Consider the following 72,089-nt stretch of genomic DNA (forward strand, 5'->3'; position numbering starts at 1 on the left):
AAAAGGTATACTTTATTAATCCTTGGGGAAATTAAGTTACTTTGAAGGGAAGCTTTAAAGACGGTCTTTAATCACATCAGTTGTTGGATTACCATTAAAAACCTCTTCATCTTCATTCAAAGTCTGACGGTAAGTGAGCAATAACAACTGGAGTATGCACTACTGAACCAACATATCTTAAGGATCAGAATCAGCTTTATTTGCCAGGTATGAGGACACATACAAGAATGTCTCCCCTTAAAAACACAGCTTTGTTCACGACAGTTTAAAACTATTTGAAGCCACCCAATGACCCCATCTAACATTACTGATGATGTGTCCAGGTGGTCCAAGATGTTTTGTACAACATTTATGACTGGAATAACCAGTGGCCAGGGTTTTTCCTGCATAGAGGAATTTTTGGCGCCCCCCCAAAGAGATTTTAGCCAGCCCCAAAGGAAAATTACCAGCACCAAAATGACAAGAATTGATAATAAAAATAGCAATTCAATTAATCTCAATGTGTTTAAGAGAAATTTACCAAACAGCCGTTGAACAAGCAGAATATAAACTTCAATATGAGCGCTAATCTCAGATTTATCTCCAGGTGCAACGTGGCATCATGACTTTTCGTAAACATACACGCCACTTTCCTAAAGCCAAATGGCGTGTTATCTGTACACATTTTGAGCTATCCGCGTGTATGTCTACGCTGTATACAGCGGATGTAAACATACACACTGCGTGGCATCGGTGTGTTATCTTGAGAACGTGCCGTGCTATCGCGAGAATGTCACGCGTGTAAAAAAAAAAAAAAAAAAAGGTTGGGTTTAGGAAAAGAACATTGGGGAAGGCTGTATTTAAAAAAAAAAAAAAAAAATTGATAAACGCCACATGCAGGACACAATCCCCGCTCTCCTGGGTGAAAGTCCTCTTTTTTACCCTAATGCCACCACCAACCATCCTCCATCCTTTCATACTACTCACTATGGCAATAATTCACATGTAATGTAGGTCAATGTAGGTCAATAGAGGCCAAACGGCGTTGATAAACACGCTAAAAAACGATTATTCGTCTTGATAACACGCCAAAATGGCATACGAATTGGCGTGTCATACATACACCACTTAGTGAGATCAGTCTGCCAGGTGATTAATTTATTTGTATTTGTATTTTTTTACCAGTTTTGTTAATTGGGGTTTTATTTACTCAAGCATAACATACATTTTTGTTTATCAAATTGTCAGAAATAAATGCATAGATTACTGCCAAATAAGGCAGCACAGACTAATTGCCTTTACTGTACGCGGACCGATCGTGCTTACTGCCGTGTGTAGTCCCCCCAAGACCCATTCTGAGCCAGTAAGAATCCTGAGTGACTACCAGGAACAGACTGGTTGACTACCAAGAACGATTGGTGATAGCTGGAGAGACAGCAAACAACAACTGGGGCAATTAGGGTTGGCAGCCCAACCTGTATCTTCTGAGAAGAAGAACCCGCAGCAAGCTACAAATCAACCTATGGAGAAATTACCCCAGGGATGCCAGCGATGGGGGGGATGAGCATCCCAGCTGAACGGAACCAGGTACAACAACATTATGGCAATGGAAATACATTTTTTAATCTTGGCCTGGTGGATTTTCAAGCCACGCAGGTTCTTGCAAACTTAGCAACACATTGTGAACTCAATGTGCTAAGACGGTGCAAGTCTCACAGCACTCAGGAGACACTCCTGGTGAGATGCAGGAGGAGCCAGGCTGGAGTCACCCCACAGTGCCTGGAACCTCCAAGGGACGCAAGCCTCAGTCCCACGCAGAACATCAGTATACCATCAGGCTACCCCAAGCTACCAAGGAGGAGTGGTTCCAGTTTGATGAAGATGCAAATTCTATACTGGAAGCGACTGCCAAGGGTGAGGTTGAAAGACCCCTCAACACGATAACCACCATCATTGACTACGTTTACATGCACAAAATATTCCGGTTTTTGCCCTTATTCTGAAAAAGACGATATTCCGACTAAGCTGTTAACATGGATAATGAAAGTAAATATTCCACTAATATTCCCATTTACATGTAGCCGTGCAAAATACTGTTTTTCAAAGTTTTCCAGCAGTGGCGGACTTGTTGGACCGTGGGAACACAGCCTAACCCACTTTCATTCATTCAACCAGCTCGGCTCCAGGTCGGCTCATATCCAAAAACCTGTTGATATCCAAGTCTTTGATAATAGGCTCGTTCGAGATGAACTGCGCCTCGCCAGTAAAGTGGACGAGAGCAGGCGGGAGCAGCCGGGGGCGGTGACAAAAATCCGCTCTCAAGTCAGACAGTTTCCAGCCGTTTCCAGCAGCCTTCAGGCTGAACAGGAAGTGACACAAACATTGTGGTCCGATTCCGATTTAATAAAATGTTATCAGACCCATATATCAGCTCCTACACAGTCTCCAGTTGTCTTTATTATGACAGAGTAGCTGTCACAATGCTCTACATGCAATCTGTTGCTGATTTTAGTTAACAACACACTGTAGATGATCTGTAATCTGAACGGATTTAGTCTCTCTGACTTCTAAAGGTAGCTACCAGCCACATGTGGTTTGTACAGAATAAGCTTTTAAATCAGACAAATCACAGTTAAAATACCTGCAATTCAAAATCAATAAAAAGTTTATATAAAATGTCATCATGTTGAGTCGATTCTGAACCAATCAGCTGTTTCCCAGCTTGCCATGGGTTCGCCTAGGTCTTGCAGTCGGTGGAGAGCAACTGCGGCACCTGGCTCTAAAAATTGCGGCCGCCTTGATCTCGTGAGATTATCGTTGCCCACGTGTGCATGACGTCAGAGCAAGTCGGGATCAAGTCGGACACAAATCTAACCGGCATGCATTGGGCGCCGATCGCCAGTGATCAATTCTGCGCAGATCTGGCTCATCTTGAACGAGCCTAATGTTTAAACGTAGCTGTGTTTCTCCTTATCGGGTCTGCAGCCTTGCAAGCTGTTGGCTGGTTGGTTTGTGTACAGCAACCATAGCGACGCACAGAGCTGACCGTAAACAAGCAAGAGGCCGTAAACTGGGCGTAAACTGTGGTAAAAACCTTGATTGAGACGCATATTCTGAATGAGCTATATACATGTCCAAAGAATGCCTCTAAAACCTGAATAATACCGGAATATCCCACGTCTTAATCGGAAAATGCTATATTCGGAAAAAGGCCTTATTCAGAATATCCAACCAGTATATGCTGTTTACATGACCTGTATCAAATTAGGAATATTGTCATATTTGGAATAATGGTGGAATATTGGTGTGCATGTAAACGTACTCAGTGTCATCCTAGTCTATATCCACGACGTTCCACTTTGCTGTGGTGCCACTAGAAATTCCGCCGGATGTCCGTTACCTTCCTCTTTTTTTGTGTTGTAATTTTGAACGCCGGTGGATTTATGAGGACTATGGTTAACTGCGCCTCAGATCTCTGCAGGGTAAATCCAGCTAGCTAGACTATCTGTCCAATCTGAGTTTTCTGTTGCACGACTAAAACAACCTTTGAAAGTACACATGTTCCACCAAAACAAGGTCCTTCCAGAGGCTATTTTGCAGCGGCACCGGGGCTCCGTCCTCTGATAAGCACTGCCCAAGACGATTGTGATAGGTTTAAAGAAATGCCAATAAACCAGAGCACGTTTTTCTCCCATTCCCGAATGCTCCGCATTGCGCTGTGGAATAAGGTCAGGCAAAGTAAGACTATTGTCAGCCTAGCAGCTGACGGATTTGGGCTGGAGGAGAATAAATCAGCAAAGATACCTTACACTGAGAACAACAAACAAGATCCACCAGCTCTGGCAGGTGCTGAAGAGCTGGAGGTGGCGGTTCAAGGAGGCGAGAGAAGAGGAAGGAGGAGCACTCTGAGCTGCGCAGCATCCTCCGCTAGAAACTTATGACCTTGAGGTGGGACTGCCTTTCTAGCTAACAACATTTGAGTTTACAAAACAGCTGCTTGGGTGGAAGCGCAGCAGAAGTGCAGTGGCCAGCTCACCTGCGCTACAGCTGAGATTGGCCGTCACCTCAGAGGCACCTTCAGTGATGCATCCAGGGAACAAGATCTTATTGGACATTTTATTCCTCACATATAAATACAGATACACATAGTGAAATGTTGTTGCGTCAAACTCCCAAGCAGTACAAAATTCAAGGAAAAGGGATTTTAAAAGCTAAATAAACAAATCCTCACGCAATCCTGTGTGTGTGTGTGTGTGTGTGTGTGTGTGTGTGTGTTTCTCACTCTCTATTTAGACCAGCCCCCCAGGAACAGCCCTCAGCTTTGCAGCGAAATCCACGCAGGGAGGTTGGCCGGGGTGGTAGATGGGTCAAACAACACAGGACTTTCACCCGGGGATCACGTCCCACGTGTTGCAGTTCCTTTCCGCGTTATTCTCTTCGTAACCACAACCGTCCCGTTGTTGTCAGCGTGTCCTGCGTGTTACGGTTCCTTTCCCAGTTCTTCTTTTCCTAACCACAACCGTCCCGTTGTTTTGGCCGGTGTGTGGCGTTTCATGTCCCTGTTGTTGCGTGCCACAGAGACCGCGGATCGTGTCCCTGCGCCCGGGGATCGCATCCCACGTGTGGCGGTGCATCCCGTTGTTGTCAACGGCGTGTGCCGTTTAATTTCCCCGTTGTGGTGTTTTATTTCCCCGTTGTTGCATCCCCCAGAGCAGCCCAGTGTCATGGCAGTTCGTGAAATGGTCACGTTCGAAAATCGTGACCTGTACGGGGAATAAACGAGAAAATGGTGACCTGTACACAAATCAATAAATCATAATAACATGACCATTTCACGAACTGGTGTGAGACTGGGTTGGGTAAAAGAGACGCCTGTTAAACTGTTGCCAGGACACCTGCAACTGCAAACAAGGTCGGTTATGACTCTTTCTATTCAGAATTTTTAATCCATGGACATTTTATTTGAAAACCGTCCCTCTAGCCGAGAAAAGCGATTTAAAAACGTGACGTCACCACAATGTAAAGGCTCTGGGCCGAGCTGGAACTCGCGGGCGGGGGCCAGCAGGAGAAACACTTCTGCGCATATTCAGTGGGTCTTGTATCACGGAAGTAAACCCGGAAGCTTCGAAACTTTTTGAACAGCAAGGAGAGGGGCAGAAATATCCAAAGCATTGGCAAGCTCCACCTTGAACAGACGTTAAGTAAATTGAAGTACATTGTGCTGATAATGCCTCTCACTCACAAATAGACAGATATTATAAGGAAATATTTATAATTGATCTTCATGGAAAGAAAGCCCTGCTGTAAAATTACATTTTGTTTTTGTTGTAAAGTAGTCACAAGTCTTAAGTGATAGAGTAATTTAGCGTATGTGAGTTTGGGGTTTACACAGCTAAGGGCTGTTTAACGAGTTGCAGGTGCCAAACTGCGAACAATGAATCATCACATGAGCATTATAGGAGAGCGATTGATTGACAGCAGCCCCTCATATTCATTTAAATGTTATTACAAAAAAAAAAAAAAAAAACAGTTCTGCCCTACTGGACAATGGTGGAAAAATTAGCACCAGTCAAGCATGTGATGAACCATCTCCCCTGACACACACACACACACACACACACACACACACAGTATAAATATCCAAGCTCCTCTCCCAGTCAGTGGCTTGCAGTGTCTGTGAGAATGATGTTGTATATTTTAATTATCTCCAACTGGATAACTTGTTTGCTCCATCTACTGGTGGGTTTGTGTATAACAAACATATACACAGCATCTGCTTAATGATAGATCATTGATCACATCAGAGAAAGATCACTTTAGCCTATGAACTCCTTCACTAATCTGTTACTTTTGTAATTATATCTAAATTCTTACTTTTTGGCCATCAGGTTGCATGCTATGTTTATGGTGACGCTTCCTCCCGCGGGTAAATGTTTTCCCCTCTATTTAAAGAAAAATGTAGGGCTTTCATTGCCTTTATCATGGAGCAGCTGGAGAATGACAGGAAAGAGATAGGGGATTAAAAGCATTAAAGGGCTGCAGATCAGATTCAAACTCAGGCCGTTGCCAAGGACTCCGCCTACATGGGACACAATCTTCATTTACAGTTTTTGCCAATTGTTTACTCACTGAAAGTGAATGTTTAGATAAAAGCATCAAAACCTTAACTTTTGTAACCAACCATTGGACACTTTGTTCAAGAATGAAAACTCTTGCAATCATTGGGAAAACACTTCACAATGCAAAACACCCTCTTTGTATTACTATCACTCTGCCATGGCTTAGAAAGGAAACGGTCCTGGATAAAAGGCAATTTTGCAATGGAAAAAAAAAACTTTACCAATATGATATGACTAACTCAGACTATTAACTCACCGGCAATTACCACAGGATGCGGAACGTCTCCGGAACGTCGATGGAGTCATTAGGTTTCCATTAAAGTCAATGTGTGTATTTCCACTGACTGCGGAACGTCTGCGTTCCTACTCCGTCCCAGCTCCGTCACTCCGCTGCCCTCCAGAGCAGATATGCAGAGCTTCTATTTTTGCCGGACGCCGGAGAGCTCCGCAGCAATTCAGCACAATTCAGATTGTGGGGGACAGGAAGTCGAGCACAGAAACAAAATAAAACATCCGGTTAATTTTCAAAATACAATACACCGTGCTCACGGCGGATCACATTTCCCTGCACTACACCTTGAAAACACAGTACAGAGTTGTTTCCCCTCTACTCCTCTGGATGGAAACAAACTGTTGTTGGTTTTGTGGTTCTGTTTATAGAAACTACATCCTGTTATATCACGCGAACATACGTGAATTCGCGAGATCTCGTGGTCGGCTGGCCGCAGCCGTTACGCAACAAATCCGGACCTGGTGGGTATTGACGGACGGCGGAGCACGCAGCCGTTACGCAGCGGAGCCGGTCCGCAGACGTTCCGCATCCTGTGGAAATCCACGGTTACATTAACATATGGGCACAGCTTATTGTGAAGACAGGCTTAAACAAATGTTAACCTGTCCTTTAATTATATTTGTTTGCATCTGCTCCTTAACAGAAAGTCAGACTCTGGTCCTGACACTCTTAGGCTTTAAGGTCAAATACTGTTTTAACAGTCAGTATTGGCGTGCTTATTAGCCCATGTAGCAAATACCACTCACATAAAACACAGCAGACAGATAAAACCAAAAATATGTGGCTCCACACATCCAAAGTCTTTCAATAGCACTTAGTGCTTTTGATGAGCTTTTAAACACAGAGTTGTCTCTTCAGGAGTGGAAGCGCTGCAGTTCAATGGTGGACTGGAAATACGCATTCTCTTCCAAAATCAATAGGCCTGAGTCATTTTAAGAGCGTCATAAAGCAAAGGTTGTTGTTTCATCCACCTACACACACTCCTCTTTCTCTACCAATAATATTTGCCTAAAACCTTGAAAAAAAATCAGATCAAAGCACATTTTCATGTTTTTATGAAAATATTTGCTTTTCTCTTCACATCATGAGGGATAAGATTTGAGGAGAGTGGTTAATTAAAATCATTACATGAGTTTGTATAAGATATATAGAATAGAGTGCAGAGTGGGTGGGCCCACTTGTCCTGGAAGTATATTTTATCATTGTAAATTTGCACTGCAACACATGCATCTCCAAAAGAAAAGATAATGTTTCAGGCCCTATTTTAATCACTCAAGAGCAATTAAGATTAAGATGTATTTATTTTGATTAGGACAATGCACATTAATCAACATTTCTGTAAATGCGCCATTGTTAGCCATTCGGCTAATTTTCAACTATAGTCCTAGTTGCCAGCATAATGACCATGACCAGCATAAGGTCACAGTCTTGGGCGCCCAGACTGTGTGGGCGTCTCCAAGCGCACCTTCTATTTTGGTTCATGTAGGTGAAGCAGCACAAGTGTAGAAAGGCTGGGTGAAGATGAATATAGATTGACGGTTGCAGTGATCATAGACTGTAAAAATAATGGACGAAGCTTTGGGGTCTGAAAACTGAAGCCAATGCTGAAGTGCATTAAACCTGCATTCTTTCTAAAATCCAGCAGCGGGCGACTCCACTGGCTCCAAAGAGAAGTCTTTCTACAGAAGTCTATAGAAAAATGAGCATACTTCTCACTTAATTTATTACCTCAGTAAACATTTTCATAATAAGTTTATGGTCTCAATCGCTAGTTTCAAGTCTTCAATGATGTTTATTTTTTTGAAATATGGTCCCATTTATTTTAAAACAGCTGATAAAGCAGGGAATGCTTTAGCGGTGAGGCTACACGCCGACTTGTCAATTAGGACACTGGCTTAGCACTGCTAACCGTGGTTCTAACTTTTCCTCTAGCAAAACATTTACTAGAACATAGCCACGTAATTTCTAGTCTATACTTTAAAGGTATTGAGAAAAGGCATTACAATAAGCAAGGTCAATCCACTCAGCTTGTGGTGCTCAAAACACCAAAAAATAAATTTTAAAAAACTGAACAGCAACGTCTCTTTCCAGATCTTGCTGTGTTTAATGATTTTTGGTCAGTGTGGACTCCTTGTGACTTGAAGATTAGACTAATTTCTCTGACAGCTCAGCCCTGTGGGGAATGCCATTGGAATGCTGCTGTTGGTTCCAATTGAGTTATCATGTCCAATCTGGTCCTACCTCAGGAGGATGAGTTTGAAAATATGTGAACATTAAAACAATTCTGAGATTTTTAAAGTCTTGTAGTTTGTGCTAGTTTCAGGTCAACTAAGAAGTGAATTTCCCCATCACTTAGTGTATAAATCAGTCGTCAAACAGTTTAAACCAAGTAGATGTACAGTTGTTCAAAATTGTGATAATGTCACTCGCAAGAGTTTTTACCGATGCCCACATGTGCAGCATGAGGTCGTCTTGAAAGATTTCCAGGAAGTTAAAGTCTCCGCCTCATGGGTTCCTTAAACTCACCACACAGTTTGTTTAGTTTTTGTGAAATCCGAAAGTGGGCACTGGCCCGATCATCCTAGTTTATGATGCTTGATTCTCAGCAGCCGCTAACCTCCCATCTGGAGCTTAAGTAAAGTCAGCTTGCCCAGCCAATGCAGGTGTTTCACATCCGACTTAACATAGGACTTCAGCAGGGTAACTAGATCTGTCAGAAAATCAGGCCTAAAATGGAGGCGGTTTGGGCAAATGACATTACTTAACAAAAATGGAGGGAAAAAAGGAGAAGAGTCTTAATCGCCCCTTCCTCCCCAGTCTGAACAGTTTCCAGCTGCTACAACAGAAACCGATTAAGCAATGATGAAACCCAGAAATAATACTTTGTGATGTCTGTCTTTGAAACATAACTGTCACAAACAGAGTGAGCTCTCCTCGCAGTGCGGTAAATTATTCTCTGGGGCTTTCCTTCATTCACTTGTGTTTGGCTCATTTCCTCTCTGAACAATAAAGCAGTATTGATGGCCAACTGAAGGAGAGACAACAGCAAGGTTATTGCATCTTTTTGCTGCTTGCTAAGCAGTGTGTGTGTGTGTGTGTGTGTGTGTGTGTGTGTGTGTGTTCTTGTTTAACTATATTTGGGGGGCCAAAAACCGGGAATACAGTATACTTGTGGCTTTGTGGGGCCAAAATGCTGGACCCCACAACTTCAAAGGGCTGTTTGAGGGTTAAGACTTGGTTTTAGGATTAGGGTTAGAATTAGGTTATGGTTAGGGTTAGGGTAAGGGTTAAGTTTAGGCATTTAGTTGTGATGGTTAAGGTTAGGGTAAGGGGCTAGGGAATGCATTGTCAATAACGGGTCCCCACAAACATAGTGAAACGCAGTGTGTGTGTGTGTGTGTGTGTGTGTGTGTGTGCACACGTGTGCGTGCGTGCGTGCGTGTGTTTTGACAGGATCTGCTCACTTGATCTGTGTCCTAATAACACAATATAAATACAGTTCTAATTTCTACTACTTTTCATATTTCTTCCCAATCTGGAATGTCCAATTCCACTGCCGACTCTACTACTGGCCTGGGAATGGCTGCACAGAGACATGTGCTTCTTCTGTCACACATGGTATCACCAAATTATTTGCATTACACATTGTTTTGCTGGTCAAAAGATATCTATAGACATCTACGTTTAAACCAGGCTTATGCCTGGCCCACACTAAAACACTTTTTTCAAATCTTAACATTTGTTCAAAAAGTGCGAGAACCCACACATAACGACATGTAATGATAGAATTGACAGTTGTGTTCCTATACTGTGTGGAGAACAATGATTTGGCCGGAACAGCATAACACACACAAACAGATTCTATTCTCAAACAACCAGAGTCCAAACATGGCGCCGATTGAAGAGACGTGCCGCCTGGGCCGGGCTTCTGCACGAGATTGGTGCTCATATGGAGGTTACCTGCTGTTAGCACTGCTCTCTGCCGGAAGCCAGGCCGCCCTGGTGAGTGTAAGCTAAACATTGAGCAAACTAACGCTCTGTTTGCACTGAAACCCTTAGCTCTGTTAGTGCTCCCCGTTTCCTTCACCCTCTCTCTCTGCCTTCGTGATCCGCTAATCAGTGGTATAAAGATCCGTATGAATGCCGCTCTCCCTCAGAAGCCCGGCCCAGGTAAACAAGACTAGACTGTGTCCTCGGCTGTCCCTGCTGTTCCCCACAAACAACAGGATATCAGATAGTAAACATTGATCATGTTTATTTTTGCAATTCAAAATCCGTGCGGCCAGGATGGACTTCTGAGCAGACTAAGGGATGTAAAAAACACTCGTAACATACCTCACACCATAGAAAGATCTGGCAAGATAGTCTTTAGAAGCATCACAAAATCTGGGCTTTGCTGACTATTGTCGGATGGGGGGAATCGGGCCCAAAATTGGCTTGATTTCTCGTGTGGTGTGTACCCTGCATAAGTGTGGTTGGAAAGTAAAATATTTAAGATGTCTAGGTTAAATATAACTGTTGTTTTAACAGCATTTACCACATATCAACACGTAGTTCAATGCATTCACATGAACAAATTTGACATGAACTCTGCTCCCCCCGGCTTTAAAGCTCTGTGTTTTAGCACGCACCCATCCACCCCGACTTCCTTCCTACGCAAATATCCATGTTCTTATACAGCAGCAACGTAGTGAATACAGTAATAAATACGTGGAATACATATGAAGTACAGCTGCTTTACTTTTCTTATCTATGTGTACGAATGGTTCATGAGAACAGCCTGTGTAGTAAGGACCTGCTTCACATTGAAATATAGTCATTTAGAGGCGTGTTTACAACATGTCTGACTCTGGCAATGTCGTTGCAGATCTCTGCAATGATGATGGTCATTAAAATGTTACCACAACCAAGTTGTAATTATACAACCACGGTTGTGAAACTAAACTTGAAAATGTCTTATTTGTATTGAAGACAGGTCACCCTGTTTTTTTTAAATCGTTGTATTGGTGATGTAGTATATACAGTGAGAGATATTGTCAGTCTTGACTCTGTGTCTACACCCTCTCTTCCTGTTGTGTCTTCTGGCCCAAAACAAATTGCCTTCTTTTCAGGGATCTAGGAGGGTATTGGGGACAAGGGTGCAGATCCCAATGTGTTGCGTTGTGTAATGAGTTCCATGTTCGTGAAATCGTAAACAGGATATGGGGCTGCCTAAAGCTCAGAAACCCTCCCTGATGCTTAGAGCTACACTTTAAAGCCTCATAGGCGCAGGATGAATTTCTGCCTCCCATCATCAGTGAAGTCAGCGGTACCCACGAGGTTTTCTCGTTTTCTGTGCGCTTGCATGTCTTCAGCTTTCCTCATGCCTCAAGCTCTCCTGGCTGTTTTGATTTGAAGCTGTGTCAGTCTCAGCTGCAGATGCCATCATCAGTATTGACACTTCTACTACAGCTTTTATCTCAACAAGGCATTTGTCCTTAAAATCTGTTTCCATTACAAACCACAAGTCATTTGTCTTGATTGTAGTGCACTTGTACTGATTTGATTGTTAACATTCTTTCTTAAATCTGTCTCTTGTGAGTACCCAGACTTCACTGAAACCGGCAGATTGTTTTTGTGAAAAAAATAATTGTACGACTTCCAACATCTCTAAAGCTGTACACATTATGTGCCAGCTTGTAGACAGCTATTGCCTTGAAAACCTATAACTATTAACCAGTCATTATTTTCAGTTTAATTAAACTAGGCAAGTATTCCCCTTGCTTCAAGTCTCTGTGCACAGCTAGGCAAACATGTTGCAGATCTGTCTGTAAATGCTTTTTCAATTTAAGTATTTCACAAAATGTTGGCATGTCAGATACTGAACTGAACTGATATGTGTGAACCACGATATAAAATGGGTCTTTAATGTGAGGAAACGGCTATATGCTGTATTGTGCCGTTGATATAAATATTCCATCGCTGTAGAAAACAGCAGCAGTAAATGAGCTGCATAGCTCTGCAGGGCAGCTCCGTGAAATCCTGCTCATCCAGACACAAACACCTTCCCATTAAGACAGCAGCCAGTGGAAGGTCATTAACACAATAATTAGTAAACATGTGTGCCATATTTTCCCTACTAGAGTGTCTTTAATCTTGTGAGTTACCTAATTAATAAAGGGAAGCCGCCTAATATGACTCGGTTAGGCTAAGGTGCCACGGCAGCAGGCTATCTGGCTGCAGAGAACAGTGGAGCCTCTAACCCCAAAGAAAGGCCCTTCTTCTAAATCTAACAAATTTAAATATTTTGCTTTGACACATCCTTTTTGTGCGACACACCATAGTCTACAATGGTGGATGGACTCTAAATTTCAATCCCGTCATGATGAAGAAGATTAACATTGGACATAGTCTTTCAAATCAAGTTTAAATCAAGTTACACGTCAACACAAAAGTCTGTCAAGTGTATGAGTGTAAGAGTATGAGACAAGCTCAAGTCTGAGCAGTTTTGGGATTGAGTCCAAATGGAGTTCAAGTTTGGGTTCAGTTGATTGTAGTGAGAGTGGACAGTGATTCAGTCAGTCAATACAGTCATTAGAATTTAGTTTAAATTGGACCTGTCGCATGACCACACAGTAAAACAAACTGAGGCTGATTGACAAGTTTACACAGCAATAGACATACAGCTAAAACTAGGACAATAAAGCTGGACAAAGTTAAATCAGAAACAACTTCATGGACAGAGAGACAGTGCAGTAGGTTATTTGCATACAAGAGAATGTGCTTTGGTGTTTCAGTGCATAGACAAGAAATGGCTAACAAGATTTTTTTTTTTTGTTTTAGCAATCACTGCGGGCTCTGAATGGGAATGAACCTGATGTGTGTTTTTAATGTGTCACTAGCAGTCTGTCAGTACAATATGGGGTACATTACAGTGGGAATTTTACACTTTGATTTAAAAAGTTAAAACAAAAGCTATGAAAATCTGGAAGTAGTGTCAGGACAACAGACCACTCATGAATGACAGCGAGAATAAAGAGGTGATAGTGGACTTTGGGAAGCTGCAGCCATTGCAACTGGTTTTAAATAGAACTGAACGTTTTCAACGTTTCAGGTATTTTCTAAAATTAAGTTTTGATGCCGCTGCTTGGTGTCACTTGAAGCAATCGTTTTACCCAATATTCCTGCTAAGCGGTGCCTTTTCCTTTGACTGACATACATGGCACAGTAATGGCAACTCTCATTTGTATATGAAGTTGCATTCCAAAGTGTTGCCTGACAATATATTTAACATATCCAAAAAACCCTGGCATCTCCAAGCTGGCAGCTCTCACTTGGTGAGCGCTCATCACTTTTGAGTCTGATTCACATAGTGACAGGTATCTGACACAACACATTACCACAGGAGGAGGGTGAGACCACAGCAGTGACACACTCCCATTTGTGCCGACACTAGCGACATGTTTATTTATCCCTGCTGTCACCGCGGACTCAAAGGGAACCAAAGACATGGGTGGCCTCGACAATGGAGATCTGCAAGGCATGAAAGATTAGGCCTGGGGAGTTGACATGGGAGGAGCAGCAGACCTCAGGCGTATGGCCTGGGGGCAGGGCAGACAGACGTAGCCGCACTGGAGGGCAAACAGACGTGCAGCCAGGGTGTGGAGTCGCTGTGGAGGGTGAGCAGAAGGCTGTAGGTCGGGAAAGGCGGCTGGGCAAATGGAATACCTGGCTGCAGGTTGGTGCAGGTGCTAGTCAGGCAAACCGCTGGATACCAGAGCAGGAGGAGACAGGATCAGGGCAGGAGGCTAGCCGAATGGGAGCCAGACCGGGGTGCAGGCTCGAGGATAGCAGGTCTGGAATCAGGTTTGTTGCTAGCCGACAGGTATGCAGAGGAGGCTGAAATAATTCCGCCAATCACAGGTAGCAACTTCACCAGTCAGAGCATGGTACAGCGTTCAGATGAGGCAGACAGGTACAGGTTACAGGGTTAAGGGTACACGTTCAGATGGCTAGAAAGCCGAATTAGTCGAAAATAGAGTCACGCCATCTGCACTTGCTGAATGGCTCAGTAGCTGGCACACGATCATAGAACATGGAGATGATGAATAGCACCTGGGCGAACACCATGTCTTTATTTTGCGGGGGTTGTGATGCTCAAAAAAATGTATCTATAGATTTACAGACGTCTCTTATACCATGTAAGTATTTGGGTCAGAGGGCATCACGTGACGGGCCTGGCGTTGCAATTCCATTGCTTGGCCACTATGTTGAATTTGCTTCAAAGCCCAGAGAACTTCCTGGGCACCTGGTCATACCCCATAGCTCCCATGTGATCAGATAACATGTCTAAGCCTTCATTTAATAGCCTTATGGAAAGCAAGGCACAGAGCAACATTGACAATCTATAATCTTATACTGCAGGGCTGAAGAAGGAAAATGGAAACAGATGATCAGGTGGGGGGGTCAGGTAAAAGAATGGCAGGAAAGTCTGAGGGCATCTGGTGGATGGATGGATGGGGAATGCAGAGGGCTGGGGAAGTAAAAAGTTGCTGAAGTTAAAGACAGAGAGGCAGAATGGGAAAGGCAGTACTGAGGCTGACTGTGACATCCTGCGTCTTATTTTTCTTTTCTTCTCTTTTCTATCCAGTAAATATCTGCAGCCTGATTTCCAGACTGGAGTTTTGACAGAGCAGCACATCATGTAGCAATGTGCCTCTGGCAATATATAAAAGCTACTTTTCATCTGAAATGTGTCCTCTCTGTGTTTCTTTGCTGGCATGTTGTGCATCCAATGACACAGCTAAGTCCTTTCATGTGTATCAGTAGCACATTCTCTGGTGTTTGAATGATTATTTGCTAAGCTGTTGGAAAGTGGGAAAGGAAATCTTTTCATACAGACAAACATTAAATTTTGGCTACAGAAGTAAGTAGGGAGGAAGTGTCATTTTTCATCCCAGTCTCTTTTCTTTATAAACATGTGGGATCACTGCTTCCTCGCTTTGTTCCGCACAGGTCATATGCTGCAGGCTCCTCAACAAACCTGGCAGTTGTTGGCATGCGAACACAAAATGGTGGACAGTCACAGCTGCTCTTTGCTGGTCAATGAGCATATTCAGAGTGACATCTAGATCAATACAGAGTGTACACTTCTCTGTGCCAGGTACACTTCTTTAGAGCCCTTCAGGAGTTCTGGGGAGGTTTCAGCTCGTATTATCTGCTGTGAGTCTTAGTGAGCTGAAGGTTTCTTTTTCTACTCTGTGGAAAACATATTTGTTACAATGATATTTCCCAGGATAATATCTCTTCATATGGAATATAATTTAAGATATTCTTTATAGTATAACATAGTCCCACTAAGTGGTATACAATTTCAAAAATGAAGAAATTAAACAACAAAATAGGCTGATTGCCCTCTAGAATGACACATGCAAGCATGGGATAGAATGACATTTGGCAGTGCTTTCCAAAACTGTTACAAATCACTGATGAAAAGGGAATCAGTGTTATGATGTCTCAGAGCTATAATTAAGGTTTAGTTAGGTTACATTTAAGGAAAGAGGATGGTTTATGTTAAAAGAAGCACTTAGTTACATTTAGAAAAAAACTCTTGATTGGGATTAAAATAACTACTTTTATGGTGCATTATGGTTAGGGGACCTTCATCATAATGATTACAATAATAGCCACTTGGTTAAGGTTGGGGGGTTGGGGTCCTGAATCTTGTAGGTTTTTAAAATACCTTCAACTTTGTGTCATTTTCCTTCAGTCTCAATGGAGCAAAAGTTCTATTACTGGGGAAATATTGTCATCTATAGGTGTGCCCTAACATTGTAATGAGGTGTGTGTGTGTGTGTGTGTGTGTGTGTGTGTGTGCGTGTGCGTGTGTTTCATTCAGTCGTGTCACCTCAGTGAGCAAGCTTGCCTGAGAGAGTGAGAGAAGTTAAGAAGAAAAGAGGAGCAAAGGAAAGCAAAGGTGCCAGGAGTAGATGTGAGAGAATATTGCATTTCATCTTTTCTGCATCATATAGTAACTATAGGATCAGAAATCTTTATACTTTTCTTTGTTTTATATTTTCTTCTTTCAGTGGAGAAGATTTCCAGGGATAAATGGGTGGAGATGAGAGAGTGAGAGAAGTTAAGAAGCAAATTGGAGGAACAGAGAACAGAGTGACCAGACAGAGTCAACATGGAGTAGATCAAATAAAGTACCGTAAGGCTAGGAAAGAAATCTAATATAATTGAGTAAATGGTCTTTAGTTGGCCTAATATTGAAGTTAGAGTATTGAAGACCATATTTACTTGGCATTGTTGGGATCCCTGATTTTCAATTACAGCAGCCCAGATAATTATGGCACTTGGATTCAAATGTAGCAGATTTGTCAGCTAAATATTCATTCTGTGAACTCCAGCATAGTATAACAAAAATAGCTTTTAAGATTAGTAATGCTGTTTATGCCAAATTCCTACCCTACCTATGTCATGCAACATAGTAAAAATAGTAACATCAGACAATGTCTGAACCCTTTTTAGGTGGCAGCAGTGAAAATGAGTCATCTTCAACATTTGCTGTGTTCTGGTTTCAGAATGATGAAGACAGGTGGAGATACAAAATAGGATGTAGGCTCTACAGGATGATTTTTTTCCTTGGCAACTGTCATGTTTTTTGTCAAATGATATACAGATTTGTAGACATTGTATTATCTCAAATGACTTAAAAAATAGAGCGTTACTGCTGTAAACGGGAGAAAAACATCTCCCCGACTCCCCCTAGGTTTGGGCTGAGCCCCGAATGTTTACACCGTCTGGCTGGGAATGACAATAAATGGTCTCCTGTTGCAAATCCTATGTTTTGCTTACTCATCCATCCACCCTGACCTCCTTCCTCTGCAGACTTTGTGGATCTATAATCATTTTGTTGAAAACACTAATACTTTTTTCTTTCTTGGGAGGACAGTTTCAAATTACTATGTCAGTGAATTGTTTTTTATTACTTCAACAAATGTCCAGATGGGATTTTGCCTCCTAATTAATTCTTACTAACAATGTCAGAAATTATTAAGTATTTGGATTCTTATTGCCTGCACTCTTGTGGCATAGCTATGGGCAGAGCTTTTGCCCCATCCTATGCTTGTTTTGCAATGGATACGAGAAATACACTCATAATCCACACCAAAACCCATTTGTGGAAAAGATAGCCTGCTTTGATGATAGTGTGCTCATACTGAGAGGTAAGAGAGGATGGCTGACTGTCTAAATTTCATTATGGAACAACATGAAACCTTAATGCAACAGACTTAACAGTAATAATAAGGCTGCAATCTATCGCAAACCCTTAAGCAGTAACACAATTCTATGTAATATTGTGAAATTTAATTCAGTTGGTCTGAAAATGTATTTGATCCTCACTGAAAACTAAACTCTCTATAAATTTCCACATTCAGTTCTCACAACTCAAGTTACCTGTATATGTCCATGGTTTACCGAGACACACAGCTGATCGTTTAGGAAGAGCAGTGAAGAGCAGATTCACAAAACACTTGTCTGTGTAAGTTTAACATTTGGACCAAATTAACTAGCTAACGCACCCCTTGGCTGTTCGGCCTCACTTCCCGCCCCTATGAGACTGCTACGGGAGAGGGTAGCCGCTCCGGAGACAGACTTTCAGTGAGCCACTGTGGTAAGGTGACCAGATTTCTGAGATAAAATCCGGGGACATTTTCAGCTCAGAAGTGTAAATACCTCCAAAACAGGTAATGTTTTTATCTTTGTAAACTTAAAACGGGGACACTGCCCCAGGGGCGTCACTAGACCTAGAGCTTCACTGGGGCATAAGCCTATATGTAAGAAAATTTTGTCTATTTTAACATTTAAATGCCTCAATCTGGTGCACTTTGAAAATAAATTCAGACAACAAGCAAGAGGTGTTCTATGTGTGGAGTAGTTTTGGAGACATGCCTCTTTGTAATTATGACATATATAAAAAAAAAAAATATGGCAAAAAATACTCCCCCAAATTATGCATATGCCTATTTTTGAAAAGTAAGTGATGTAGTATAACCAGCAGAAGACTAATTACATGTGAGGGAAGTTTAGAGACACAACTCTATTTAATTATTCAAATATTAACTTTACCGAAGTTGAGCACTGAGCAGCGCTTGCTCTGGCTGTCTTGAGCCTGCGCGTGTAGGTGCGCGACTATACATTTGGTCAATGTTTTCTTTCTTTTATTCCAATTTCGGGTCTGTCAGTCACAGTGAAAACTGGGGACATTTCCGGGGACAGCTCCAGCCGGGGACAGGTCACCGAAACTGGGGATTGTCCCCGGAAACCGGGGATGTCTGGTCACCCTACGCTGTGGCAGCTTGAATTTAGCCAGCACAAACCCCAGCGGGGCCACAGCGGGGGCCAGTGGCAGCGCTGGGTCTAACCTGTGGAATGCAGTCCGGGATTTAGCCTTTTAGCTCAACAATTTCTCATGTTTCCTCGAATTTATTACATTTCATTGATCTAGTACTTTATGGAGCTAAATCAGGGCCAAATGTTTTGTTAATTTGAAAAATATATATATAGTTGAAAAACTAAATCTTGAAATTGAAAATTTAAGTTTTGGTCTAAAACTTGAAAAATAAAATCATGTATTCAAACTAAAAATAAGCGTACCATTTTTTTCTTTCAGTTTGAATAAAATTTAGATTAAATTCTGGAATTATTTTGAATAAATTATTAATTTTCATTTTTCACTTTTATATTTGTTTTCAGTTCCACATTTCATGTTTTCAGATTCAAAACTTATTTTTTTTTACGGCTTCAAATCTTTTTTTTTCAGTTTCAGATCTGTTTTTCAGTTTCAGATCAGTTTTTTTCAGTTTCAGAATTTTGGCCCCGATTTTGCGTAGGGGGCGTGGCTTCAACTCAGAGGGGTGTGGAATTATGAGTGACAGCCTAACAAAGAAGGCAGAAGACTCTCCTCAGTCATGTTGCCTTCAGGAAATTGTGTTACTGCGAGAGCTATGACTGAATGCTTTCTATCCACCATATACATGTGATTTTTAACAACACGTGGTACCAATTACACTATAAGAGCAATAAACTTCCACGTACGACTTTGAATGAATGCACCACAGTATTCACTCGGCAGTCAGCATGGCGTCCGCTCCGCCAAGGCAACCCTGGCGCCAGCGCACAGGTAAGACATGTGAAAGATATTAGCATTTTTGAATAGATACTTTGGGACATTATCCCATATCCCATTTTTTTTGTCATTAACACATAAAACAGAAAATAGGTGGACAGCTGGACAAAGCTGCATTGTAAGAAATTATTCTGTGGTCATATAGATTTGAATTAATGTATTAGGTAAAATATATTCAATATGATTGTGTTTTTGATTTTGAGGCAAATATTTAATTAAATTTCAAATAAAAATGTTTGGAATAAAATCCAACCATTGTAGTTAAATAAAACATAAGCATTATATTTATCTAATCCCAAATAGAGAGAATATTGAGTTAATTCAAATCAATGTAATCAGGCTAATTTTAATTGAAAAGTACTTCCTGTCAACCTAGCTAGCTAGCAGCTATAATGTTACCCAGCATGCCGTTCGGCTGTTTAAATTTGTAGGCTAAATGTAAAATTATTAGTGTTAGAAATTGTTAAAGTCGCAAAACGTTGTGTGCTATGGTGTTTTATCCTATTAAAGAGAGTTAGTTGTGGGTTAATTGTCGTTGTAAATTTACAACCATGAGTGAGAAGGGTACGAAGTTAACAGGGCTCCCATTCTGAAGTCACTTGCGGCATTGCACCGGTATTACGGTATGTGAAAAATTCATATCGTGTGGGAAATTAATATCCGTATACCAGTATACTGCCCAGCACTACTACAATGAGTCGGAACCACAAAAGTGAATTGCTAATAAAATTCTTATTTGAGTATTTGTTAAGTTCTGTACTTTCTGGGCCATAGACTAGTTATTCCTAAGAAAGAATATTTAGATTTAATTTATTGCATTGATTAAATTCAAATCGATGTGCAGATTAATGTAAATGATTATTACTCAATTATATATCATTGATATGTAGAATTAAATTAATTTGTATTAGTACTATTTACACATTAGGGAGTTTATCTTTTTTAAATCAACTCAATATTTTTGTTTTGGTTATAATTAATTCTGTACTGTTTTCTATTCGAATATACTCATATTAAATGGATAACTATTAAGGGTCTCATTTAATTCATATTTACTCAATACCAAACCATGTGAAATTTAATTAATAATATTGCTTGTAATCTGTTGCCTCATTTTTATATGGTGTATCTTTTCTTACAGTGTGGAAATGAAGCATCGCTAGCACTAAAGTTAGCATTAACTAATGTTAGCTTCACACTAGCTGGTGTTTTTACACAAATTTCAGTGTCCAGCTCAAGTTTTTTGACTTTAACGTGTAGTGTCTTTGTTAACCTCTGTTTGTCAGAATGACCATAACTCGACAGTGGCTGCGATGCTTCATTTCCAGCTTTGTCCAGCTGTCCACCTATTTTCCCTTTATGTGTTAATGACAAAAAAATGCCACTGCGGGGATAATGTCCCAAAGTATTTATTCAAAAATGCTAATATCTTTCATATGTCTTACCTGTGCGCTGGCGCCAGGGTTGCCTTGGCGGAGCGGACGCCATGCTGACTGCCGAGTGAATACTGTGGTGCATTCATTCAAAGTCGTACGTGGAAGTGGGAGAAGTCATTGTTCCTGCTGAACTGCACAATCTGGCACAGTTTATTGCTCTTATAGTGTAATTGGTACCAAGTGTTGTCCAAAACAGTATTTTAAATGGAACTTTGTCACTAGCATCAGTTTGTTTAGTAAAAATCACATGTATATGGTGGATAGAAAGCATTCAGTCATAGTTCTCGCAGTAACACAATTTCCTGAAGGCAACATGACTGAGGAGAGTCTTCTGCCTTCTTTGTTAGGCTGTCACTCATAATTCCACGCCCCTCTGAGTTGAAGCCACGCCCCCTACGCAAAATCAGGGCCAAAAGTCTGAAACTGAAAAAAACTGATCTGAAACTGTAAAAAAAGATTTGAAGCCGTAAAAAAAATAATAAGTTTTGAATCTGAAAACATGAAATGTGGAACTGAAAACAAAACAGTTGGCCCTGATTTAGCTCCATAGTACTTGGGCCGCACGGCACAGCAAGAGGGTTCTGAGGTTGAACCTGCAGGCCAGCTTGAGCCCTTCTGTGTGGTGTTTGCATGTTCTCCCTGTGTCAGCGTGGGTTTTCTCCGGGTGCTCCTGTAACTCAACAAGAAGACAACTGTTTAGGTTATTCAACAGCTCCTATTATTGGTGACAGCCATGTTTGCTCCACGATTCACTTCCACGACTCCCACAAGAAGACTTCCTGTTTATTTCACAATAAGACCCCTCACTTCCATCCCATATGTAAACTCTCTTACTGGCAGTTATATTTCAACACCTGGATATAATGCAACTTGTATGTAAATATAAGCACATTTCTTTTTTGTGATTAACATTTTTGTTGCTTTAAACAAAATACGAAACATACAGTTTACAACATGAACACATCCCCTCCCCTCCTGAACCACTCCACCCGTCATCCCCACATATGCAGTAGGCCTCGGTTGTCAACTTAGGTACACTTACTAAGACAAAAATGTAGGTAAAATAATAACCATAACATTCAAGACAATACTGTAAACCAAATGAACATAGTATGTATATGTGATAACACCATAAGCACATAGTATACACCTCTCCACAGCACCTGGCTTCTTAGAAGCCCTCCAGAGAGCTGAAGTACTTTCCCCATTTTCTAATGTAGACATTCAATCTTGCAAACCGTTTGTATGATGTATTTTCAAACGCTGCCACTCAAGCCATCTCATTCCTGTACTGAAGGCACCCCTACATTCCTCCATCCCCTTAAAATAGGGTCCAGCCCCCCATGACCCTGTAAAATGGATGGATGCAATACTGTTCTTGTACTCCTCTATCTATGTAATGGTAAAATTTAAATGTATTCTTTTGCAGTGGTGGAAAGTAACTAAGTACATTTACCTAAGTACTGGACGTGGGTGTGTGAAAGCAGGGCTGGTGGTGTTTGGGTGGGGGTCCTGCTCCTTTTTCCATCTGCCACAGACTTCGAAGTGGAAACCTTAAGACTCTTTTTGCTTACCACTACCAGACAAGTCAGTTGACATCCAAGAGAGTTCCCCTAATATATTCTTAAACCTTTTGGAATCGTTTTTTTCCTTCCTGCCTCCAAATCTCATGAATAAAGCATAGGGCTCTCTCAGCATCTGAGTGGCATGGAGGGTGGAGGCGGTGGCCAGGTCCCATCCATCACTGTCAACTTACACACACATGCACACACACCCAGGTTTGTCAGCAGCACACAAGGTGATAGGAGTGTGTTGGGATGGGGATACAGGGGATATAAGAGGGTACATTTCTCTCAGGGAGGACAGAGAGGGAGCATTTAGTGGGAAAATATCTCTATATCATTTGGAATCAGATGAGCCACCTCAAAGGCTGCAGGCACCATCTCTGCAGGGCTGACACTGAAAAAAGAAACCGATTGAACACTAAGCTGTTGGTACAAAACTGCCTTTACAGCTGCACTGGAGTTGTGCGGTGAAGACAAAAATGACTTCTCATCAAGTTTTCTCAATTTCTCAGGTCAAAATTAGCTTTCTTACAATTTTTTTTTTCAGAACTACAAGATTAGCTTTTTGCAGCTGTGTCAATTGCAAACTATCAGAAGTAATAAAGTGATTGGTTGAATTTATGTTCTTTCACAGATGTTGACTACACTTACATTTTGTATTAGCAAAATAAGAGAAACGCAGCAGCTAACAAATGTGTTCTATTTCGTATAGGCTTCGCCCTCTAAGCCCGGCGCGGGCCTCAACTACGTCCACAGATACTGTATATTATAGGTGCGGAGACATAGCTCTGCTCCCAGTTGTTCTTCAGCGTCAGCAGTATGAAGACTTCTACCTCCAGTGGTGTTCGCCTCTGTACCAACTGCCGGACTGGCTATATCCTGCTGTTGGATCTCCACCCCAGCTGCGAGTCCTGCCTCGGTCCCGTTCACACCAGGATGGCGCTCACCCCTCAGGCCTCCTGCCCATTCTGCGCCCGCCTGCCATCTAAAGAGCTTAATCGGCGGGTGGACGTTTTTCTGGCTCTCCAGGTCGACGGTGAAGGGGACGGCAGCTGGGCGGACCGACAGGATCTCGGCGACACCCTGAAACTGCTTCGATGGGCATGAGTCCGCTGACTCGATTCCCCCAGAAGACGTTTCTCTCACCGGTTTTCCCTCCTCCCCTCTGGGAGGACTGGACCTTGACACGGGTGACGATGCCCTCTCACTATGGCTCTCCCCGTCTCCGGAACGGCCAGGGGCATCGCCTTGGCGGTCTTCCCCTCTGCCACAAGCGGCTCCACTCTCCACCGCTAAGGCTCTCTTCTTGGACCTGCCAGACATCATCAAGAAGGCAGTGGACCTGAGAGGCATAGCGATGCTGGCTCAACTCCCAGCCCCTGCTCGCAGCCTTTTGAGTGGGAATGTGTATGTCCAGGAGCCGCCGTCCAAAATACAATCAGTATTAGGCCAATTCATAATCATGACAAGCTTTTATCAGAATAATATATTATTTGATACATTGACTTGTCAGTGCAAATAAGAAGAGGAATTAGTCTGTTCTGCTTGTGGACCCTGTGTCGCAGGTGGCGTTGACTACATCAGCTTCGCCCTTAACCCAACAGCGACAGCTCTTAGAGGGCGAAGCCTATATGAAATAGAACGATTGTTACGTATACGCCACCTGCTCCACTAACACTGGCTGAAGAAAATGCTCAGCTACGTCTCCGCACCTATAATATATAGTATCTGTGGACGTAGTTGAGGCCCGTGCTGGGCATGAGGACAGGAAAGAAAATCTTCACGATGCATGCGCTTAGGGATAAACCCAATAGCGACAGCTCTTAGAGGGCTGCGCCTATACTCATAGAATCTGGAGTTACAATACGTAACTATCGTTTGAGTCACTGCAGAAACCTTTTCAGGGTGATCCTGTGTAGGCCTGCATATGGGAGGAGGAATTGGAAATTTATACAAATGGATGCTACACTGATTCATCACTGTTGATTAATCGCTGCAGCAGAGACAACTGTATCTGTGATTAAAGGTGTGGGAGAAGCAGGTGTTAAATTTGATGCTGCGCTGATATACATATCAGGCTCACAGAGGGAGAGAGATGCTGTAGCACAAAGATGCACCTTTGGTCCTTTTAATTATCATTTTAGCAATAGTTTTCAGTCAATGAAAGCTCTTCAGGGACAAAAAACTAAGAATATTGCAGTAATTAAAACAGGTGCAAAGAGCACTTCACAGGCATTTTGTATTCAGCAGAACAAAACCAGAAGACAACACTGCAACAAAAGTACTACATCATTTTCTTGACTTTCTTTCTTACCTTACTGCTGTACCTTATTTGACTGCATGAATCAGTATTTATCCTGGATTTCAACACAGTGCAGTCCATTTTGATTTGTATCAGCCAGTTATACACAGCATTTGTTTCATTATGGGCCCTATCTTGCACCTGGCATGGCGCAGCGCAAAGCGCCTTCTAGTTTAAGACCCACGCAGTTATCAATTTCCCGTCCAGCGCCTACGTCATTTAAATAGCAAATGCACCTGCGCCCATCTGTGCGCCCATGGGTGTGCTGGTCTTACAGGGATGTGTGTTTAGGTGCATCTTTGGCGTATTGCTATCTTGAGGCAGCGGAAAGTGATCGCGCCATTGACCAACAAAAACCTGGTCTAAAGTCAATAACGCAGCATTTCATTGTTATTTTAACAGCGCATTAGTAAAATGCGCCTAGGCTCGTGCACAGCGCGCGAGCACACTATGCTTGTTACACACACACAGGGACACTCGGCAGCACACAAACATGCAGAAGATTAAAAATAAAAAATATTAAAATGTGAAATATAGACTAGGTCGATTTTCAGATAATCTGACACCCTCGGGCATTTTTGAGTAAAAGTTGGCAAACAGACTTTTCTAGGGGTATTTTTTCTGCTGAATCCATTTTTGCTGTTTGCCAAGCTGTATCTCTTATGTGAAACTCAGTAGAGCGCAAACTCCAAGATGACCTCTAAAATGTCAGGAAATTACATATTTTTAAACTTTACATCAATTAACAAGTATAGAAAGTTTATTTAGGTGGGAATTAAGATACTTGCGACGATGATAACTGCATTATTTCTCATTGTAGTCATGAAAATATGTTTTTATCCTTATATTTCAAATGGACAAATAGAATATATAAAATGCGAGAGTCACTTGTTTGGAGCCACATGCATACTATTGTCTTTGGATCAAAGTGTGTGAATTGAGTTCGGAGTTATCCAAGAGGTTTGTTATTCTACTTTCTATTTCTATTACTTTCTGCAGTTATTTCCACACATCGTATTTTTCATCACAATTAATTTCTATATCTAAAGAGCGACATGAACCAACACAAAATATTTCCAGTTGTAGAATTGTACCCATGAAGTTGGTCAGATTATAAGATCACCATTATGGAAGCTGTGTGTAGTTCGAAGCCTGACCAGACAATGTCATTGGATTCTTACATTATATGCCAAGAATCCAAAAAAGATAAGCTATACAATGCGACAGAACAGGGCCTTTTGACAGTAAAAGCAGCTGCACAAAGTAGAGGATAAGGAATACATATGACTTCATCAACCTAGAGCGGGAAATTCAGCTTGTTCCAGTTGAATTTGGACATGTCCCTTTGACAACCCTGCTATCAGAACCTAAAGAACATTCACTGATACCAAAATACACGGCCCCTGAATGGTTCATGGAATTGATCCACGCTGCATTAAAACTGAGAAGTGACATACTTGCACAAACAGCATACAAAGGTTTTGTAGTAAGCGAAGAGGAAATGATATCATGCGTTCCAGAGAGCCTCTTCATGTTCCTTTGCTTAATGTTTGGTGGACAGGGTCTCTTAGAAGTGGATCATGATGATAAAGCTGCTCAAAATAAAAAAGACGACACTCAAAGAAAGGTTCTTAGTGTTTCTCAAGACCATCAGCACGTGTAGCACTTGCCAAGGACATTAAGTTTTTTGTCAAACGGCAAGATGCAGATATTAAGACAGGTTGGACCAATTTCAATCAGACAATCAGCACGACCAACTCAGAGGTCACAAGTATTGGCTATATGCCAATTGTACAAGCTCCCGCCCATGAACTCGACACACTCAACACAGTAATACAGAGATGCAGGCACATTGCAACAGCTCTTGGTCAACAACACGTGGTCCTTACAGTTGACAAAGCACTTTACAGTAATATTATGGACTCAAATGGGCAAAAGATGAATATCAGGATTTTCTGATCATCAGAATGGGTGGCCTGCACACATCTCTAACCTTCCTGAAGGTGATTAGCAAACACATGCAATCGTCTGGTTTGATGCAAGCATGGATTGAAAGTGGACGTTTTGGTCCAGGTACAGCAGAACAAGTCATCCTCGGCAAAGACGAGAAGATGTGCAATGCGTGCACATAAAATCACGATCCAAGCAATGTGGAGAATCCTAATTCCAAAACTCATGAACTTCATCCAAAATGAAAATCAGGCTCTGAAGCAGACGCTGGAAGAGAAATCAAGCAGTGAAGACATTGAAGATCTACTCACATTCCTGGCTACCAAAGAGTTCCTTAATATTCTGTCTTCTTTTGAGAAATCAAACATGAATCTGAACTTCAAGTTTTGGTGGAGCTACATGGAGATGGTGGAGATCTTGTTGATGTTCACTGGTGCTCAGCAAGAAGGCAATTGGAAATTGCACTTGCATTCCTTCCAGCGAATGATTGCTTTCTTCATGACATACGGGCACACCAACTATGCTCGTTGGGGAACAATCTACATTAGCGAGATGCATCAACTCCCCCCAGAAGTCCAGGAATTTGATGAAAGGAACTTTGTTGTTAAACGCACTGGCCAAACATTCAATGAAGTGGGCCCTGACCAGAGTCAAGAATGGCTGAACGGCCAACCAGTGGTGAAACGACAGTGCATCACTGGTCGGCCGTTCAGCCATCCGTTGAGCACATTACCAAATTGCTTTGTGGCGCCAAGCAAACAAGCGGTATCCTGTCCTTCCTCCGCCAGAGACAATGGGGTGGAGACCGGAAGATTCTACGCTGCTGCCCATCTTGATGTCACTTCCTCCAACATTCTACTGAGTTTCACATAAGAGATACAGTTTGGCAAACAGCAAAAATGGATTCAGGACCCCTAGAATAGTCTATTTGCCAACTTTTAGTCAAAAATGCCTGAGGATTTTTATTTAGGCACATTTTTGTGATTTCAACCTGGTCTAATAGTATTATGATATGATCTGCTCGAGCGCTCAAAAGTGGATTTGTATATGCCCTAAACGCACCTGCGCCAGACGCTTCACGCCGTGCGCTTAGATCATTACAATAGGGCTCTATATGTTTGCAGCAATCATGTCAAAGGAGATTTGATTTTGACATCCTTTCCAATATGTTCAGAAGTTTGAAGAACCAAAAAAATCTCCCAGATAAGTTGTATTAATTTGCAGTAGGCATCATACAGTAAATCTGCCCCAAACTTTTTCTGCTTCATTACTATATCTACTATTTATATAAACTTGGTGAATCCAAGATGGCTCTCCCTCCTGGAAGGCTAATGCCTTTCCGGCACCCAACTTGGTTGGTTTGTTTATGTCTAGTTTATACTTTGTTCATGTTACAGGTGGTTAGGTTAAATGGTAATTTTGGGACCTTCCTCCACAGCGCTGCGGAGGAGGGCCTGGCAAGTCCACACAGCATTCTGGGATGGGAGACAAACGTGCTCTGGTTTATTGGCATTTCTTTAAACCAATCACAATTGTCTTGTGCTAAGCTAAGCGACGTGCTAAGCGCCGTACAGAGCAATGTCTCCTCTGCAAAATAGCCTCGGGAAGGAACTTGTTTTGTTGGAACACATGTACGTTCAAAAGTTGTTTTAGTTGTGCAACAGAAAACTCACATTGGACAGATAGTCTAGCTAGCTGTATGGATTAATCCTGCAGAGATCTGAGAAAAGGTTAACCGTAGTCCTCATAAATCCACTGGAGTGCCAACACAAAGGAAGCCCAAGGCAATGGTTATCTGGCCTAAATGAGTGAAATCCAGTTGATTTTCTGTCGGCAACGGAGCAATCCCAGAAGTGGAACGTTGTGGATATAGACTAGCCATCACCAAACTCTAAAACATTAGGCCCGCCCAGGACGGTTGTGATTGGTTTAAAGAAATACAAACAAGCCAGAGAATTTTTTCCCTATCCAGAAAAAATAGGTGGTGTAGCCAGACCTTACTCCAGCGCTGACACAATGCTGTGGAGATAGTCTCGCTTGTGGCCAGTCCCCAACAGTGGCACAAACAAAATCATATTTAGCAAGTCTTAGAGCCTTTAAAGTACTTTAAACTTTAGTGCGTAACTTTTTGATATTAACAAACGTCTATTACATTCAAGCCATTGACAAATGAGTTGCTACAAAGCTTATTAAGACTCAGCTCCACACAACTCTCTCTGTATTTCTCAGTATTACCTCTTAATTACCTTATCTGAAGAGTCCATATTTTCTTTTATCCTCAGTGTCCTCCTTGGCTACTAGCAATTGCATGGGGGAGGGGTGGGGGCTATCACTAAATGCTTGTATTATGTGGACGTGCGACAGTTTTGTTTTCATTACTTAGAGTTCCCCAAGGGGGGGGACAGAAACTATGCACTATAGCTTTAAGTTCTGTGGCTAATATATAGTTTAGGAGTGACGTTAGGTTAAAGTCCATAAAATCAATGTTGTACAGAACCAAGAAGGTTTCACTGGTGTCATAATTTTTTTAGCAAGAACATGGAGGGTGTTAGAGCACTACAGAGCAGCATATGTTCTTTCTATCGAGGCAAAGGCAGCCAGCGTGGCTGCTGACAAAGGCTGGCTGATGGGCTGGGGGAGTACATGGACCACTTGGCAAATAAAAGGGAAAGGACACAGACCCACTGAAGTGGCCAGGGTGAGGTGTGTTGTTCTGCTTTTACATAGACTCCTGTTCTGCCCTTTCGTCTCTTTACCAGGGCTGTACAACTGCAGCTTTACATGTGGAGAAAGGCCAAGAGCTTGTCTACTTGACAACTGCAGCCTGTTTCTAACTCCCCCGAATATATTAATGCGCAAGACTACACAAGTCAGTGATGCTCAGTAACAATGTCTGATCTATCAAAACATTTAATCATCTCATATCTTGACCTATGGTCATGAAGGCTGGGTCATGACCGAGAGAACGAGATCCAGGGTACAAGCGGCCGAAATGGGTTTCCTCAGGAGGGTGGCTGGCGTCTCCCTTAGAGACGGGAGAAGCTCAGTCATCCGCTAGGAAATCGCCTTTGGCCTTTGGCATTGAAAGGAGCCAGTTGACAGTCGAGTGACTGCTACTGTCTTCATGCTGGATAAACTTTGTTTACCTCTCATAATTAAATAACTTTGGAAATCTGCCTGGATCGCTCATCTCTTTTTTTCTTCTTTAACTATTTGATTTTTATTTTGTTTTTATTGTGCAAATCTGAAACGTCCCCAAATAGTGTCTGCTCAGTAGAAATCTCATTACATTTGCTGTGGAGCTCACTCTAATCTATAGAACAATAACCTCTGTGCTGAAGCAGCAGAGCACACGTTGACAACGTAATATTGCTCTTCCTCTCGGACCCGATGAATTTATTTTATCGTGATCCTTATTTAAACAGCCAATTGCAGTTTGACCTTACTCCACTGAGTGTTGGGGGAGGGGGGGGCTCAGTGCATTATCTTATGAGTATGCTTAGCATTGAGTCAAGTAAGCTCACTTGCTTATCTCTGTCTTTTCTTTTCATTTCCTTTAGCAAACCTTTTAACACATTCAGTAAGTGCTTTCTAATGTGGCCTCCATTTTAAAAGACTGCCTTTATTTAGCAGGGAAGCTAAAAGGAGCAGAAAGCCAGCCTTGTATGCTGTTAATAGTGAATGTGCAGACAACTCAGCACAGTGGGGAGAAAATTATATTTGATAGAATTTTTTCTGCTATTTTGATTAGTCCATTAGATATAGTCTATTTAAAAGCCAGATTGGCCTGGAGTCTGGTGAATATCTCACTGTGTGTTTGAATATTCTCTTACATATATTATTCTTAACTAGGTCACCATTATTTGAAAATCGCTCTCCTTTTCAAAACGCTGTAAGAAAAGACTATAATCCTTAAAGTTGTGCTTAGTAAGCTAACGTGTGGCCACCTCTATGAAATAGAAGATAAAACTATAATTGAAGTATGCCGTCTGAGCGTCTTTTAAATCCCTGCTCTTAACTTTAGCTGTAAATTCTGGCAAGTTATTAACACCTCAGTCTACCATCTGAGACTTTTTTTCATCTTAACAAAAGGACACTGCAAACCATTATGGCAAACCAATCCTTTACAGGAACAGGTATGTGAACCAATTCAAATTCAAATAGTTGACGGCCGTCTGCATGGTGTTTTTGGGGCTGAAAAACACAAAAAAAGTGAAACCACCCTCCAGAGTGGAAATCTTAAAAACACTCCACCCGTCTATAGGGTAAAAACGCAGTGTGTGTGTGTGTGTGTCTATGTGCGCCGCATGTATGTGTGCATGTGTGTGTGTGCCGTGTATGTGCGCCGCATGTATGTATGTGTGCTGTGTTTGTGTGTCTGTGTGTGTGCCGTGTGTGTGCATTGTTTGGAGCAATAACTCCACCTCCTCTTCTGTCCAGACAAAACAGTCAGCAAGTTTACTTGTTGTTCACTTCGCGCTACTGTTGAGTTGTTGTGTTGAGTCAATTTTGAACCAATCAGCTGTTAGATCAGCTGAGAGCCAGGCATTTCCCATCATGCCCTGGGTCCAGCAGTCGGTTGAAAGCAACTGCGGCGCCTTGCTCTAAAAACTGCGGCTGCCGTGATCTTGTGAAGTTATCGTTGCCCACGTGTGCATGACGTCAGAGCAAGTTGGGATCAAGTCGGACACAAATCTAACTGGTATGCATTGGGCGGCGATCGTCGGTGATAGATTCATCACAGGCCTGGTTCATCTTGAACGAGCCTATTCTCACTCCCAACTTGTCAAATACTGACACTTGGTCAGGACCTATTGGCGTCACTTTTTCAACATGCAGGGTAAAACCATTAAGCCAGCTACACATGATCCGAGGTATAACCACGAGGTAGGGTGCATTTATAAAACTGTGCGGGGCGAATTTGCGTCAGTAGTGGCATACGAACGAAAGATACGTTGCGTATGCACAGAAATATTCAGATTTATGAAACCGTGCACACGCACGTCCTACGCCGGTTTCCCTTCATAAATCACAATCGTCTCTAAATGTGCCGCCCATAACTGCCCTTAAATAGTCAGTGAAACGCCCCAAATAAATATTCATCCATACCGACATCATGTTCACAGAGGAAAACAAAGGACTTTCACTCAATGTGAAGTTGTAGTTCTTGTTTGAGAGGTGGAAAAGAGGAAAACATGTTTGTAAGGCACAGTGTGGGCGTTACTTAAAGTGCCCATATTATGAAAAAAATCACTTTTCTGGGATTTGGGGTGTTATGTTGTGTCTCTGGTGCTTCCACACAGATACAAACTTGGAAAGAAATCCATCCATGCTGTTTAGAGTGAGAAACAGCTTCTGAATGTGTCCTGTCTTCAGTCTCTGGGTGAGCTGTTCAAAATCGGCACGGCTTGTGACGTCACAAGCCGAAACGAGAAGGCTAACCGCAACCATTAGCTTGCTAACGCTAGCATGCTAACGCTAGCATGCTACCTCGTTCTCAATAGCAAAGCACTGCTACAACACACACAAGTTCACCATAATCTACAAAAGAACTACTTACATGTGCGCCCTCATTTAAAAGTCTCCTAGCTAACCCTGCCTTGTAACTGACCCAAGTTGTAGAAACAGCCTTTCTTTTACTGTCTATGGAGCTAGCTAGCTGACATGATCTACATCTGAGCTACTGGGCATGTGCAGTGCAATCAAAGATAGTACAGAAGAAGAAAAGAGGTCTCACTCTGTAGCTAAAACAGAGACCAGCTGAAAAGAGGATCCGCAGCAGTGAGAGAGAGCGGTGCAGTACAACAAAAATATGGTGTTTTTTGAAAATTAAACCATGTAAACCTATTCTGGTACAACCTTAAAATACAATTATGAACCTGAAAATGAGCATAATATGGCTGCTTTAAGCCAAAAAAGCTGTAGAGTGAGAATATGTTGCAGACGCAGTTAATGCCACAGCCTCAGAGGTCGGACCGTGGGCCAAATTAAAAAGAAATGGTCCGATATTAAAGTTGATGCAAAAAAACGCCTAGCGCCACACAGAGAAAGTGTTTTTGCCACTGGACGTCAGAGCTGACCCCTCTTGAAGTGGGACAGGCAATGCGTGGTTTCTCACAGTGCTTCTCTGTAACACTGGGCCCAAAACAGCGCAGAGATCCAACAGGACAGCTTGAGGCAGTCGGAACCGGCATATAAGCCACTCGTCCTCGTTTGCCAGCAAGTCTTCTTGCTGTCTGTGTCCATTTGCCACATCTTCCAACCAGCCAAAAACCAGCCATTGTGCGTCATTACACATGGCATGCCTTTTTCAATTTGTACAAGTATACATAATCATTACCTCTGGAATTGGTTGCGCCTTTCAAAGTTGAAATAATTTGAACTTTGAGCGCAGCACTGGGTGGCAATTCTGAGCGGTGCACGATAGCAAGGGTAGTGCTACGAGTTGTCTCCACTGCTCTCCCCGTAGGAAAACCATGGCCCAGCCAGCGCAGGGCAGATCATGTGTAGGCAGCTTGAAGTTAGGGTTAGGAAAAGATCATGGTGGGGTTAAAAGATGCACGTTTAAGTGATGCATGGGTCACGAACACCAACCCATAAGTGAGCCTGTAGAGATCGCCTTTTTTCTTGATGTCATTTTTTACAACTCACTGCTCGTCTCCAGCAGTGTTAGAATAGAGAATAGAATAGAATGCCATTTATTGTCAACATGTACGTAAAATAACAACAACATGAAATAAAATAAGTAGTGCAAAAAAGGGGGGTAAGGTGCACAGTTCTGAGACACTTTCTATATACAATAGTGGTGATCATATTCAATGAGTAATGGATATTGGACAATGAGAGTAATGATATTGCACAGTATACAGATATTGCACAGTAATGGAATTGCACAGTATTATCAATAGTATTAAATAGTAAATATTGCACAGTAGGTGGGAAGAAGAAAGTCCTGGGGTCGGGGGGTTAGACTGTGAAGTCAGTGCATGTATGAGTTCAGAGTGGTTATGGCTTTTGGAAAAAAAACTGTTCTTGAATCTGTTAGTCCTTGTTCTGATGCACATGTAGCGCCTCCTTGAGGGCAACAGGTTAAACAGATCAAAGCCAGGGTGGGAGCTGTCCTTGCCACGATGGTGAGTAGAAAAAAGCTTTTATGCTCCTTCTGTACTTATTTCACAAATTTGTTGTGTCTAAACGGAGAGTAATGAACACACACACAAGCAGGCAGACAGAGGTGCAGGTCTAGTCTATGTCAATCAAATGTCAAGACAATCATCAAATAAGCCATCAGCATAAGCTACGTGTGATTAGAAAAGAGTAGAGGAGCAGAAACGGGTCTTCTGGTGTGAACAGCCAGGCTACTGATGCATGTAGAGTGCTGCTTGCTGTTCTTTCTTTGTTCTTCAAAGAAGAAACAAGCTTGTCTAAGTGGCTTTGCTTAGACATAGACTTGCTTGGCTCAATAAGTGACAATTTGTGTTCATGGATAGGATATAAAAGCTATTTTAACAGTTGTCAATATTAGTATATACAATATAGTAATTACAATATAGTCTAGCTCCGCCCCTGGCCAGCAATATGTGGAGTACCACATATTGCTGGCCAGGAGACAGTTATTTGCAGAGGACAGAAATACCAAAAGAGGACAGAGATCCCGGTGTGTAAGAATCAGTTTGTTCATCTAAAAAGGAAGCTTTGTGTTGTAAATGAATGCTCAGGGTTTAATGGTGACTTGCCCTTTATAGCAAACATGTAATTGTATCGACAACTGGTGCAGAGTAAAGCACTGTGTGCAGGAAATTGCATTTTTCAGCATGAGAGGAATTTCTGGTGAGATGGATGGTCCGCTGCAGTGGAATTAGTATTTCATTGTGTAGGTAGGAAATGACAAACTGCAAGTGAGTCTAGTTATCTTGAGCAAGGATGTTTATTCTCTCCAAGATGCATAAAACTAGTGGGTGGCAGATTTAATCTCCAACCATAGACTGTTTCTTCTTTGTCTGACGTGCTTTATGGGTGGAAAATGAGACAAGAATTAATGCTCCTGGGAGCCAACTGTGATTAATACCTCCTACGAGCTATACTTGAAATTGGTCAACTTTGGAATTTGCATTGTAGATCAGGAACCCTCCTTTAAACAATGGATTTTTGTCTCGCAGACACCTTCACAGTTCATTACCAGCCAAATCAAATGCACAAAACATCCATCTCAGTTGAGACAGAGTGACATTACTAAACTCTACTCTACTATTAAGCCTAAGGCTTACCAACTCAATGCTTTTCAGTTTCTTTTTGGAATACAGTTATAGTATACACATAGTATGATTCATGCTGACTGGCATCGAGAGGACTTGTGGCAAAGCTGTTTTACATATTCAAATATTATTTGTCTTCATTTCTTGTGACTGCCACTTTCATACCCTGGCTTTGTGGAGCGCCTCATAGCACTGTTGTAGAAGAAAGAGACCGAAGGATGACACCACGTACAATCTAGATTAATGACAGGAATCAAGCAGTAGTTTCATCAGCGGTGGGCCACATCAATCACCTCATGTTAGCCAAGACTAATGACAGGCTAGGAAAACATCTTGATAATGAACTTTATAATGATGGATGATGTCAAAGATCGTAACGGGAAGAAAAAAAACAGGACTTAGATCATGTTTCTTTGCAAAGGCATCAGAGGAAGACCATGGAAGGAAGAGTAAGAAGAAATGTGTGCAGAGGTGGTGGGTGGCAGGTTGACTTCTACTCAGGCATGGCATGGGATGTTTACTTTCAGTTTCTCATAAGCTGTGTACCACGCTCAGTCCCTAACCATAGACTGTATATAAGAATGGCCCAACAGATCCCGTTGCTCTGGACGGAGACCAGTGAAGGCTATTAGAAGCACTTTTCCGGCGAGCGTTACTGAGCAGCCTCCAACTGAGAGAGACGACGTAAATGTGACGTGAGCAACCTGTCTGAAAGTTGTAGTGCCAAGTCTTCTGGTAGCTGTGCCAAGAGAAATCTCAATCATTCCGAATATTGCAGAGACGGAGAGCGTAGGTATATGTAAGGCGATAACATGGACACAGGCTAATTATTGCTAACTAAAATGCTAGTTAACATTAGTAATTAAACTTAAACAGCTAATGTAAGTCAAAACTGCCTGCGAGCTTCTCCTGTACTATACTTTTTTTTTTTGACAGTAAGTCCCGTGGTTATGACACAATCGTTAGCTTATTTTTACAAAAACGTCTGCTACGGAGCCATAACGTGAGGTACAAGGTAATGGAGCCTTTTATACATTGTTGTGTTTCTTTAGAAATAAACAATGGACAAATAAAGTCTTTAAACGCTTCAGATGTAAAGTTATTCGCTGTCAAAGTGACGTCAAAATGAATGGCAGTCAATGGAATGCTAACGGGGGGTGAGTGCTTGTTAGCATCAAAATGGCGCCATAGGAGGTACGCGTTGTGAGGAGAAGCTTACCCCCTTGTCCCTAACCCTACACTAAGGTAAAGCCTCTTAAAGGGACAGTTCACCCCTAAAACAAAATCACATATTTGTACACACACACACACACACACACACACACACACACACACACTGCAGTTCTTTTTCAACTACTTTCACTCTCTCTTTATTTTCTGTATTGTTTGTATGTTTGTCTGTATTGTTTGTATTTTATATGCCATGTTACTCAATGCTGATAAGAGGGTCTTAGATGATCCAAATGAGGCCAGGATCCACATGGCAGCATTAATTAGCTCTGCTCATCTAAACAAGGCCAAGGTAAGGCTTTTCGTGATAAGTAAATACCCAAGTCTGTAATACAATTATATTTCTATTGCTGTTTTATTGATGTAATGTAAAACTTTGTTTTACATGTTACGTTTGATCTCAAACTCTGCATATATGCTGCCATTGCCAAGGGAAACCCTGCCTTTCCTCAAAGAAAAAAGATAACAAGCAGGAAGAGATCCCTCACCAATCCAGTGGTAACAAACCAAGTGAACAGTGACAAACATCGGGAACCACAATGCCCTCAATCAGGTTTGTTCTTTACTATACCACGATTGCTATATTCTAAGAATAAAGATCATTTATTAAATAGTTATTTTGGTGGGTACCAGTATGATAAGATGGGAGTTAAAGATACCACTTTGACAAAATGTTGTTGCAAGTTTTGTGAAACGTTTTCAAACTAAATAATACAACCAAAAGCATAACATAATATTAGGCTAACGATTGTTGTACATTCAATCTATTTGCAAACACCCCTAAAGGGAATAAGAGTAATCAGAGAAAGCCATCTTTCATCTGTCAGTACCAGGCAGCAGTCTGATCACTTTCATGTCTCTTCTGATTGTGTTTGGTCCAACCTTTTCCCAAAGCGACTAAAGGGTCACTGTGCACAAAGTAAATTCCTTATTTTAATTTACAGATGGCCAGACAATGAAATTGCTTTTCTGCTCTTTTACAAGAGCTGATGTTTCAATTTACACTTTCACTTTCTCTTTCTGCCCACACATGAATGTTGATGCCCCGCCACTAACCTAGATGTTAGTGTCTATTAACGACTTCCTGTAACTTCTACTTTTTTTTTCAACTCTGACTGCATTCAATTTAAGATGTGTTTCTTTTTTTCGATCTACATAACCCAGTCTGCAAATGATGTGTAACACCCCAGCAGTTATTTTTTTTCCCCCAGAGCAGGAATTATACTTAACATGAACTGTAGCTTTAACTAACCTGCAGAGCCGCTATAAATCATTCTCGTATCTCCCACTCTGAGTGACCATGGTTCCTCACTAATGGCCAGTCATTCCTGCAGGCTGTTCTTCATTTTTATCGCCCTATTCCAAGGTGTTGTATTATTTTGTTCTGTCAAGACACTGACCCAATTATTCATGATAATGAGGATGTTACTCTCACTGCACATATACAGACACTTGTTAACCGCAGAGCACTCAATCTTGTTTAAGGACTATTTTCTATTTTACAATTAAATTAAATAGCTTTGCAACCCGTATACCTGAGGTGCTTTTCCGTTCATTTGAACATACACAAATCAAATCTTTCAGAGTGATAACGAATGACAAGTGTCTTTAGCTTTTGCCCATGCACTGAATGAAATTTGAACATAGATTAAAAGAAAAGAGGTACAAGCCTAAGCCTGTACTAGGATTGGGGGTTAGCGAGATAACTTCAGGTTTAACTTGAGCCGTATGTTGCCAGTGCGCACTGTGCAAAAGAGTCGTGACTTACAGGGACTGTATTCGGTAGTCGGTGTAAAACCTATTTTGTTAATTTTGCCATATCAGCACCCATACATTTTTTTTCTCAATAATTTGTACAAAATACTTAGTCGGACGACATACACTCTAATGAACTGAAAGTGTAGCATGCAGCAACAAGAGCGCAGCACAGAGTAGCAAGAGTCACGTCGAGATTAAGGAGAGTTGACGACAAGATGACGGCAGAAGATTTTGTGTTTTCAGTATGTCAGAAGGCCAATTTGCCTTCAGCACATCCCACGAAGGGAGGCCAAAGAAGAAATGCAAATCGTCTGACCATTAGGGTTGTAGTCAGTGGCAACTCGAGTCACTGAATGACTTTGACAATCATGAGTAAAATACTGCAAGATGCCTCTAAAAAAAAAAAAAAAAAAAAACCTCAGACTGACATTAAAAGATTGATGTCTGAAACATACCATGCCCAGCGCATCTCTTTGAATAACAGAGACAATTTCATCAAAGTCAAGGAAGAATAGCATTACCTTTTTGAAACCACCCATCTGCTCGACCACACAGAGAAACTGATGTGATTTCCTGTCCAAACCAAACTAGCTAACCCATTGGCTAAGCGGAACCCAAACGCAGCGTGAATCCATGTCCTCTCCCCTCCCTGTCTTCCGCTGCAGCTAACGCTGCAACAAGGATGCACGCCAGACGCCTGTGCTTTAAATAGCTTCATTTTTCCAGAAAAGTGAAGTATTGTCTGGTGCTTTGGAAGCATCTTGGATCCTGTGAGGCGCGCATCAGTGCTTCAATTTTGCAGATAGGAAATCGGACAACACAACACCGCTTTTCTTCTCAAGTCGACTGAACTTGTTCTCACTGTCTGTGACGAGATACAAGCTTTTCCGTGCTCGCTGACGAGCAGCCGGATTTCGTTCTGTTCTACCGGAGAATCTATGGACAAAAAACGAACGGACTGCACAAAAGTAAGAAGGCTTAAGGTTTCTGGGCAGATAAATAGGTGTGTGTTTATTAATGTCAGTAATGCTAATGCTGCAACCTTGTTATGACATTTATGTGATTTGATTAATAAGCACTACTGGTGCACGTTTGATTATTAATCTGATTTGGGACGTGTCTGTTCTTTCTTTCAAAATATGCTTTCCTTTCCTCTTTTACACACGAACCTCACACACACACACACGCATACACGTGGTGTGAACAGCTGGCCTTGCTAGCTACAACACACACCTCACCTGGCGCGGATTCTTCCTCTTCTTTTTTCCTACAAACTTATTTTATACGATTTTCACCACGATTGTCACCTACACACACACACACACACACACACACACACACATTTACACACGCGTGCCATTTTGAAAAGCTGTCCTTGCCAGCCGACATAGTCACCTGAGAGCGTAACACAGCTTCACAAGTGCGCTCCGTGTGTTGTGTTTTGAACAGCTAAACAGCTAGCCCATAGCCATGGCCTAGATCCGCCATCTTGGATCTCGCAGTCCGCCTCTTGATATCCCGTGGCTTAGCTACCCCGCGGGCTCGTCACCTCCCCCCCTTACACACACACAAACACGCACACACAGAGACATGTCTGCTACATGTGTGTTTGTTTTGCTTCTGTTGTAGTTTGTAACAAGTATATTGGTTTATTGATTGAAGAGCTATTGATTGACAATTAATAATTTGGAAGTTAAATAAATTCCATTATACTTTAAATAGCAGTTGTTTGTGATTATTTTGTGTATTTGTGGTAATAACAGCTGGTTGAACAGGTCTGTGCTCGAATTTCGTTCCTTCAAAGTTACCAGATGGATTAATCAAATTAATTAAGATCTGTATTTTAAAGGAAACCCCACCTATGAGACTGTTTCACAGCTCAGTTATTGGTCCCTGATTCCAGGCTGGTGCCCCGTTTTCATTGTTTGTCAATTTGGTAAAGTTATTAATACATATATTCATAACTTTATTAATATTGATAAAACATATTTGATAAATTGCCAATAATTGAATCTGTACCTCTACCAATTCCCAACATGAGTGAGTCTCAAGCATTATAGGGAAATTCCCCAGCAAAACAACATTTCACTAAGGCCCTGTTTACACGAATACGCTCACGGGTGAAAACGACAAAACTTTCGTTTAGACAGCGACAGCATTTTTGGGGCTTAAAACGCAATAAAGTGAAAGTGTGTGCCGTGTGTGTGTGTATGTGTGTGTGTGTGTGTGTGTGTTTGTGTGTGTTTGTGTGCGTGTGCGCGTGCGTGCCATGTGTGTGCATTGTTTGTACAATAACTCGTCTGTCCGGACAAAATTGTCAGCTTTTGTTGTGCACACATCATTCACAACACAGCACGAACTACACTGGACATGGTTCCTCTAGACGTGGAACATATCCTCACCAAGGTCTTTGGCTATTTCCACATTTTTACAGTCCGTGTGGAGAGATTGAAGACCTTTTGCAATTTTGTGGGTCAAGAGTACCACAACATTTTGGGACACAGCAATGTCCGCTGGCTGTCAATGCTCCCAGCCTTGGAGAGAGTCCTACAAATGTATGCCCCCCTCAAGTCATTTTTCCTCTCCGAAGACAAAAGTCCTGTTGTTGTCCACAGGCTGTTTGAAGATCCCTTGACCGAGCTGTGGCTGGCCTTTGTCCACGGTAACCTGGTTATTTTCCATGAGGCCATAAAAATGCTTGAAGGCCAGGACCACTGTGCAGTTGAGTCTGCTGCCATTCTCAGAAATTTCCAAACCAAACTCAATGCAAGGCGTGATGACAACTTCCTGCCAGTGAAGGTCAGAGGTCTTTTGAGAAACCTGGAGGAAAATTGTGCTATCACAAAAGAGACCTTTCTGGGGAATTCAAAGTGTTTCTTTGACACTGCGGTGAAGTACTTGGATGCATGGGGAAAGCATGTGGACGACCTCCAAGACCTGAACTATCTACTTCTGAAAAAGCAGCCTCAGAGATTTGAAATCGAAAAGGCAGTAGCCACCATCCAAAGGGAATGCCCCAATGTGGCAATTGATGAAGATCTTTTTGATGAGGTGTCTGGTCTCCAGGAGTTCCTTCAGGGAGGGATACTGGAGGAATGGAAGAGAGATGAGACACCTCTCACTCAGAGATGGGGAACAGTAATAAGCCATTTCGAACTCACTGAAATTCCACACACCAACCTAGCTAAATTGGCATCTGTGGCAGTGTTAGGAGTAACGCGTTACAAAAGTAACGCAATTACAGTAATGTATTCCTTTTTGCTGTAACGCAGTAATATAACGCATTACTAATTAAATTTCGGTAATATTATACTCATTACAATCTCAGTAACGCGAGTTACAATGCATTTTAACGCAACATTTAGTGGTGCATTGTTTTTTTTAAGAATTCACCAACACCGCGACACATTTCTTCACAGGAAAAAAAAAAAAGCCGTATTATTTTCCTGTCGCTGTATTTGATGGTTGAGATGACTGCAGAGACAAATACATTTGCGAGATGGATATTATTTTCAGGAGTTATTACGCTGCGTTGAAGTGAGCTGTCCTGTTTCTGTTCCCGTGGTCAGAACCAGAGACAGTACGGACAGCATGTATGTCCCAACAGGTGACGGTACGTCAGCGGCTGACAGATATAAACATGTCGGGAATTAATGATGATGCTTGCTACACGTAAATATCATTGCATTTTTATCAGCCGTGGAGAGTAACTATGCCTGTAGTGGAATGGCTTCGAATGACGACCAAAACGCTTGTCTTTTACTGTGACCATTTACTGTTCAATATGTTGCAGTTTTACAAACAAAAAAGTGAACAACTTGAGCCTGACGGACATGTTGCATCTCAGTAAGCTAGCAAGAGTAGGCTACACAACAGACAACTTCCGTGTAGCCTACTTCAAAATAAAAGCACTTCCTGTGACGGTTCGCAGTAAAACTAAATTACTGTTAAATAAGGTTGTGTAGGCTACCTTTTCACAAATCAGCTGTAAATCAAGTACTGTAAATAATGTTAATAGTGAGTTTTAATCACACTATAATTGAACATTTCCTTTAGAGTGTTTTAACCAAAACAACATGAATTTCTTATTGAAGTGCTATAAACAAATATTTTACAACAATGCCATACTTTTGAGTATTTTCATTTTCTCCTACTTGCCTATTATATGTTTTACTTATCTATTTTGTATAGCTTTAGTTACTTTGCATATTTATATTAATTATACAAACTATGAATAATCTATGATGTATTAAAGTGGATAAAGACGAGACTTTATTGATCCGGTGGTGAAATTCACAAGCTAGCTGCCAAATCAAACTTCCCCTGTTATTTTGGTGAAAGTAACTCAAAAGTAATGCAAAAGTAGTGTAACGCATTACAATTCAGAGACAGTAATATTGTAATATAACTAATTACTCTCAAATGACAGTAACTAGTAATCTACAATGTATTACATTTTGGAAGTAACTTGCCCAACACTGATCTGTGGTAATCTTTTTACCAGGGAGCAATGCTCCCGTTGAGAGGGTTTTCTCTCTGATGAACAATGTGTGGACTGCAGAGAGAAATCGCTTCACAGTCTGTACCATGGAGGCCCTGCTCACAGTGAAGACCAACTTCCACCTTCCATGCCAGGACTTTATGGAGAAGCTGGCCAAAAACAAACAAATCCTTAGAAAGATACAGTCCTCTGAAAAATACACAGATTAGGTTACATCTGTCAGAATATATTCAATGTGCATGTTATTGACTTGAATCTTGATTGTTTCTTCTATGACTAGGGGTGCAAGATATATCAACTCAATATCAGTATCGCAATATCCCGTTGTGCAATATTATATCGAAAGTGTCAGAATAAGTATGCAATACCAGCCTCTGTCACGTCCCGTGTGGAGCTTGTGAGCGCGCAGCTGAGAAGGCAGTGTCGCTGTCATATCTGTCCCTGGTAAAAGTAACGTTGCGCCGAATTGAAAAAGGAACTACGTTTCGTTAGCAAATTTTCAGTAGTAGCACATTACACTACTTTTTACCCGAAAAAGTAGTTACGTTATTGTAACATACACCCAACACCGTTCATAATAGCAAAGATAATACATCAATCTAGGGTTTATTTTGTATTAACATCTATTCTTTACTTAAGTAAAGATTTATATAACACGTAGCCCATGTTTTTAGAGACATGGTCGGTCGTGGCTTCCCACATACCGTTGTTCACTGGGTGTGCCAATGCAACTTTCTAATGGATGCCTGAACACATCCCAGCTCTGGGAAGTGCAGTCATTATCTATCACACGTTAATCCATGCAGTAAATGTCTATGTGTCTATGATCAGTAGTAACCACACATAATTGTTACATCTAGCCATCTTCATATCTGTGATTATATTCGCTGTAGCCTATGTTAAGATTTGACCGGTGAATATTACGGTATTACTAGCTGGTTGAGGATAATTTTATTTATCACTCATTTAAAACAGAAAGGCAATACATACACATGCTTGTGTTGGTAAGGATTACTCTGCAGATTGTGAATGTGAGAACACAAACACGAACGAAAACGTACGTGTTTAGCTTGCCGTCCGTCTACAGCATAGCTCTTCCGCCGTCCGTCATGGCGTTCATAATTCGTGCGAGTGGAGCGTGACGTCACGTGCAAAGGGTCTATAGTTAGCAGTGGAACCTAATGGAATATAGCAGCACAATGTTTACTGCCGTAGCATGTAGCTGCATGCGACAATGTTAACACCGCAATAGCTTAAAAACTTCACACTTCAGCAGTTCCTGCCTGGAGCAGATAACCAATCATAGAAGTCTGGCTTAGAGTTGAAAAAACTGTTGAAACTAGAGCGTTCTGAACAGTTTGAAATATGAACGTTTTAGCTCACGGGGATTTCTCTAAAATGCTTTTACCTCATCATTTTACATGAAAATCCGACATTGTAACATTGTAGATATGACAGAAAATACGGAAAAGCATAGTATGTCCCTTTTATTAGTATACTTAATTTTGCAATGCCAAATAACATGATTAATTTGTTGGCGTTTGCCATAGGAGCCTGCTAGATTAAATCCAGAACATGGGACCAAAGCAGAAAGTACGTGCACAAACGGTACAACATTCCACCAAAACAGCTTTGATTCCTGTCAGACCTGAATGACTTCCAAAATCCTTGAAAGATTCTCTCTGTATGTCGATATTAGAGATGCACATATTGAGCAATTTCTTTACCTGATAGTTGGCTGCCTTTACAATCAATCGATTAATCAATAATAATTTACACTGGATGTTTGTCGATTACAAAAACCTGTTCAACCACTAACCACTAATGACCTAAGTTCGACACAAAATCAGAGTGGGCTACATGAGGCGTTAAAAGAACAAGTAAACACCAAGTTACTTGAATGATAAACTAAATAACCCAAAATAATGACTTCATTTAAAATTGCAGAGCTCCTGTCTGCAGACCCAATCGACATGATGGACTGATGTGTTGTTCACTGTAGCTAACGTTCTAGGTAAAGCCTTTGTTAACCGAGCAGCTGCTTCTGTTTGGTTTGCAGGTTGTTGTTTTTTTTGTCCCTGAGTGTCCATAGTTTCCTCAGAGGGTAGTAGGGTTCAACACAGTTTACCACAGCTTATATGGTAAGAAAACTTACAACCTAACCAACAATCATTGCTAGATGAAGACCTTTGAGAGGCTCTGGGTGTTCAGTCTCGCATTGCCAGACCTATCTTCACAGCGCTGCGGAGGAAGGTCTGGGTAGTCCACACAACATTTCTGGATAGGAGAAAAATGGTCAGGGGTTAGTTGCATTTCTTTAAACCAATCACAATCGTCTTGGGCGCTAAGCTCTGGACACAGCGATGGTGGCTTTGCTGAATAGTCTCGGGAAGGAACTTGTTTTCGTAAAACATTTGCATCCTGCAAAAGATAACGCTGCCTACAATATTAAACAAAGTTAACTGTTTAACTATTTAAATTAAGAGCATCGACGTCTTAAGTGTGCGGCCCATGGACATGCACATTAGGGATTCCTTTAACCCCCACCTACCAGCTGCACTCTCTTACAGAACAGTTTGCTGTAGCATCACCGCGCGTTCATGAGCTTGCTTGCTACTAGCTGCGATACAGCAACAATTAGCGGCAGCAGCTATTTAGGACGCATTATGTCGGATGGGTTGATATATATTTATAGAGTTGAGCCGGATACTCGGCTGAAACGAGTATCCGGTACGGATAAAGCACTTTTGCCGAGTACGAGTATTATACGAGTCAATATCTGTGCTCGGATTGAATAAAAATCCTCATTGGATAGCTGACTGTGTCTGCGTTCTGTGATAGGCTAGTCGTCACAGCGCCCCTCCCCTACACACATACAGATTTATTGTGTTGCTGTGTCCCGCTCTGCTCACTCACACAGAACAGCTCTCTCTCTCTCTGTCTCTCCCTCAGTCACTCAGGTTCGCCGGTCTTTTCCGTTAACGTTTAGGGTTTTTTCAGCTTCAGGTTTGTTTTTTACTTCGGTTTGTAGTACTTCCTTATTAACCAGTAGAGTTCTGGTAAACGTGGGGTTTGTTCAGACGTGGTGCTTGGTAGAATGCGACTGGCGTTGCGTCTCTGCCTGTCGGAGATTTTTTTTCTTTTTTAAACCGTCAGCTGGCTCTAAACAGATCTGAAAAACAGCGTCGGACTATTTGATCCGTAGAACACAGTCCCCCCCGCCCCCCTCTCTCTCTTTCTCTCTCTCTCTCTCTGTCTCTCTGTTACACACACACACACACATACACACACACACACACACACACACACACCTGGTGTGGAAATAAAAAAAATAAAAAAGAACCAAAAAAAAATAAATCACACTGATCATAAAAAAATTAAAAGTTAAAAAAAGAAAGTTATGTTGAGTATGCAAACTCTTGTTCATTACATTTTACTTCATAATTGCAACCGCATGTGTTGTATTCATTGTTCTTGTTCTGTATATAGTTTGTTTGTTATCGTGATCAAAACCATTGATCTGAAGCTCAATGCTGATGCTGTCATAAGAAGTTATATACTGCAGCAAACATGGCGGACGGAAGTGGGCGTGTCTATGAAACCGGAAGCGGAAATAGTAAACCGGAAAATCGTCATATCCGGAAAATGTAAATTATTGACCGGAAGAGGTGTGTCTATGAAGCCGGAAACAGGGGTAGGGTTAAAAACTAGTTAAACGTGTTCTGACAGTCTTTGTGACTGCTTTGTTTCAAGGGGGCCAACTTTTTTATTTCTTTCCTTCATTTATTTTTTGTTTTAACTTTTTTAAAGTACATACGTACTACATGTAGAATATGTAGCAATGAGGTAGAAATGATTATAAAGAATACCAGATAAAAAAAAAAAACTACATAAGGATGGAATCAAAATCTTGGAGAGAATGTGCACACTTAACTAAATTTTGTTATATCCTAATAATGGTGTTTCACGTAGCTTTAGACTTTATCAAATACTTAAAAGGTCATTCCTCAGACATTTATTTTGTTTTTCTGACTCTGGGGAAAATGGGTTGTTGTTATAAGTAGTGTAATACTGGGTGTAAAAAAGTTGTTGAGAGCATTAGTGAGACCAAACTGTTTTTTAATTTTTAATTTAACCATCTAGTCATCCTGTTCATTTTATAAAAAGAGTTTACCAAAATACTATAGCCTCTGTGCTATCTCTTCATACATTTAGGCAATTCAATAAGATATAATACACCTAACTATATGTTAGGCTCCAAATAAGTTTTTGGAAGTCCTAGCATTAGTTTTCAACCATCTGAGCTATTATAGCCTAATAATAATATTGTTTGATGTAACTTTAGACCAAAGACATAAAAAGGTCTATCCTCAGACATGTTTTAGTTTCTGACTCTGGTAAAAATGGGGAGAAACAGTACTGTAGGAGTCAAAAAGTAGTTTTTGTTTATATTTTAAGAACAATAGTTATTATTTTAAGACTTACCTTATTTTGATTATAGTTCTGATCCACTGATTTTGATTGACAGCTAGGGAAATGATTAACAAATAGGCTGCACCATAGTAATTGTAAATGTGATATAATTAATGTAATAAAGGGAAGTTGGAAACATTAGTGCAAAGTTTTGGGGGTCCTAACATTAGTTGAGACCAAACAGTTTACTTACCTTATTTTGATTATAGTTCTGATCCACTGATATTTTACCTAATCAGCTAGGCCACTTGAAAAAATAGGCTGCACCATAGTAATTATGAATGTGATATAATTAATGTAATAAAGGGTAGTTGGAAACATGAGTGCATAGTTTTGGGGGTCCTAGCTTTAGTTGAGACCAGACAATTTTTTAACCATCTAGTCATCCTGTTCATCTTATTTGATTTTTACCAAAAGTACTGTAATCTCTGATCTATCTCTTCATACATTATAGGCTATTCAATAAGATCTTTTAATGATAACTTATGTAATGTAACTAATGTCACTACCATTCATTGTGGGATGCCTAATAATAATGTTGTTTGATGTAACTTTAGACCAAATACATAAAAAAAGGTCTGTCCTCAGACATTTTTTAGTTTCTGACTCTGGGAAAAATGGGAAGAAACAGTACTGTAGGAGCCAAAAAGTAGCTTTTGTTTATATTTTAAGAACAATAGTTCTTATTTAAGACTTACTTTAAGACTAGTTCTGATCCACTGACATTGATTGACAGCTAGCACTGATTGACAAATAGGCTGCAACATAGTAATTGTGATTGTAATATAATTAAATGTGCTAAAGGGGGAGGTTGGAAACATTAGTGCAAAGTTTTGGGTGTCCTTTCTTTAGTTGAGACCAAACAGTTTTTAACCATCTAGTCATCCTGTTCATCTTATTTGATTTTTACCAAAAATACTGTAATCTCTGATCTATCTATACATTTTAGGCTATTCAATAAGATCTTTTTCACTTCCATTCACTGGGCCTCCCCTGAAACAGTTTCAGTTTCCCTGGGGAGCCCCGCCTGTGTCTTGATTTGAAGGGTGTTAAAAACTAGTTAAACATGTTAAACCATCCTACAGGGGGTGTCTTGATTTGAAGGGTGTTAAAATCTAGTTAAACGTGTTAAACCATCCTACAGGGGGTGTCTTGATTTGAAGGGTATAAGGGTCTGTGTTCTAACGACAGTCTTTGTGTCTGCTTTGTTTCAAGGGGCCAACTTTTATTTCATTTCTTCATTTCTTTTTTGTTTTAACTTTTTAAAGTACATAAGTACTACATGTACAATATGTAGCATGAGGTATAAATGATTATAAAGAATACCAGATATAAAACTACATAAGGATGGAATCAAAATCTTAAGCAGTTCTCAACTAAATGTAATTACAGAAATAGTGACAGTCTTTGAATAAAAGTGATTCAAGTGGCTAAGTTGGCATCCCTGTGAGACTCGATGTGCTTATCATAGGTTCAGCTCATGGGATGGTTGTGACTGTGACCTTTCATCACGTCTCTCAATAACGAATAACTTTTTTAATTATAACATCTAAAGCATGTGAAATATACACCCTATCTGAATATCTTTCATTTATTTTCCTTATATCAGGTCTGTCTGTATGGCGTTTTACTCTCTAGCTGTAATGCAAATTAATAAAGACACAAATATAACTTCTTAGCCAAATATAACTTCTTATCCATATGTCCATAATTTCACCAAGTAGCCCCAAATTGTAATAATATCAATAATTTAACTTCAACATAAGTTATGTCTTTTTAATTCGAAAGGACAAAGTGTATAACTAAAAATGACAATGAATAGCAGATTGTATTAATAATGTACATGCTTTTGTTCTTGGTTATCCTCTTCGGTGCCCTGTCATTTTTTTATTATTTTATTTATTTATTTATTAATTTTTTTGTGCTGTGAATCTAAATGTTGTCCTACTTTATCAATTGGTACAGCTTAGCGCAATTATAGGTACAGCATTTTTGACAATAATCTAACAGGGTGTTTGTTTTTTTACTTTAGATGCAGTCATCAGCCCTTTCACAACTTCACTCTCAAAAGTTATGGTGACCATGACTAATTTGCATTACAGCTAGAGAGTAAAACGCCATACAGACAGACCTGATATAAAGAAAATAAATGACAGATATTCAGATAGGGTGTATATTTCACATGCTTTAGATGTTATAATGAAAAAGGTTATTCGTTATTGAGAGATGTGATGAAAGGTCACAGTCACAACCATCCCATGAGCTGAACCTATGATAAGCACATCGAGTCTCACAGGGATGTCAACTTAGCCACTTGAATCACTTTTATTCAAAGACCGTCACTATTTCTGTAATTACATTTAGTTGAGAACTGCTTAAGATTTTGATTCCATCCTTATGTAGTTTTATATCTGGTATTCTTTATAATCATTTCTACCTCATTGCTACATATTGTATACATGTAGTACTTATGTTTAAAAAATTTAAAATAAATGAAGAAAAGAAATAAAAGTTGGACCCTTGAAACAAAGCAGTCTACCTCACAAAGAACACGGGGAATACCAATGAACATCAGGTTTGGGATTCATTATGCCTTTGCCTTAGGACAAATTGGTGTGTATTAGCTAACTGCGGATGTTGTTGCCATTGCTTGTTTGGCCCCTGAATCTGTGATGTCAACTATAAAATCCAAATGTGACAGCATTCATAGTGATGTTTGGTACGCATTCTTTGGCTTGAAACAAATTACATTATTTTAATATAAAGTATACAGAAGAAATAGTTTGTCTGTCTTAGGTCATAACTGTAACATTCATGAATTGAGTGGCATTCCTTTTCAAGAACATGTCTTGAAGGTTAGTCTCACTGTACACAAAACTGTTATTTTTACTTTGTGTTGTAATTTTTACATTTAAACTTTTGTGTTTATTAATCACTACTTGCAGCCATTAACCAGTACATTTCCATAGTGTTTTTGGCAATGAAAGAGCAGGACTGACAAGTTAAGTGAATTGGCAAGTTAAAATGTTATTGAATGTATTACCTCCTCTGAGCAGTATGGAAAGCAAAGCAGTCGCACATTGAAAAAGGCCACTGGAGTAGAAATCACTGTATGTGTAGGTGTATAATACTGCAAGGGTACTAAAGGACCTTGTATGTATTTGTTTTTCAAAGGAGGTCTCTTCATGTTTGTTTTCTATTGCACGTGTTTTACCTGTTCTTTTGAGCATCCAGACAATAGCAGAGAAACTATGTAGCAGCTGAGAAAGCTAGCAAGCTTGTCAACAATAATATCTTGTTGTAGTTTCACATTATCTGTGTTATATATTTATAAATATGTACTCCAGTCATAAGATGGGTGACAGTTTTCTTTGAATGCACACAAGGTTCAGTCATTGGTGAAAAATGTTAACGCAACCCCACACAATTTGATTACTTAGAAATGGGGTCATTTCAATTGTTAAATTTGAAACATTCAACATATAATCACAGGCTGTATAAAAGAAGTGGACGTTTGAAGGCTATAATTTGGCATTTAGGGAGTCACTATCTTGTTTTGTTTTTTGGAGCTAGAAGTGACCATATTTGTACGAGAGAGTTGGAGCTAAGTAATCAGCTAGCGCTAGCTAGTTTAGTTTATTAGTTTATAATGTCGTGGACAGCCCCCCTTAATTAACTATACAGTAAAAGGAGCAGCTTTAGCCTCAACGGCTAATTTCCAGCTGACAATAGGCATCATAAAATACAATGGTTAACATATTAAAATGAGTTACATTACATCTATAGTAACAGCAGTCCTAAGCAAAAAAGGTCAAACATACAAAGAAGTGGCACACAAACAAACAAACTCAGATAATTGATCCACTAAACATCCTCTGATCTTTACTATTTGTCCAAGTAATCCATAAGTTCTGCTTTTTTTTTTAAACTAAAGATATTTGGTATAATGTCATATAAAATAGGTTTATTGACCATGGATCTTTTCAAATTTGACCCTGAAAGACTTGTTCTTGGTCAACGGGAAGACAACGCAAGGGTTAAGGTGTGTTGTAAAGGTGGAATATGTATGTATATCTTTGATTGTAGTGGGCAATGAATTCCAGTTTTGTAATGCCGTAACAGAAAATGATAATTGGCCAAATGTACTTTTCCTGAATGGAATTAGAAGGTTACCTCGTGCGGTGCTTCTAGTGATCTGACTGCTGTTGTTACGTTGTGTTATGAAAGAGTTCAAAGGAGTAGGAGCAGTGTTATGCAGAATTTTGTACACCAGACAGATGTTTTTGTATTTAATTACATCTTCCCAGCTCAGCAGTTTACGGTTATTTAGGATGATACAGTGATGCGAGCTGTTCGGCTTCTGGTCCAAAACTGAGTGTTTTCTTGCAAAGAGTAGCTAGTGGCTTTAATGATGAGCTGTTAGTTTGTCCCCACCTTGTCAGACAATATGTTAGATGTGACATAATCATGGCACCCACAAATAATTTGGCAGTATTAAAAGTTAAGGCATTACTAATATATTTAAAATTTGCTAGGCTAAACGTGACCCTATTGCACACTTTCTTAATATGTGCTTTAAAAGCAAGATTAGAGTCAATAATAATGCCCAGATACTTAAATTGTGACACAATCATAATGTTTTGCCCTGAGATGATTATATTTGACACAATGTTACATTGTCTTTTTGTGAAAAAACATTCCTACAGTTTTATTTACATTAAGATGAAGGTAGGAACGATTTAGCCTATCGGTGATCTGATCCATGGCTGTGGTAAGTTTAGCAGCAGCCGCCAGATGTTTTGTCTTGGCATGCACATATACTACGGTGTCGTCCGCATACATTAGTGTTTGGCCTTCAGGGCAAACAAACGGCAAATCATTAATATATAAACTAAACAAAAGCGGTCAAATATCGATCCTTGTGGTAACCCTGTGCATAAGCCAAGAGCTGATTAACGATAACCGCTCACAAAAACATATTGTTCTCTACCAGTTAGATACGACTCAATCCATTTTGTTGCTAACGGGGAGACATTAAAATAAGACAGTTTTGTAATAAGGACCTGATGGTTAGCTAGCATGGTTAGCAAGGTGCATATGTAATTCAGGTTAACTGTAATATTAATTGCTTATTCATTTTGGCTACCGAAAAACAGGCTTAAAACAAAATGTACTTACAAGGATAAATGAGTAGCTGTCTCTAGCTGTCTGCCTTTTAGTACAACCGGACGTTCACACACCCCATCCAGGGGGTCAATAGCCAAACTTGTTTACACATGAAAGTGTCCAGCAAAAAAAATAAAAGTCAAGTCACTCTTCCAATGTTCTTTTGGAAGCTTTAAATGTGATAAGTATGTAGTTACACAAGAAAATTAGACCAATATTAAAAAAAACATTTACATTTCTGTTATTTGTTACTGCACTTTGTGGTGTTTATTGGCTCAAAACTTCCTTGAAGCCAAAGTAAAACCGCTTTCTTTTGAATATGATGATTTGTTTGAAGAAGTTGTGAATATCAGTGACCTTAATGCCCCAGTGTGAGCTGTGAATATTTTAAATTGACAATTTTATAGTACTCTCACTGGGCATTGTTAAGTTGCTGTATCACGGTATGTCAAATATTTCCAAGAGATATGTGAGTTTTGTAACACATTGGAAGTTTTTTCAGTTTTATCCTGTTTGAGTTTATTCACCAGTAAAAATAGAAACATGGCTAATTTGTTTATCTTTAAGAAAAAAAAATACAACGTAGATAGCTATTAGCAGAAAATGTCACACTGTAATATAATTGTTTCTCCATGATAGCTAATTTTAAGAAGTAGTTATAGTTATTGCATGGTATTTGACAAGAAGGCGATAAGAAGCCTTAAGTGCCATTAACAAGCACAGATTTCACAAGTTTAAGAGGGCAACTGTTCATGAGTAATGTATGTTAAAAAGGGGGAATGTTCCACTCAAATTAAGTAGTACTTGTAATAACTCCGACAACAACAGATCTTATCACGTATTTGCTTCTTTTTTTGGTCTCCCTAAAGGTGCAATAGAGTACAGTGTAACACAATGCATTTTTATTTGCATTACAGCTAGAGAGTAAAACGCCATACAGACAGACCTGATATAAGGAAAATAAATGAAAGATATTCAGATAGGGTGTATATTTCACATGCTTTAGATGTTATAATTAAAAAAGTTATTCGTTATTGAGAGACGTGATGAAAGGTCACAGTCACAACCATCCCATGAGCTGAACCTATGATAAGCACATCGAGTCTCACAGGGATGCCAACTTAGCCACTTGAATCACTTTTATTCAAAGACTGTCACTATTTCTGTAATTACATTTAGTTGAGAACTGCTTAAGATTTTGATTCCATCCTTATGTAGTTTTATATCTGGTATTCTTTATAATCATTTATACCTCATGCTACATATTGTACATGTAGTACTTATGTACTTTAAAAAGTTAAAACAAAAAAGAAATGAAGAAATGAAATAAAAGTTGGCCCCTTGAAACAAAGCAGACACAAAGACTGTCGTTAGAACACAGACCCTTATACCCTTCAAATCAAGACACCCCCTGTAGGATGGTTTAACACGTTTAACTAGATTTTAACACCCTTCAAATCAAGACACCCCCTGTAGGATGGTTTAACATGTTTAACTAGTTTTTAACACCCTTCAAATCAAGACACAGGCGGGGCTCCCCAGGGAAACTGAAACTGTTTCAGGGGAGGCCCAGTGAATGGAAGTGAAAAAGATCTTATTGAATAGCCTAAAATGTATAGATAGATCAGAGATTACAGTATTTTTGGTAAAAATCAAATAAGATGAACAGGATGACTAGATGGTTAAAAACTGTTTGGTCTCAACTAAAGAAAGGACACCCAAAACTTTGCACTAATGTTTCCAACCTCCCCCTTTAGCACATTTAATTATATTACAATCACAATTACTATGTTGCAGCCTATTTGTCAATCAGTGCTAGCTGTCAATCAATGTCAGTGGATCAGAACTAGTCTTAAAGTAAGTCTTAAATAAGAACTATTGTTCTTAAAATATAAACAAAAGCTACTTTTTGGCTCCTACAGTACTGTTTCTTCCCATTTTTCCCAGAGTCAGAAACTAAAAAATGTCTGAGGACAGACCTTTTTTTATGTATTTGGTCTAAAGTTACATCAAACAACATTATTATTAGGCATCCCACAATGAATGGTAGTGACATTAGTTACATTACATAAGTTATCATTAAAAGATCTTATTGAATAGCCTATAATGTATGAAGAGATAGATCAGAGATTACAGTACTTTTGGTAAAAATCAAATAAGATGAACAGGATGACTAGATGGTTAAAAAATTGTCTGGTCTCAACTAAAGCTAGGACCCCCAAAACTATGCACTCATGTTTCCAACTACCCTTTATTACATTAATTATATCACATTCATAATTACTATGGTGCAGCCTATTTTTTCAAGTGGCCTAGCTGATTAGGTAAAATATCAGTGGATCAGAACTATAATCAAAATAAGGTAAGTAAACTGTTTGGTCTCAACTAATGTTAGGACCCCCAAAACTTTGCACTAATGTTTCCAACTTCCCTTTATTACATTAATTATATCACATTTACAATTACTATGGTGCAGCCTATTTGTTAATCATTTCCCTAGCTGTCAATCAAAATCAGTGGATCAGAACTATAATCAAAATAAGGTAAGTCTTAAAATAATAACTATTGTTCTTAAAATATAAACAAAAACTACTTTTTGACTCCTACAGTACTGTTTCTCCCCATTTTTACCAGAGTCAGAAACTAAAACATGTCTGAGGATAGACCTTTTTATGTCTTTGGTCTAAAGTTACATCAAACAATATTATTATTAGGCTATAATAGCTCAGATGGTTGAAAACTAATGCTAGGACTTCCAAAAACTTATTTGGAGCCTAACATATAGTTAGGTGTATTATATCTTATTGAATTGCCTAAATGTATGAAGAGATAGCACAGAGGCTATAGTATTTTGGTAAACTCTTTTTATAAAATGAACAGGATGACTAGATGGTTAAATTAAAAATTAAAAAACAGTTTGGTCTCACTAATGCTCTCAACAACTTTTTTACACCCAGTATTACACTACTTATAACAACAACCCATTTTCCCCAGAGTCAGAAAAACAAAATAAATGTCTGAGGACTGACCTTTTAAGTATTTGATAAAGTCTAAAGCTACGTGAAACACCATTATTAGGATATAACAAAATTTAGTTAAGTGTGCACATTCTCTCCAAGATTTTGATTCCATCCTTATGTAGTTTTTTTTTTTCATCTTTTCTACCTCATTGCTACATATTCTACATGTAGTACGTATGTACTTTAAAAAAGTTAAAACAAAAAATAAATGAAGGAAAGAAATAAAAAAGTTGGCCCCCTTGAAACAAAGCAGTCACAAAGACTGTCAGAACACGTTTAACTAGTTTTTAACCCTACCCCTGTTTCCGGCTTCATAGACACACCTCTTCCGGTCAATAATTTACATTTTCCGGATATGACGATTTTCCGACTTCCGGTTTCATATATACGCCCACTTCCGGTTTACTATTTCCGCTTCCGGTTTCATGGACACGCCCACTTCCGTCCGCCATGTTTGCTGCAGTATATAACTACTGTCATGTAAATAGTTTTCTAATCAGCAATAAATATAACAATTTCTGATCAACCCATATCAATTGCATGCTTAAAATAACATACCGGTAAAAGCCCCGCCCATTTCAAGACAAACAGACCCACTTCCGGGTTAAATCCCGCCCACTTCCGGGTTAGGCCCCGCCCAGTCCGAGTACAGATACAGATAATTCATATGGTTAACAGATACAGATACAGATAATGCTGTACTCGCTCATCCCTATATATTTACTAACCTTAAACATTGTGTTTTGTTCCTCATCGTTTAAATGCTTATTAAAATAAACCCATGGATGTATTAAGAGAACCAAGGTGATGTTTCATTGTCGTGCTACTGAGCTACCGCTAGCCGGTAGCTGGCAGATGGAGAACAGAGACGTTAACGTTACATCCACGTTACAGGCTTTACAGCATACAGCCCTCAGATGTATTATAAGATAATACAAATGATGAGTTACAGCCATTATTACAGCTACAGTAGTGTCCATTAAATTCATTCTCCTTTAAAGAAGGGATCATGGTCCGTAGTGTTGTTTTTAACATGTTCTCCAACATTTAAAGAATTAATTGTTATTGCTACGACTCCCTGCACTGCCCAGACCACCTACTGGTCTCCTACTCAATCCTCAGCCTTGTCTGTCTAATGCAGTTATTATTTAAATCATGAATGCTAATGCCTCTGAGTGCCTCTGGGGATTTAGTGCTCCCAGCAGAATCCCAAAACATGCTGCATGGATTCTTTGAGGAACTCTCTCAGGGCCAGAGTAATTTTTCAGGCCAGTATAATATAACTGGCATGAAGTCTACAGAATACACCATCCTTCTACAAAACCTTTGTCCCATGATTTCAAGCTTCTGTAGGTATAAATGGAGATGTTCCCAGGCTCTCCCCTTTGCAGCAGAGATATCCCATGCTGTGTGCAGTGGCTGATGTATGATAATGGCTTGCAATGTTGCGGTTATTCATACAGCATTTCACGATGGGTTAATGATCTGTAAATGTTAATGACTCTTCCCATACATCTGGATACAGTGATGCTTTTGGCACCTGGGCTAAAAAGCCCTAAAATAGCACCATGTAATATAAGGAGTTTACCCATCATTCAGGCACTGTAGACAAGTTTTACTTTTTGTATTCTTTTATTGTATTTTTTTGTAGTACACTGAAACGCAAGACAAAATTATATTATAGGGTATAGATGTCTGCTGCATATTTACCTATTATGTCCGGTCCTGCATGACCCTGTGTCGAAACCTAGATACGTTAAGTACGATAAGTGCTGTCTTATGCTATGTTGTGTCAGGAGCCTTTTTTGTACTTTCCAGTATGTGCTGCTGCTAAAACAGGAAGAAGGAAATGAGCATTTACTCAGTTCCTTATGTGTAAATCACAGTTGGATTAATGAATAGCCACTATAAGCCTCAGTGGTTTGTTTTACTCATTGATTCCTAAACTTTCCTTATTATAGATTCTTAGTCTTTTCTCCCTCTGAGATGTTCAACACAAATCTGTTTCATGTTCTTTGCCGCATTGCTGTTATTGAGCCAATTGTGCGTGCAGCCTAATGACTATATTCTTACTCCAAAGTGCCAATAAGTTGTTGTGCAGAGAAAGAGAAAGAGCAGATCCCTACTCTCTATAAAACATCTATACTTCTTCCAGTCATTTATTGTGACTCTTTTAACTGCATTACATTGGAGGCTGGAGTGCTTAATTAAAATGTATTAATTATAGGGCTGTCAAACGATTAATTTTTTTTAATCGCAATTAATCGCTGAATTTCTATAGTTAATCGCGATTAATCGCATATTTTATCACATGATTAAAATTCTATTATTTTGCATTTCAGAACAGTTTTTAAGTACATATTAACAATCAAAAGCAATTTTTACCAGTGTATCTTGATTGGGAATCAAATGAATGCAAAGAAAATTACTTTATGAACTTGATTTTAAGATTTGTAATTATTTATTTACTGTAAACAAAAGAAAAATGTGTGAATCTGTCATTATTGTATTTATTATTATTTATTATTGCACAATTCCTCCAAGTACCTAACTAAAAAACTAAAAATCCCTATCCTTAATAATAATATATATAATAATAATAATAATATAAATATAGGGTTTAGTAACTCCTAAATAATGTTGATTACTTACTGACGTCCAGTGATCACAGGTTAATGAGACAGCGTTTGCAGCACTTTGCAGCAGTTCCAGTTGGGCTGCTTTCTCCGTGTCGTACAGGCTGTGTATCCGTGAAAACTACTGTCCCCCTAGACGGCAACGAGAGAGGTCAGAACATGCCAACCATAGTACGTCTTTAAGACCCGAGTCCTCTACGATGCTGACAGGTCTGCAGTTAGTTGCCACCCGTTTCGCAAGAGCTGTAGTAATTTTTTGGGATTTGGTTTCATCCACAGGTCGGCAAGTAGCACTCTCCAAAAAAGTGCTTTGCCTGAGTAGGTAGCATGCTAGCGGGTAGCGTCACATTAACCGTACTACTATGCTTAGCTCCGTAGGTGGTAGCTCAAGCTTGACGTGCTTCGGTGATATTTTAATTTGGTTTTACACAATGTGCATATGGCTTTCGACTTGTCTACAAGCCGTCCAGGAGTTTTGGAAAATAAAAAGCGCCATTCAGGATTTCATTGCTGCTGTCTTTGTCCATCATGCCTGCAGCCTGCAGCAGCAGGATGTGTTACGAGGAAGTGGCAGCTTGATGGTAAGTAACAGTGCTGCAAAGGGTCAAAATAGTAGCCTGTTAGGCACGCCGCAAAGCTGAGTGAAGTGTAAAATAAATTAATAAATGCCAGCATGCGATTAATGTGATTTAAAAAAAATTAATCGCATCGCGTTGGCCCTTAATCGCATCGCGATTAACGCGTTAACGCTGACAGCCCTAATTCATTAATGCATAAAAATATCAACGTGATTTGTTTTGTAAAATGATGCCACTTTAACATGTGCCAATTTCTCAAATATGTATCATTCAGTCTCTACAAAAAATAGTTCAATACCTTGGGAAATGAAATGGAAGTCAGATGAGAAGATTAAAGGACAATTCCGGTGCAAAACGAACCTAGGGGTTATTAACTGTTGTGTACCTACTCTGTCGCTCTCTGGGACATGTTTTCATGCTAATCGAATGAGTTTGGAGCTTTAACGAGTCTACCGCGGACCGCTGGTTAGCTTATAATGCTAGTATGTAGGGCATGGGGACACTCAAATTAAATCGCTATTTAATACCACTAAAAAGGCTCGAAACATCACCGCATAATTAGGGTCCCTAAATGTGATAGCATTTAGTGCAACGTTGCACGGCGTTCGACTAGTCATGACTGGTTTTCAAGATGTCTACCGCAAGTAAACATGAACGCGACTGTCTTTATAATCTATCTTTTTAATAAACTATCTGTACACTTGCGTTGTCAATGCTTCGGTTCACATTTAGGGACCCTAATTATGCTAACGTTAAAGTGTGGTGATGTTTCGAGCCTTCTTAGTGGTATTAAATAGCGATTTAATTTGAGTGTCCCCATGCCCTACATACTAGCATTGTAAGCTAACCAGCGGTCCGCAGTAGCATCGTTAAAGCTCCAAACTCATTCGATTAGCATGAAAACATGTCCCAGAGAGCAACAGAGTAGGTACACAACAGTTAATAACCGCCAGGTTCGTTTTGCGCCGGAATTGTCCTTTAATATAAATCTCATGTCTGTACATTAAGTACAGAGCTTGAGTCAGGACATGGCTGGCCTAGTTTAAAGACGCGAAGCAGGAGGAAACAGGTAGCCTGGCTCCGTCCAAAGGTAAAAAAAAATAATCTCTAAAGTTTACTGATTACCACGTTGTATCATCACACAGCTGGAAACCGTTCCAACAGCTCTCTTTGTAGCCCATACACCTGCAGTATCTTCCACAGAATAACATTAGAACCACAAAACACATTCTTCTAATTCGACCCATGTAGCAGTTTCTAGCTAATGTTAGCTTACTGCACAAGCTAAACTTAATATATAAATATGTATATTCTGTAGTATACTGTCTATACAACCAGGAGCGAGCAGTGGGAGAGCGCAGTCACAAAACTTATTGTGTGTGTATTCATAATTAGTTTTCTTCTACTAAAATGTAATTATCTATATTTGTTAGTTATTCTGCTGTTTTCTGTTGTAGCCCACAATTTATTATTGAATTTGAAAATGTCTATTTGACCTTTGATCTATAATGAAATAAAGCAATTGTGAAAATAATATATAACGAGGGCAACTAAAACAAGTTATTACCCAAAATTAGTTTTTAACATTTAATAAATGTTCCTCTACAATAGTTAAATTATTTAAAGTTGTTAATTATTGTTTGTTAGTTGGTTTGTTGTAGGCTTATTGATGATGACCTTTTCGATCTGTAATGAAAGAGTCTTTTTTTGGGGTTAAAGCTGGTCCACTGCCTCCTACAAAGAGAAAATCCACATGATTCCTCTTGAATCTGAGGTTCAGCCATCAGAACATAGCCTCTGGTCTCAATTTTTAATTACAAAAAGTATACAGCATTTTTCAAATCTCGCAAAGACAAAAGAATGTAATGTAATGATTGAGGGCATACAAGTCGCCCTTGCTTGAGAGATCATTTGAAGACTATCATCTCATTTTATGACTTGTTAATGTGTTAATGTGTTTTTCATGCACTCTGACGGTGAACTTAATGTGGTAGGATCCCTGCAGCATGGTGATTAATTGTATGCTTAGCCTATATGTCTTCAACGTGAAGAACAGGATACAGATGGCTCGAGTGAAGCCATCAGGGGGTCCCATTGTTTAGAATATATGTTTCATCTCACAGAAATTCTGCAGTGATACAATATTAAGATTTGTGTGTGTATACAGGGCAGAAAACAGACTGGTTTAGATTGGTTAAACAGGAGTTATTCTTCGTCAAACAAATTGCTAACATGCAAAGACATTTCTATTTATTATTAAATACCTGTAGCCATCACACAGCAGCATGAATGATAGGAATGTCTCCAAATTAAGAATAAGCATTTGTACGCATGTTGCACAGCAACGGTACAGTAACTTCATTCAGTATTTATGATTATTTATGCCAAAAAACATCTTATGGAAAGTTTGATTCTTTTGAGTACGTTGCTCTTTAGTTAAATTCCTCTTGTCGAGCAACATTTATAACCATCTACAGACCCCCAAAAATACAATGCTAAGTTCTATGATGTCAAACTACTGTCTATTGTGTGCATTGATTTTGACTGTGTTGTTTTAGTGGGTGATTTTAACATTCATGTTGACTATCTTAAAGATGGCTGTGCTAAAGAAATTTTGAACATTCTGGATAATTTTGGGCTCTCTCAGCATGCAACAAGGGACATGTATTATATCTAATTATTTCCAAAGGTCTTAATATTTCTGAGGTTGTGGTAACTGATTTTGCACTTTCTGATCATTATTGTGTTTTGTTTATAATGGCCACCCCTGCTAATCTTATCAAAGGTAAACTAAGGGTGATCAAAAAGTGCTATATTATTGATAACACCTGTACATTATTTACTCAAGTTTTTACACCATCACCACCCTTGACTCTATCTTCTGTCGATGACCTTGTAAATAGTTTTAGTTCCAACGTTATGACGGTTATTGATTTCATTGCCCCAATTAGGACCATACTAATTACAGCTCAAAAAAAGAGTATGCAGACAGGCACAACATAGACGGCGAAAAACCAAACTCCAGATTCATTATGACATTAACAAAGAAAGTCTTCACATCTATAACCAGGAACTAAAAAATGCAAGGCAATCATTTTTCTCACAGATTATCAATAAAAACCCACACGTTGTTGTCCCACAGCATCAGTCCCTCCTGATCTACTCTGCAAAAACCCATGCAATGACTTTGCAGCTTTTTTTTATTTTTTATTTTTTTACAGATAAACTATTAAAGTGTAAGACAAGCAGTATTTGGCTCTAGCTCAAGCAAAGCGATGTCACTTGTGCCTCCCTCTATTCCAGTTAATCTAGCACATTTTAGCCTCCTAGATCTCACAGCTTTGACAGAAACAGTTTTACATAAATGTTTTTAATTGCATAGCTCTAGATGTATTGCAGATAGAAAATAACTTTCTTCAGTCAGGTCAGTTTTCCCAGGCCTTCAAAACTGCAGGAATAAAACCTTTTAAAAAAGTTTAAGTGGATGCTACAGCAATTACAAACTATAGGCCTATAATAAACCTTCTGTTTTGGGGGGAAATTATTGAAAGGGTTGTTTTTCAACAAATCCATGCTTTTATGATACAAAACAACTTTGTTAATCCACTTCAGTCTGGATTTCGACCAAACCACAGTACTGAGACTGCACTTATTAACATTTTATATGACATACATCTGAATAATGATGCATCCGAAACCGCTGTCATGGAATTACTAGACCTCAGTGCTGCATCCGATACGGTTGATCATACCCTACTGCTTGCAAGACTGGAAAAGTGGGTGGGACTTACTGGCACTGTGCAAACTTGGTTCAAATCTTACCTACACGATAGGGACTATTTTGTCTCAATTGGAAATTATGAGTCTAAGAGATCACCTGCGGGGCTCCTCAAGGGTCCATTCTAGGACCTCTTCTATTTAACATTTCTCATCATACTTATGCAGATGACACAACTTTATATGTCAGTGTCACCAAATGACTGCAGTCCCTTACTTTCATTGAGTATGTGCCTTCATGAAATCAGTGAGTGAATGCGCAAGAATTTTCTCCAGCTCAATGCAGAAAAGACAGAAGTGATTGTTTTTGGCCCCAAAAATGAAAGGTCAGTGCTCAACTTCGCTCCATTTCATTAAAAGCTACAAATAAAGCCAGAAATCTTGGTGTGATTATTGACTCCCTACCTGAATTATAATAACCACTTAAAAACTATTACTAAATCTGCCTATTACCACCTGAAAAATATAATTTGATTTGTTTGATTTGAAATTACAATTTGCACTCTGTTGTTATTACACACAGGCCTAAAATACACACACGTGCTCAGGTCCTATACCTGCACTAATGGAGAGATGTCACAGTGAGTGTAACTACTGGACAGGCGCCCTGAGCCGTTGGGGGGTGTTCTGTGCCTTGCTCAAGAGCACCTTGGCAGTGCCCAGGAGGTGAACTGGCATCTCTCCAGCTACCAGTCCACACTTCGTACTTTGGTCCATACGGGGACTTGAACCACGGAGCCCTCCGGTTCCCAACCCAACTCACTGAGCTACTGTTGCACCAAAGGGGTCCTTATATAGCTAGAATTAAAGGTTTTCTGTCTAAACAAGACACCGAAAAACTTTTTTATGCATTTATTTTCAGTAAGAGAGATTGTTGTAATTGTGTCTTTACAGGTCTAAACAAAAATCCATCAGACAGCTGCTACTGATCCAGAATGCTGAGTCCTAACAAACACCAGGAATTTGGACCATGTTACACCAGTCCTTAAAAGTGTCCTTTTAAAAGCTATCCTATAACTCACAGGAAGCCATTGGCTTCCTGTGAGTTATAGGATAGCTTTTAAAATGTTATTATTGGTCTATAAAGACCAAAATATATGCTGGATTTGTTGGTTCCCTATGAAGCATCCATACCCCTCAGGTCGTCTGGGACAGGTTTGTTGTGTGTTCCCAGAACTAGTACCAAACAATGTGAAGCGGCATTTAGTTGTTATGCTCCTTACCTGTGGAACGTTATCCCTGAAAACCGGAGGTCTGCTAAAATGGTTAGGTCATTTAAATCAGTGCTGAAAACTTTACTGTTCACTGCAGCTTTTTGAAATTCGATACATTATTTTTCCTAACTTAATTATTCTTGATCCTAAATCTACTGGTTCAATTTAATGATTTATATTTTGATGTTTATTTTATTATTGATTTTAGTATCTATTTTGTTATGTTTCTAAATTTCAACTATAATTCTCTTGTTTTAATTGTGCTTTCTTTCTTGAATGTACTTGTATTGTGTATGTTTACAATGTGTTTATATGCCTCTGTAAAGCACTTTGAGTTGCCTTGTGTGTGAATTGTGCTATACAAATAAACTTGCCTTGCCTTGTTATTGCAACAGGATTGGTCAGGATCCAATGGTAACTGACATTCTGTGCTTTTCTACACATCAGTCAGATAAGCTGTAACACAGAGATTTCAAGTTAAACCAGTCAAATCCTTTGGAATAAAGCAGCAGCAGCTTTGAGCATGAATCCAAATCACCAAATCAACAGATTGTTGTTTTTAGAGAAGGAAGTAGTGAGACGGCTGAAGAAGAAGCATTTGTAGTTACTGATTATACCAATCTGTTCTGTCCACGAAAGTTGTTATTCAACAGAACTGCATGAAAATAAAAGAAATGGAGCAGTGTTTCCCAAATGTTCAGTAATAATGCAGAGTGCGGAATCTCAGATCGGACTGGCTGCAGCGGTTCAGGCCGGGACAAACTGACACACTGATTTAAAGAAAGAAATAACTTCATGTAGGCCATTACGTTTGCTGAATTTACAACAAGGGCACGAGTAATTGTGAATTTGTCGTTGATAGCGTTTCACTAGGTTTATAAGATGCCCTTAAGTTGCAAGTATTATGGACCATGGACATAATTCTTGAGGCCAATAAAGCCTCACTGTTCAAAGACTTGTGGCTTGACTTTGAGTCTGTTGTTTTTTATTTATTTTTGTTTACTTATGACCCAAACACAGGCACTGCTGATGCAGCTCTGTATGGCTCAGTGAATCCATCAGCTTTACAGGATGAAGCTGCTGATTAGCCTTTTATAAAGACAGATGGTTGATGAGTTAACATTATGTTTGAAAGCACAGTGTGTATGTGGAAGATGCAACCTCTGGTCTGGCTGATCGGATCCCAGTGCGTGCAAGATCTGATCTAGGAGCGTACAGACGAGATGTTTTAATGCATTCAACTACACTATTTGTTAATGCCCTATTGCCTGCCATATCAGGAGACACAGTCAGCGCACATAGCATTATATCCCAGGCAGCTGTGCCTTTTTCCAGCAGCATTCCACTCTTTCCCTACACTTTCCATATTCCATAATTGGAATAATTTGACTTTTCTTTCCTTTTTTTAAACAGTTTTTTTATTAATTTTCATTGCAAATACAATTTTCAACAACCGCAGATAACAGACACAGTGCATACATGTTCCTTTAGCCTCATTGCATTAAAAACAAAGGTCAGGTATATTACTGTTGTATTTATTCAATTTAACAATAGTTGTGTATGTATGCATCAGCCAATTATATTGGAGTAGCTTTAAATTAGAGTTTGCTGTTTCTTTTCTGAGATACGTCACAAGTTTTCTTCCAATCATTTTCTGAAATGTTCTTTTTTAAGTCCGCCCTCTATGTCTCAAGTCTAACTATTGATGTTTCTTTAGAGCCAGCTGCAAGTCAGTTATATTTTAATGAGCTCAAACCTTGTCATTGCAATTGTTTGTCATAATTTATTTTAAGGATGAGAGTGCAGCCATCCCGACTGATTGGTTTTGCATAGAAGAAATAAAGTTCCTCACTTGGAAAAAAATGTTTCCTTGGAGTGTCATACATTAGAGATGTTTCTTCAAAGGTCATTAGAATTCTTTCTTTAAACAGGTATTCCTTTCCTTGCCCATATCTGGAATCCTTCATCCAGCTTGCCTGGTTTAAATAAAACATTGCCCAACAATGTGCTGAATTGTGACAGTGGGTGCAATATGTTCATATATTATTTTACCTCATACCATACATTAACCATATTAAGAAATATAGGATGAGCAGTATGTGTTCTTAAGTACTTTAGCTTGGCTGAATACAGGTACAAATGCAATGGTACCTTAAATGAACCTGATTCTATGTCCATCCAAGACGGAGCATCTCTAGAAGAAAAATAGTGTCAATTGTGTTGCTAAATAGTACCAATAAAGATTTGGACTGGATTTCTGGATTTCAGTCCCCCAGTATCAAATGGAAGATACAGCAGAGATAAGCAGATTCAAGGACATTTATTATTCCATATACATCTCCTAAAAGAGTGCTGTGAGTTTCTTAAACATTCTTGTGGGTGGCGAGAGGGATATTTTAAAATAAATACATCAATTTAGGCAATATGTTCATTTTTAATATATGTATTCCTCCTATCATAGATATAGGTAAAGGCATCCACCTTTCTATAGATTTATGTACTGAGTTCATGAGTATTTTGATGCCCAAATATGTAAAATTTGATGAGAGCTTGAAAGTAAATAACTATTAGTTTATATATTGTCTTTCATTTCCGTTAAGCAGCATTAGTGATAATTTTGAAGAATTTACTTTATATCCGGAGATACTACAGGTTGACTGACAGTGCTGGTATGGATGTGTTTAATTGTTTTAAGAATAATATTATGTTGTCGGCAAAAAGAGCTATTCTATGATCGCTCTTGACAATTGTAATGCCCTGTATTTGCCTACTAGATATAATTGCTATTGCTAGTGGTTCAATAGCTAGTATGTGCCACACTGCAGAGTATTTGTGTTTGGTTATAGTTTGTTTGTCAAGTATATTTTGGTTTGCTGTGCTTTATTTATTCCTTGTTTGTTGTGTTGTTCCCAGTTGCATGTTTATCAATCTATTTGATGGCCTTTAAATATTGAGTTGATTTCTTTTGCATGTTTATTAGTTGTTTGGGATTGTTTTGGTCTGTATAATCATTTTTTGAGTTCCTGCCGCAGTGCACCCCTATAGAGACAATTAACCCGACTGGAGACACAAACTGACAGCCCGAGGGTCCGGGGGACCAATGATGAACTAAGAAATGGAGTTGGAGGTGTGGCCATGGAGAGTAGAAAACCAGGAAGTACACGGGGAGGAAGCAGAGCAGAACAAGGGAAGCACTCCAGAAGGAGAAATAGGACGAGCTGACGGGAAAGCGGTGCTGGCCAGAAGGAGACACCGCTGCTGTAGTCGACTGCAGGAAGGGGAAGAGCCGCTGAATCCCAGTCGGCGTTCAAGGATGTGAGGCGTTGGCCACCTGAGAATTCCAGAGTGGCGCAGAAGATACGCTTACCCCTTTCTTTTATCTGGACTAATGTTACTGCTTTAAGAATTTTTTTTTTTTTTTTAATTTTACCTTTGGACATTGTCCTTATGAACTGTGTTTTTGAGTTTTGGACTTTTAAACCTCTAAACCACACAGTTTAAAGCAACACTTTTCCCGCTTTGGTCCCCCTATAGGTTGGAAGCGGATTTGTCCATTACATTACATTATGGAAGTTTGCCGGATCGGGAAGCGGATCTGTAGTTCGAATGAACTGGACAACGTAATGTAATGGACAATTATGCTTCCAACCTGTAGGGGGACCGAAGCAAGAAAAGTTAGCTAGTGTTGTTTTAGGTTTTTAGGTTGAAAAATAAGAGTTTTGCTCTGATAGAATATATTATTGTTTTATCATACACAGTCTTTTTCGTTGTTCCTTTGCTTGCCAAGCATTGTTCTCCCTTGAATGAAGAACCTTAGCCTACTTGTTTTGTTGATTTCAGGAGTTCCTAGACTCTAGTAAAACTAGGTGGTGTTGTCAGTCAACATTTAAAGTAATCTGCTACTTACCTGGCACCTTACCACATGTGGTTCGGATGTGAACTGGTTCTGTCAGATATGCCCTTTATAAATAATGCAATCTCACTACAGGGAATGAAAGATAATTTTATTGTTAGAAATACCCTTAAAACATGGAATCAAGTACATAGACACTTTGGGATTAAAAATCAATTCTCTACTCTGGCGCCTATTGTTTGCAATCCTGACTTTGAATTGTCTTGTTTAGATGTGGGTTTTAAAACATTGAATGATGCTGGTATCTCTCAAATACCAGACCTGATCTCAGATGGGATTTTAAAATCTTTCTCTCAACTCAGAACTGAATTTGAGCTCCCTCAAACACAATTTTTTCCGTTATTTACAGCTTAGTTATACAGTTATATCCATTCTATACCAACATATATGAGTGGATTGAATATGAATCTGCTTGAAAATATACTATTAAAGGCTTCTGCTTTAAAGAAGAAAGTATTGAGTTATATTTACTCTCAAATGTTTGTCAATATCCCTACGATCAATAGTAAAACTTCTTGGGGTGAAGATTTTGGTTCCCAACTGGATGAGGGGATGTGGAAAAGGATCTTGTTGAATGCAAAGAAAATTTCATGTTCTAATAAATCCTATGAGACTCAATATAAAATTATCTATACGGATCTATACTATCACCGACTGCATGTTACCCCTACTATTCGATGTAAATATGACCCTATGTGCTCATCATTATGTGTGAAATGTAAAAATAGCTGTGGCACTTATGGACATCTAATGTGGTCATGTCCAAGAATCTCAAGTTTCTGGCTATTGGTCCAAAACGAGATTAAGAACATTTTTAGGTTTGATATTCCACTAAATCCATACCATTTTGTACTGGGAATGGATACCAATTGTGATCGTAGGTACAGGTACATTCTTAGAGTCGCTTTGTATGCTGCACGCCTCACAATACTACATAAATGGTTAGACGAAGATCCTCCTAATATTACAATGTGGTATGAAAAATGTATGTCCATCTTGCCATTGGAGAGATTATCACATGTACTAAGAAATACGCTCGATGTTTTTGTAAGGTCCCCATTAGAATTATAGCTGAAAGAAGAATGGCCTAGAGCAGTGGTTCCCAACCTGGGGTCCGGGGACCCCTAAGGGGGGCGGCAAAGATCACAGGGGGGGCGCAAGTCTTTATCTGGTTTGAGGTTGAGGTAAAAAAAAAATATTTGCACATGTTAAACAAATTATGATAATACACTAGAATGTATACAAAAGTCTGTATAAAAACTATATATTTTTGTGTGACCCTTGCTGTCATCAAGTCAGCTGTTAGCTGCTATCATCCTCGTTTTTCCTGCCGCCACGGCATCACTATTTTATGAACGAAACATGGCGGAGAAACGTAAAAGTGCTGATAACTCCTCTGTATCAAAAAAGAAAGTAAGGGAAAGTTACCTCAACTTCGGTTTCGGAGGGAGGGATATATATATATATATATATATATATATATATATATATATATATATATATATATATATATATAAATAAATAAATAAATAAATAAATAAATATATATATATATATATATATAAATAAATATATATATATATATATATATATATAAATAAATACATATATATATATATATATATATATATATATATATATATATATATATATATATATATATATATATATATATATATATATATACATATATATATATATATATATATATTTTTTTTTTTTCTTCTTTTCTTTATGTGACTGTTATGTCTTGTATCACTTGTGGTTTCTTGTATTGTCTCAAATTAAAATTAAAATAAATAAATAAAAAAATAAAAAATAGAAGTGGTGATAGAGGTGAACCTTGGGGGCAACCTCATGTAATATTGAAGGGCTCAGACACCACTTAATTTGTCAATACCTCAGCTTTAGGGTTGAGCTGTAATAGTTTGATCCAGTTAAGGAAAGTGTTTCCAAAACCAAATTGAGCTATAACGTCAAAGATTAGTCCACTCAACCCTATCAAAGGCCTTCTCCGCATCGAGCGAGAGAACAGCTGTGTATTTTGCTTCTATTTGGCAGTACAGTCAGTACGCCTTACATTATGAAACCCTTGCCTTCCCTATACAAATCCCTTTTGGTCATTCCCCACAATACTTGGAAGCACACCCTTTAGCCTTTTTGCCAGGATTTTACTTAGGATTTTTGTGTCAGTGTTTATTCTCTCATTTAGTGTTTGGTTTTCCTGGTTTTGGAAGCAGGATGATTAAGGCCTCTCTCATTGAGGCCGAGAGGTAACCATTGTTGTAGAATTCTAGATACATCTCATAAAGCGGAGTTGGCAATTTATCTTTAAAGTATTTATATAAGCCAATTAGGAGGCCATCTGGCCCTGCTGCTTTCCCAGGCTTTATTGCACCTATAGCTTCTGATATCTCAATCATGCTTAAGTGTGTGAATGCTGATTCAGCAGCAGTCACAGTATTGTTATCTGATTCTTCCGTATGATTTTGGGCGCCTACTACTTCTGCATACTTTCAGCTTCAAAAACCATTCAGCAATTCCCAGTCCGGGCTGTCCCTTTTCATGACATTTTTTTTCAACTATTTACTATGACTTTTTATGACCAGGTCCCTAAATTTAGATTGAGGTAGGTGATGGAGGGAGTGTATTATCCTGTTCAATTGCTGCAGCCACTAGGCACATAGCACTGGTCACACCTATAGCCCATCAGTTAATCAGGGAAGGCACTAACTGAGCCAGCTCATGTCCACGCAGGAATAAAAAGAGTTGGGAACAAAGGACCAAGCAGGCAACACCGCTGTGGCTTTTGGTAAGAGCCTGGGAAGGAGACATCGGCCGGGAAAAAGGACTGACCTCTCTCTCTGCTCTAAACACCACAGGACAGGCTATTTTAGAGAATACTATGAGAACGCCAAAGGATCCCGCACAGATAGAATCATCAGTTAAAGTCTGACCCACTACCCTTTTCCTTGAATGATTTATTAAAATATACTTCATGTTTAAAGCCAACTGTCTCTGCGTCTCCTATTTCTATTGTGAATCTTGCCTCCAAGTCCTCCAAGTTGCCAAAATACTGACTTTTTTTGAAATAATATACTTTGATGTTTTTTGTGACTTTTTTTGACATCCTAGACTGTGACTTTTCTTTTCGACCTGCTATACAATGACTTTTTTTTCCAACATACTATAGGCTACTATGAGTTTTTGTGACTTTTTTCGACATACTATTTCACAACGTTTTTGTCACTTTTTTCAACATACTATCCATGACTTTTTTGACATACTATACTATGACTTTTTTCGACTTCCTGTACAAATCAGGTAAAACAGCCCATCCAGTTCAGCACAGGGGGAAGATCCCTAAATTCAGATTGTAGGAGATGATAGAGGGAGTGTATGTAATGATTTATTAAAAGACACTTCATGTTTAAAGCCAACTGTCTCTGAGTCTCTCATTTCTATTGTGAATCTTGCCTCCAAGTCCCCTAGGTTGCCACAATACTATACTATGACTTTTTTCGACATACTATACAATTACGTTTTTCGGCATACTATACTATGATGTTTTTGTGATGTTTTTTAACATACTATACTATGACTTTATTTCAATGTACAGTATTATTGGGGCCGGCAGCAGCAATGGGCAGGGGTGTGCTCAGCCCACCTAAACGTGCATCTTGCCCACCCAAATGTGTTCAGCCAATGGAAAAAAATAGCACAGAAAATACCAGTACCATTTTTAACTTCTGATTGGGTGGGTAGCCTAAAGCCTGCCTCCAATGTCGGTCACTGCCCACTGCCCCGTCTTCTCATCGTTATAGTGCTCTGAAGCAGACCTGTCCATCGCTTTATGTCCACTCTCTCTGTAAAAATAGAGATAAGCAGCGCGGCTTCCGCAGTCAGTGTAAGCAGCTCCAGTTAATTATAATGGATGCGCTTCTGTGTGTGTGTCTGCTGCAGACATGTCGTGCTGCGTCTGTGCTTCTGCCGTAGTTTTGGTTTTCCAAAAACGTAATGCACAGCAGACTATAGCGCGGGTGGATTTTTTCTTGAAATATTGTGACTTTATTCTCGCAATATTATTCTTAAAATAAGATGGGATGAGTTACATTTTGAATATGCACAAAGTTTAGAACATGAGCAGAAATCTTGCTGAACAACCCAGTCTCACGGCATGTCGTGAAATGGTCACGTTATGTAATCTATTGATTCGTGTACAGGACAAGATTATGTCGTTTTTTTCGTGGTGGTGAGCACGGATTTTAATGTAATGTATTTAAATGGAATGCATATTTCGTGATCACAGCACGACTACAGTAGGGAGTAGCATGAAAAGCCGAAGATCCTCATAGGGAGGTTGGTCGGGGTGGTGGATGGGTCAAACAACACAGGACTTTCACCCAGGAGACCAGGGATCGGGTCCCGCATGTAGCTTTTTATTTCCCCGTTGTTGACGGTTCCTTTCCCTGTTCTTCTTTTCCTAAACACAACCGTCCCGTTGTTGTTGCGTGTCCCTCAGAGACCGTGGGTCGTGTCGGTGTGTGGCATTTCCTTTCCCTGTTCTTCTTTTCCTAAACACAACCTCCGTATACATGCTTCCTATTCCGTGCTGAGCACCCAGAGACCGCGGGTCATGTCCCGGCGTGGGACGTGTCCTTTCCCCGTTCTTCTAAACCCAACCTCCGTATAGATGCTTCCCATTATGCTTTACATTCCCATTTCGTGCTGAGCAACATGAAAAAAATTGT

General features: G+C 39.8%; 1 long non-coding RNA gene across 1 annotated transcript; it reads left to right on the forward strand.

Annotated features, from left to right (window-relative positions):
• Nucleotides 1-2,719: 2,719 nt before the first annotated feature.
• On the forward strand, nt 2,720-28,834 carry LOC118495370. Its single transcript, XR_004897749.1, has 3 exons — nt 2,720-2,925; nt 11,091-11,100; nt 28,824-28,834. It is a non-coding gene; the product is annotated as an uncharacterized LOC118495370 (long non-coding RNA).
• The last annotated feature ends 43,255 nt before the right edge of the window (nt 28,835-72,089 follow it).

Source organism: Sander lucioperca, chromosome 6 (assembly GCF_008315115.2).
Source record: "Sander lucioperca isolate FBNREF2018 chromosome 6, SLUC_FBN_1.2, whole genome shotgun sequence".
NCBI classification, from domain to species: domain Eukaryota; kingdom Metazoa; phylum Chordata; class Actinopteri; order Perciformes; family Percidae; genus Sander; species Sander lucioperca.